Source organism: Natator depressus, chromosome 8 (assembly GCF_965152275.1).
Source record: "Natator depressus isolate rNatDep1 chromosome 8, rNatDep2.hap1, whole genome shotgun sequence".
In the NCBI taxonomy this organism is placed as follows: domain Eukaryota; kingdom Metazoa; phylum Chordata; order Testudines; family Cheloniidae; genus Natator; species Natator depressus.
The window spans coordinates 60,967,785-61,039,873 of record NC_134241.1 but is presented as its reverse complement, the minus strand read 5'-3'; positions in this window follow the sequence as shown (position 1 = coordinate 61,039,873).

Below are 72,089 nucleotides of genomic sequence, written 5' to 3'. Positions count from 1 at the left end.
TTTGTATGCCTCCCCTATTTGCACAAAAGTGATGAATGGTCTCTTTGACTCTTCCCCGTACAGTAGCCTGTATTCCTTTATCATTCTATTCCTTTGTCAGAGGCTGCAATGTTAAGTCCCACTTTCGGCACAGCACAACATGCATGCCATGCATGCTATCTCATAGCTGCTTCTCAACATCTCTCACACACTTAGATAAGTTTATTTGTACACTGCAGGCTCAGGAAGAGGCTGTGGGTACCTCTTACTCACACTGAATTTCCTAGTTTTTTGAAGCGCTCTGGGACTAGTGAACTTGCCAGTTCCTACCAAATCAGCCCCTGCTTATGCCGTGGGACTGAGTTTAGTGTTGATGATGGTGTGCGTGGTTGTGCAATGCTGCAGCAGTGTCTTTTTGCTTCAGTAATTTGTTTCAGTCATGGTTCCTAGTGACACCTGTGCTTTTCTTGCCAGCTTGTTCCTTGCCATGTTGCTGATGACATCAGCACTATGCACACACAGGAATGGGGTGTGCTTTGCCTTTCCCAGCCTAAGCTTTTCCTTGTTTCCCCTTGGTCCTTGCTGCATTTCTGCCAAGGTAGGCATGTGTCTATGTATTTGGGGCATCACCCTGGCCTCCTGCTATATTTGTACTGCCAAGCCACTGGAGAGGAAACATCTTAGTGGAGCTTCCATGAGCACTGGATATTCATGGACCACTGTCTATGCAAAACAGTGGCCACAGTTGCACACAAAAGTTTGTGACAAGTTATGTAGCCAGAACCCCCACTCACGATATTTCTTTTAGTTTACAAACTGTGCTCAATCCCAAAATATTTGGAGCATGAATAACATTAATGAAAACACAGAACATTCAATGGCAGAAATAAATAAAAGAGTGCAATATAAGCTCAACACCAAACCATAGTCCTTCCTCTGGGCAAGGGGGTAAGGGGGTATTCAGCTAGCAGGGTATGCCTTATGGCACTTGTTGTCATTATTGCACTGAAAATGTATATTAAGGCAGGCAGAAAGGGGTGTGTGCTAATGTACACCTCTGGTTTGTGTGTATTACCTCACACTTATAAATACGATAGCATCAGTACAAGTGTATTTTTGCCAGAGGGACACATTCCATCCTTGCTTATGACTCTCATTCCAATGCAACTTCATTATAGGCTGCCTCAGTGCCTTTCCTCACACTTCCACTCCTGTGTACATTGATTGCACACATCTGCCTTCATGAGCCACCTTTTACAAAAGCTCAGGATTTGGCTGCAAATGTATATCTCTGTTATTCACTCTCTAGGCACCTCTCCCTATTAATAACCAGTTTGTCATTGTCCTTCTGACTGTCTGAATGCTTATCTATTTCCCTTTTACTCACATTCTCTACTTTGGTCATTCTTCTTTCCTTCCAAGATCTGTCACTTACAATATCTCACTATCTCCATTTATTTGCTTAAATTAATTGGCATTCACATAACTTTGAATAAGGCATTCTATTATGATTATTATTGATCTCTAGTAGGCTGACTGCTATATCTATTGTGCACATTAATATTTCAATACACAGCCATAACCTTGAAAGTTCCAATTTATAGACTTCACTAATAACTGTTCCCTACAATTCCACCCCCTCCACACACACACATACAATAACTACAAATTCACATTATTAAAAAATTGAGTGTTCATTCCACAGTTAGCTTGCTGTGATGTACACATATCCATAAGGACACCCTGATAAATCTTTATCTATTTATTTTGTTATATCAGTGTATATTAGACACCGCAGAGTAGTACCTTACTCAATAAGGAGCCACACTGGCTTCACTGATTCAGCCTTCCCTCTCTTCAGCTACCTCCCACTGTAGTTTTCCTGATCTAGTTTCTCCACAAGTTACCAAGTAGGTAAGCAAAGTAGCCTCTTTTTCCCCCCTTGAGATTATTTCAGTTGATATTTGTCCACAGAACAAAACCAACATCTACAATGGAGCAACTGGAGTTCCTGGCTCATAAAAGGTCCAGGAATAAAACAGTAGAGATGCTGTGGGTCAATATCAATGTGCAATTAAACTTGATAAGCACCTAAGTAAACCTGGCACATTTTTATGCACAGAGTTGTTCTTTTTGTGTATATCTGCTTACTTCTGTGATACAAAGAAGTCAGCCTTTCAGGTTGTTTTTTTATTTATTTATTTTTTTTAGATTCTGTTAAACCATTCTGCAGAACCAACAGAGCTATGAGTCAGTGAGCTGGATTCTATTCCATTTCCTATCAACAGAATTGTTAATAAATCACAATCAGTTTCACAGGTACAAGCAAACTGAAGGCACCAGGGCTGCACAAGTATCCCTGAGGGTATGATCTGTAGACAACAGGATTGCACAGATTTAGCTGAGGGACTAATTTGGCCTACAGAATCTTTATTTCTGGTGGTGATATACAAGATGGAGAGAACTCGGGCTCTTTCTCAGAGCCCAGGCTGAGTACTCAGGGCTAGCAGTTAGAAAAACACATTTTATTTATAAAACTGAACATATTTGACCTGGGAATCACTCAGAGGACAATAAACATAATATCTCCTGGTGCCGTTTTTGAGTCAGTTGCCAGAATACAACTGTACTTTAAAATGCATTGGTAGCATTACATGAAGAAGTTTGCAAAGCCCCTGCCATCACTATTACTAGCTGTAACCAACTGTGCTCATCTCCTATGAAAATAGTCAGTTAAATAAAGAAAAGGTATTCCAGCCAAATGCAAAACACAATTTAACATGAGACAAAAGTATCTATTTTTTCCCCAATGAGATCAAAATCAGTGTAGATAACAGAGAAATATTGAGAAAGGCCCTGACCCAGTTTAGATTTTCATGTAAGTATTTGTTAGCAGATTCCTTATATTGCAGTGGTCCTGATATACACAATTCACACTTCAGCATAACTTCATATTCATTGCAATTGGCAATGTGAAATCCTGGAGTGACAGTGTTCTCCAGTGGGGACAGAAAAACAGCATGAGCCTATTAGGGTCTTTTCTGTGTGTGCAAGAAGCGATACTTCATTCTTACTGAAGATTGCTAAAATGAAATAAAGCAAACCCCAGGGAAGAAAATAAAAGGAGCTGAAAGAGAAATCTTAGAGGCCAACAGCAGAGAAGAAATAAGGGAGCGTCTGGATAGATTGGTTCAATATGGAAAAGAGAAACAGAACATTCTCTCTAAGCATGCACTTTGCTATATGTTGCTACTTACAAGTGTTGCACAAGAAGCTGGGACATACACAGGTCCTAATATATTCTAAGCATTCCTTGGAAAGCTAATATGACAAGAGTGCGAACAGAACTGAAATTCTATGGGTTGTTTAAAGTTTGCCATATGGGTTGATATCACATATAGTTGTAATGCATGTTGTATGTAAAGTACGATAAAAACAATTTTTTAAAAATTATTTCATTTTGTTATATTCTGCAGACGGCTCCTTATTTCCCCCCAGGGACATATGTTATCTGAAGATTATTTTCTAGTAGTCTTTGCTGTTGCTGCCAAACAGCATCAAAAGGAAGAAAACATGCTTTAGAATGATAGGAGACACATTTTGCAGGGTCCTTAAAGATTTGCTAATCCTTATCTTTTACTCTTATTTTCTTTGTATTAGGTTCTCCAGTCCTTCTAAGGAAGTAACATTTAAAAATGTTTTTAGAGTTATTAAATATACTAAGCACATTACTATTTGGTAAGAGTGGAGAAAGAAAAGAAAGTTTTGTTTCTGTGGTTCCTAATCACAATGGCCTAAATCTCACAACTGCACTAGTGATCATAAGCCTATTCCAAAACCCATTGAAATTAATAGGAGTTTTTTCATTGACTTCAATGGGCTTTGAATCAGGCCCTCAGAGTTACTGGCACATCTGTTCTCTGATCTGGATAATAATAATTACTGATGGCTGAGTCTCAGAATACTTAGAGGCTCAATTTAGATGGCTCAGTCTTCATATTTAGATTGGATGCCTTTGTTGTGATGAAATCCTATGTCCTGTGCTGTACAAGAGGTCAGATCAAATTATCCAATGACCTCTTTTGGCTTTAAGACTATATAAAGATGCTTATGCAAGCCTTAGCCCCAATCCTGAAAAGACATATTTAGGTGTTTAACTTTACACTGTCTGAAGTCCCAATGAAGTCTATTTGAGACTAATCGCACAGTACAAAGTTAAACACTTGCGCAGCTTTGCAGGGTATAAGTCCTTATATAAACTCTCAGAACCTTCTTATCTTGAAAAACTGGGGTGAAAATTTAATGGAAAAAAAAGCTTGTAGGAGATTTCCAGTGCTTCCTATATCCAGTCACTGTATCTGATAAATATTCATTGCGCTAATGACATTTTTATTTTGAAACCCAGGAATGCAAAATTGTAATTAGATTGCCCCATAATAAATATTTATTTTTTTCCTAAGGCCAAGCCTCCATTTCCTCTGTTTTTATTTGAAAGCTGTATTGCTTAATATCAGGACCTCATTCAGACAGAAGAGTAGTGGAATCAAATTGTTTAGAAATACTTTCAGTGTTTCTCTTGGTATAGTTGAAAAATGGAATTAAGTGCCATTTTCATTACACATGCAATCCAAGTTATGTGCAATCCCACAATTCACTTTAGTCAATACTATCCAAATTATTTGTCAGACAAGATCCTAAATTTTTAGTATGTGCTACTATGCTTCCAGAAACAGACAGAAGTGGAGGAGCTTCGTCGCTGCCCTAAATGCCTGAACGTAATGGGTACTAACTAAATAACTAACTATGCTTTCAGTACAGAACCTCACTGGTCATTTGGTTGTATTCACATTTAAAGAGAGTAATTCAGTTTTAGGCCAAATTATTCTGAACCTATAGATCTGATAAAACAAAAATAATGAGCAGGTATGGTGCCAAGTTTGCAATGCATGTTTGTAATTCTAATGCTAGGCTTGCAAATTATCATCATAGAAAGATCTCTTATCCTGGCACTCAAAATAAATAATTAGACGAGAAAATTAGTTCTATGTAGGAATTACTTGCCAATAACATGTTTTTAAAGTAAAGTTGAGTGCACAGAATTCCTGGTGGGAAAAAAAAAGTTCTCTCGTTGAAAAACAGCTGAACCAAATTTGTTGAAACGGAATGAAATAAAACTGGATCCTAGGTTAACATCTTATGTGCCTGGTTCCAAAGCTGCAGTCCCCTGAAAATCAGGCTTTATAAAATGGATGTGCCATCTCCAGATTAGTCAGTGGCACAAGCAAATGCTCCTATAAAATAATCAAAATAATCCTGACCAGAGTATATGTTTGTAAACTTATTTCTTCAGGGCAGGCCATATGTATAGTGCGGGTTTGATGTACTGTAGATGGGATAAAGCTGAAAGAGCTTATTTTTTCCATTCATGATGCCAAGAACAATTCAGAATCAGAGAATCGTAACACATTTAAAGAGCCTGAGCTCACATTTATAGGGCCTGATTTTCCTCCCACCTTTAAGCTACTCTTTGAAAGACAATGGGCACAGCTTACCCTGCTCCATTTTAAACCTGTATGTCGAAGAAATGTAGGGATTCACACTTCATATAATCATAGAAGTGTAGGACTGGAAGGGACCTCAATAGGTCATCTAGTCCAATCCCCTGCAGTCAAGACAAGGCAAGACAACATAATAACTAGACCATTACTGCCAGATGTTTATCTAAACAATTCTGAAAAACTTCCAATGACTGAGATTCCACAACCTACCTAGGCAATTTTTTCCAGTGCTTAATTACCCTGACAGCTAGGAAGCTTTTCCTAACATCCAACCTAAACCTCCCCTGCAGTAATATATAGCAGCTAGGGCTGTCAAGCAATTAAAAAAATTAATTGTGATTAATCGTGCTGTTAAACAATAATAGAATATAAAATATTTAAATATTTTTGGATGTTTTCTACATTTTCAAATATATTAACCTTAATTACAATGCAGAATACAAACTGAATAGTGTTCACTTTATATTTATTTTTTATTACAAATATTTGCACTGTAAAAAACCAAAATAGTATTTTTCAATTCCCCCATTACAAGCACTGTGGTGCAATCTCTTTAACATGAACGTTGAACTTACAAATGTAGAATTATGTGCAAAAAAACCTGCATTCAAAAGTAAAACAATGTAAAGCTTTAGAGTCTACAAGTCCACTCAATCCTACTTCTTGCTCAGCCAAATAGCTCAGACAAACAAGTTTGTTTACATTTGTAGTAGATAATGCTGCCTGCTTCTTATTTACAATGTCACCTGAAAGTGAGAACAGGTGTTTGCATGGTACTATCGAAACTGGCATTGCAAGATATTTAAGTGCCAGAATTGCTAAAGATTCATATGTCCCTTCATGCTTCAACCACCATTCCAGAAGACATGCGTCCATGCTGATGATGGGTTCCGCTTGATAATGATTCAAAACAGTGCAGACCAACGCATGTTCATTTTCATCATCTGATTCAGATGCCACCAGCAGAAGACTGACTTTCTTTTTTGGTGGTTTGGATTCTGCAGTTTCAGCGTTTGGAGTGTTGCTCTTTTAAGACTTCTGAAAGCGTGCTCCACACATCGTTCTTCTCAGATTTTGGAAGGCACTTCAGATTCTAAACCTAGGGTCAAGTGCTGTAGCTATCCTTAGAAATTTCACATTGGTACCTTTTTTGTGTTTTGTCAAATCTTCAGTGAAAGTGTTCTTAAAATGAACAACATGCTTGGCCATCATCTGAGACTGCTATAACATGAAATATATGGCATAATGCAGGTCAAACAGAGCAGGAGGCATACTATTCTCCCCCAAGGAGTTCAGACAAAAATTTAATTAATACGTTTTTTTCATGCGCATCTTCAGCACGGAAGCATGTGCTCTGGAATGGTGGCCAAAGCGTGAAGAGGCATTCAAATGTTTAGCGTAAATCTAGCACGTAAATACCTTGCAATGCCAGCTACAAAAGTGCAACGTGAACGTCTGTTTTCACTTTCAGGGGACCTTGTAAATAAGAAGCGGGCAGCATTATCTCCCGTAAATGTAAACAAACTTGTTTGTCTTAGCGGTTGGCTGAACAAGAAGTAGGACTGAGTGGACTGATATACTAAACCTTCACTGCAGATTTGACAAAATGCAAAAAAGGTACTATTGGGAGATTTCAAAAGATAACTCGACCCAAGATTTAAGAATCTGAACGGCCTTCCAAAATCTGAGAGGGATGGGGTGTAGAGCACTACATTAAATCTACATTTGTAAGTTGCGCTTTCACGATAAAGAGATTGCATTATGGTATTTGTATGAGTTGAATTGAAAAATAGTGTTTCTTTTGTTTATCATTTTTACAGTACAAATATTTAAAATAAAAAATAAATATAAAGTGAGCACTGTACACTTTGGATTCTGTGTTGTAATTTAAATCAATATATTTTAAAATGTGGAAAACATCCAAAAATATTTATATAAATAGTTTTCTATTATTGTTTAACAGTGCGATTAATCTCGATTAATTTTTTTAAATCGCTTGACAGTCCTAATAATCATCAAAACATTTATTTCTTCCTAAGCATCAGACACTCACCGTAGTAGGACACTGAAATATGAAGAGTATGCATCAGGGTATTTTCTACAGAGGCTATGACAGCTAATTGAAAAAACAAACTTTAGTCAAGACTGTGTGAATTTTAAAAAAGCCTCTCTGCATAAATAAATTGAAAAATATAATAAAGTTCCAAGAGAGAGAGAATATTCATGCTATTATACAATTTAGCATCCCTATATTTACAAGGAAAATACTTCAGTACCAGAAAGGCAGAGCGACAAAGGAATAGTCACTCAACCATCTATTTTCACTGATTAATTCCTTGAATGCTCTTCCTTTGGCATGCCTTGGCCCCTTACCTTCCGTAAGAAAACACATTACAGTTTCTAGAGCAGCAAGGGGCCAGAGGAGTGCCTGTTCACTGAAGATATTATGCACATCTTAGAAGTACATAAAGGGTTAAGCAGAATAGCAATTTTGCTACATCATCACAGACCAGGTACAGCAAAGAAGCAGTCACTTTACTGCCTATGAACGGTATTTTAACTGCACTCTGGATGGGCATCTGAGTAGGGCCTTTTCACCTGTACATTTGTACACTGCACTTATTTCAGAAAAAAGAATCAAAAGGCTTATCAGAGAAACTTCTGTTTTGTACGACTTTATAACTCATTTTAAATGGTGAAAATTCTGAGATCTGATGCAAGTTTAAACTGGAAGTGAAAAGGCCAACTCAACAGTTTCCTTTTAAACTTGTTTCTCTCTATTCTAAGCAATTACAGATCATGTTCAATGTATGTGGAAAAGAAGAGATTTAATCCTTCTGTTTATACAAAGGCTAGCACAATGCTAGTGTAATGGAACCTTGCTTATTCTCCCTCTCTGGCCCACTTGAAGAAGTTGGTCCAATGAATAAATATATTGATTGTTTGAGCTCTCTAACTTTGCATTCCTATTTCAGTAATTTATGCGTGGTTCTGTAAAAAAGAGGAAAAAATAAAATCAATGAAGTTTACTCAGTTCCCAAATTACTTGTTAACATTGTGCCTTTTATCTCTGTTGTTAATACATTACTGGATCCATTACCCACAAATATTAATTATAAATTAAAATGCTGTCATTATTGCCAAATGAGTAAATTAGCAATGGACAGGGATTTTGTCTCCTTTTGCCAAATGCCAGATTATCTGTCGTTCAGAAATATAAACAATGGAACGTCCAACAGTAATGCTGAAGGATCCTTTAGAAGCTGCATGGTAATACTGTCAAACTTATAACGTAGGTTGCACTCTTGTAACTAAGGATTTAGATATACAAGGTAACAGAGCCTAGAAATTGCAAGGGGAATGCTATGATCAAATGGGTGGGAGCTGGGGGGAAGTAAGGAATAAAGTCGGGAACAGTTGAAATTGTGGTTCATACCATCTAACATGTTGGACAGGAGAGATGCTCTGGCATAAAAAGGAAAGTAAACTGCATCCTACAAAGGGCTGCAACAACTTACTTTCCCTCAAAAGCAAAGAGGGCCAGGGAAGAAACTGTCACAATTCCTTTTAGTCACAATTTCTTCGATAGGCTGCTCCTAGGGACCAGCAGAGCTTCACCCCATCCTTTACATGGGGGTAGGGGAGAGATGGGTAAAAATAAATCCTAATGCAAACATGCTAGCTCAGGTGACACTAGTCATCTAGCAATTTGAGGCCTGATACTACAAACACACAGATTTGAATGGGTTTAGTGACAACAGCAAGCCGTACTCTGAGTAATACACATTCTCAGGATCAAGCGCTTAGTCTGCTGTGTTACCATACCACATTTGCAAAGCATCGGCAGTACCAATTTAGTCTCTATACACACAATTTACTACTAGTACAGATTCTCTATCATCACATAACATTTGACCTGCCCTTTTTAGGATGTTTAATTTTCAAAACTTTACATTCAATATTTGAAACTGATCTTATAATAATAATTATTTGTGCTACAATAGTGACCAAGAGCACTGTACAAACACAGAGTCAGACACAGTACCTCCCTGAAGAGCTTACAGTCTAATTAAAGACAAGACAAATTAAGTACAACAAACTGTTGCCCCCTTTTTTTGACCCAAGCAGCAAGTCAAAGTTTAGGACTCCATAGGTATTACAGCTGGGAGTAGAAATTAGTGTATTTCTTTGATACAATTTTGTTTAATAACAAGGAATGTACAAAGTCCTGTATCTCTGAATGCACAAGGAACCAATCAAAAAGTGGAGCAGTTTCCCCAAGTCCTTTTAGCTAACATCAGATCCAGTGGCTCTCTCTAGCTTTTTCCAGTCACACTGTGCTCACAGGCTCCTGCTTAGCTTTCTTGCTTCCTTTTCTTTGCCTCTCTCTCTGCTCTTTTTGTGACCTCAATCTCTGTGTTTTTGCTCCCACACACACCTACACAAAACAAATACTCAGCCCAAAAAGCTCTTGGGCAGGTTCACACAAACCTTTTGGTTTTGGTGGGGCTTATGTTTACAGTTATATTAAAGGGTAAATTCACACCTATCAACCTCAGCTGTGGGTTCTAACCCAACCTATAACAAGATTTTACCCACCTCATAAAAACAAACAGTAGGCAGGAAAGAGGAAGGGAGCAAAAGGGAAACAAGGAACTCAGGCAGGTCTACACTTAAAAAGCTGCATCAGCACAGCTGTAGCACTTAAGTGAAGAGGTTCCTACACCAGTGGAAGAGCTTCTCCCCTCAGCATAGTTAATTCACCTCCCATCGACAATGTTGCCTCTACGGGGGTTAGGTTGGTATAACTACGCCGCTCAGGGGTGTGGATTTTCCACACCCCTAAGCGACATTATTATAATGATACAGATCTGTAATGTAGACCTGGGCTAGACTTAAACTATGTTATCTGATTCTTTTTTTAAAATCCAGTTATACTTTTTGGCCTTCACAACATCCCTTGGCAACAAGTTCTTCAAATTGACTGTGCATTGTGTAAAGAAGTACTTTCTTAAGTTAATTTCATTGGGTGACCCCTGGTTCTTACATTACGTGAAGGGGTAATTATTTCCTTTTTCACTTTCTTCACATCATTCATGATTATAGACCGCTATCCTATTCCCACCCCTTTCCACACCACCTATTTGTCATCTCTTTTCTAAATTGAACAGTCTGTGTTTTTAATCACTCCTCATATGGAAGCTGTTTCCTACCCCTAGTGATTTTTGTTGCCCTTCTCTGTACTTTTTCCAATTCTAATCTATTTTGAGATAGGGTGAACAGAATTTTACACAGTATTCAAAGTGTGGGCATGCCATGGATTTATATAGTGGCCTTATGATATTTTTCCTGTCTTATCTGTCCCTTTCCTAATAGTTCCTAACTTAGCTCTTTTGAGTGCTGCTGCACATAGAGCAGATCTTGAGAGGTCTTCTAGCCCAGTTTCTAGAGAACTATCCATGATGACTCCACAGTCTCTTTCTTGAGTGGTAACAGCTTATTTTGAACCCAAGCATTTTGTATGTACAGTTGAGATTATGTTTTCCAACGTGCATTACTTTTCAGTGTTGACCAACCTTTATACATATTAAGCAGAAGTCATGAACCTAAACTAAAGGAAGTTTTTATACAAGCAAAATAAACTTATGCAAATTCCTTTAGGGATCCATTCAAAGCATACAGTGATATTTAAAAGTCAACATTTACCGCACCAGTCTTGAGATTCTATAATTTTTCTTACTGTAAGTACATGAAAATAGGGCTCCACCTTACTCCTTTTGAATTCAGTTCTAAAACTTCAATTTTCCTTAGTAGAGGCAAGATTAGGCCAATGTTGTGGCATTTTAGAGGCCACATTGTGGTAGTTTAACACATTTTGACATTAACACTGATGACTAAATAAGCACAACCCTCTCCCCATCTATAAATCACATTTCTTAATATAATACATATTCAGCACAGAATTTGATTCAATTTGCTTGACTTTAAAAATCCAGCTTTCATAAACATTAATGGAGTTGTATGGCTAAAGCCCCAATGACTGAACTGAGAATATACAGTACCTAATAAAAAAATTAAGTTCAATTCACTGAGATATTCTCAACTCAACAGTTTATACTCTTGTGCTTCATAGATCCTGAACTGTTTTTTAGTTTTTTTTCAAACAAGAGGGAGAGAAGCAATCTAGAGTGTTCCCTTAAAATTAATTACTTTGAACAGCCAGCTCAAAGGAAAAGTGTTCTTCTGCCAACTTAACATCTGTGTACCATAGGGCAGAATTTAACCTGTGTAGACTTCCAGGTTTTCAAATCCAAACTTTTTTCCGTGTTTTTGTTACTGTTTTCAAAATATTTGAATCATATTTATCTGGTGTTGAATTTAATATCTTAAAATGCCGTACAAAACTAAAATTGCTTGGCACTGGGGAGTTTATATGCATAAATATGTTTAAAAATGATAAAATGAAACTGTTCTATGTATAGGATTCCTACAGGATTTTGTTAATAGTTACTCCATAAAATGTTACCAGTGAATTGGGAAAGTCACCAAGAATATGTTCTTATTTTTCAGTCATAATTAAGTATTTATTAGGATACTGCCAATCTTTGACTTGTCCAATAGCCTAAAGCAGATAGAAGTATGACTAGGGAAATCTGTGAAGTATGATTTCATTAAGACCCTCTTTAGTTAGTTTTGACAGTTTTATAAACAGTTAGTGTTTGTCAACTTCTGTCTCAGATTTACACCTGTTTTTAAAAAAAGCCCTCTAGCTAAAGGGTAGTCTGTGCTTCACTACCAGGGATAGACTAAGAAAATCATGCCAGTACAAAGGTCTGAGGTATTCTAGATGGACCCAATTTAGCAAGGGTTTAACAAAGCACATGAATTAAAGTCAATGGAGCTAATTTGTTGCAGGTAAGGGCATGAGTCTAGCCCAGAGTAAGATACTAGTCAACATGAGTAAAGATATCAGAATCCAAACCTCTGTATTAGTGTTTTCATTAAAATGAAATTCTTTCCCCCACTTCTTTCTCCTATTTTCTCCACTCGGTTATTTCTCTCTGTGCCTCCTCTTTTCTTCTTTTTGAGTAAGATTTTTGAACCCATGATGTAGATGAGGATTTGAATTCAACCAACCCTGTTAAAAAACAGATTTATCTGCCATGCCGTTGCTAATTGACAACATAATTGTCTATTTACTTCAGAGAAGATGCCTGTTGGGAGAAGGGAGGCGCCGCCAAGTTTTGCTTTGATGTCAAATTAGCAATTAGCAGTTTTTTTGTGAAATAATTATGTTTGTTTTAATAACAAACGCGGATTTTTTTTTTCCCCAAAGGTAAAATCTTGCTCCTCTTCTGGCTTTTCAATGACACTTAAACAATACCTTTGCAAGTTCACACGTATCTTTAGTTAAGAGTTCCCAGAAACCCACTCATTTGGATCTAATACTGTTCTCCTTGCCCTCTGCCAGACTCCCTGTTCACCAAACTAGTAATTCCCATTCCAGTTATGGAAAATAAAGACAGAACTAAAAGCTTTTATGATTCAAGGCCAGAATCTCCTCTCACACCAATGTTACCCCATTGGTTCCTCATTTTGAGTGGTTTAAGGGAGAGGAGAATCATGTCCCCCAGACTTTAAAATAAGCTGAATAAAATAAGTTTTATGTCTATGTTGTTACACTAAGATATTAGACTTTTTGAGATCTGGTATGTTATCAAAATGATTAAATCTCTGTACAAGAAAATAAATCCTGGAAAACACTTGGAAATAAAGCCCCAAAACAAATCAAACCCAAAGAAGTTTTAGGTTCTTTTTTTCCAAGAACTTCCAAATTTGAAACCTTTCTGTGAGCTTGAGTCTTATTTCCTTAAAGGTGAGCAAGCGGTGGTGTGACTAAATTGAGGCAAAGCATCCAGAAAGCGGACATAACTGGCTGCTTGAGGACTTCTTATGTAGTAGGAGCTGCTCCCCTTCCTGCCTCTCTCCCTACTTTTCTGTGTCTTACCAAGCCTCACAGTAGCCAGAATGACTTCTAGTGTACCAAGGCAACTGAACATAAAGCAGCTTGGGAATGTCCCTGGGATTGAAGGCACACAAAAACTGTCTTTTTTGAGATGCATCTGAAGAAGTGGGTTTTTTACCCATGAAAGCTTATGACCAAATAAATCTGTTAGGCCATTTCTACACTACAAAAGTACTCCGATTTTACAGAAGTCGATTTTTGGGAACAGATTGTATAAAGTTGAGTGCATGCGTCCACACTAGGCACATTAATTCAGTGGTGTGTCTCCACAGTACCGTGGTAAGCGTCGACATTCCAAGCGGTGCACTGTGGGTAGCTATCCCACAGTTCCAGCAGTCTCCGCTGCCCACTGGAATTCTGGGCTGAGCTCCCAATGCCTGATGGGGCCAAAAATTTGTTGCAGGTGGTTATGGGTAAATGTCGTCAGTCAACCCTCCCTCCCTCCGTGAAAGCAATGGCAGACAATCATTTTGCGCCCCTTTCCCTGGATTGCCCAAGCAGACACCATAGCACGGCAAGCATGGAACCCATTCAGCTCACCACAGCAGTTATGACCATTGTAAACACCTCACGCATTATTGTGCAGTTTATGCAGAACCAACACCTGAAAAACCAGGCGAGGAGGCGATGGCAGCGCAGTGATGAGGACATGAACACAGATTTCTCTAAAACCGTGGTCCCCAGCAATTTGGAGATCATGGTGTTACTGGGGCAGGCTCATGCTGTGGAATGCTGATTCTGGGCCCAGGAAACAAGCACAGAGTGGTGGGACCACATAGTGTTGCAGGTTTGGGATGATTCCCAGTGGCTCCGAAACTTTCGCATGCGTAAGGGTGCTTTCATGGAACTTTGTGACTTGCTTTCCCCTGCCCTGAAGCGCAAGAATACCGAGAGCAGCCCTCACAGTTCACAAGTGAGTGGCAATAGCCCTGTGGAAGCTTGCACTTCCAGACAGCTACTGGTCAGTCAGTAATCAATTTGGAGAGGGCAAATCTACTGTGGGGGTTGCTGTGATGCAAGTAGCCAACACAATCATCGAGCTGCTTCTATCAAGGGTAGTGACTCTGGGAAATGTGCACATCATAGTGGCTGGCTTTGCTGCAATGGGATTTCCTAACTGTGGTGGGGCCATAGACGGAATGCATATCCCTATCTTGGGACCGGACCACCAGGGCAGCCAGTACATAAACCGCAAGGGCTACTTTTCAATGGTGTTGCAAGCACTGGTGGATCACAAGGGACGTTTCACCAACATTAACGTGGGATGGCCAGGAAAGGTTTCACGTCTTCAGGAACTCTGGTCTGTTTAAATGGCTGCAGGAAGGGATTTACTTCCCAGATCAGGAAATAACTGTTGGGGATGTTGAAATGCCTATAGTTATCCTTGGGGACCCAGCCTACCCCTTAATGCCCTGGCTCATGAAGCCATACACAGGCACCCTGGACAGTAGTAAGGAGCTGTTCAACTATAGGCTGAGCAAGCGCAGAATGGTAGTAGAGTGTGCATTTGGACGTTTAAAGGGTAGCTGGCGCAGTTTACTGACTTGGTTAGACCTCAGCGAAACCAATATTCCCATTGTTATTGCTGCTTGCTGTGTGCTCCACAATCTCTGTCAGTGTAAGGGGGAGACGTTTATGGCAGGGTGGGAGGTTGAGGCAAATCGCCTGGCCGCTGAATACGTGCAGCCAGACACCAGGATGGTTAGAAGAGCACAGCAGGAAGCGCTGCGCATCAGAGAAGCTTTGAAAACCAGTTTCATGACTGGCCAGGGTACGGTGTGACACTTCTGTTTGTTTCTCCTTGATGAAAACCCACCCCCTTGGTTGCCTCTAAATTCCCTGTAAGCCCCCCTTTGATCACAGCTTGCTTGAAAAGGAAATAAAGTCACTATCATTTAAAAAACATGTATTCTTTATTCATTGATTATAAAAATAGGGAGATAACTCACAAGGTAGCCTGGGTGGGGTGTGGGAGGAGGATAGGAGGGAAGGAAAAGGCCACTTCAAAACTTGTTGAATGACAGCCTTCTGTTGCTTGGACTGTCCACTGGGGTGGAGTGGTTGGGTGCCCGGAGCCTCCCCCCCTCCACCGCGTTCTTGGGCGTCTGGGTGAGGAGGCTATTGAACTTGGGGAGGAGGGAGGGCGGTTAAACAGGAGCTGCAGCGGCAGTCTGTGATCCTGCTGCCGTTCATGAACCTCCACCAGACGCCGGAGCATGTCCTTTTGATACCGCAGTAGCCCCAGCGTTGCATCATGCTTCCTCTGATCTTCCTGCTGCCACCTCTCCTCACGTTCAATAGGCCGCTTTCCTGTACTCTGCTATTGTGACCCTCCACACATTCTGCAGAGCTCTGTCAGTGCCGGACAACTGCATGAGCTCAGAGAACATTTCATCGCAAGTGTGTTTTTTTCGCCGCCTTATCTGAGATAGCCTTTGAGACGGAGGAGGGAGGCTTGAAACATTTGCAGCTGCTGGAGGAAAAAAAGGAGTGAAGTATTTTAAAAGACACATTTTACAGAACAATGGCTATACTCTTTCACGGTGAACAACACTATTCACATTACATAGCACATGTGATTGTGATACAAGGTCACATTTTGCATCTTATATTGAGTGCCTGCGGCTTTGGTGTTAGAGATGACACACGCAGTGCCGGGCAACAGAATTCGGCTTGCAGGCAGCCATGGTAAGCCATAGTCTTTCGGCTTATGCAACCTTCATAGCAGCAGCACCCTCCCACTTCCCCCATACCAAGCAAAGAACGTTGAGTTGGCCATTTAGAGCTGCAGTTTTCCTGTTAATGTGCAGCAGCAGAAACCAAACTAACCTCCCCCCATCCAATTCTCTGGGATGATCGCTTTACCGCTCACCCCACCACGTGGCTGGTAACAGGGAAGATCCCTGCTAGCCAAACACAAACAGCTCAGCGCCAATGCCCCCCACCCACTGCGTGGCTAACTGCGGGGAGGATTTCTTTTCAGCCATACACAAACAGCCCAGTAGGAACGGCCACCTCTGAATGTCCCCTTAATTAAATTCCCCTATTTCAACCAGGTTACCATGAACGATATCACTCTCCTGAGGATAACAGAGAGAGATAAAGAACGGATGTTGCTTGAATGCCAGCAAACACCGGGACCATACGCTGCCAGGCTTTGTCATGCAATGATACCAGATTACTTGCTACTAGCATGGCGTGGTAAAGTGTCATACCATGGAGGACAGAATAAGGCTGCTCTCCCCAGAAACCTTCTGCAAAGGCTTTTAGAGTACCTCCAGGAGAGTTTCATGGAGATGTCCCTGGAGGATTTCCACTCCATCCCCAGACACATTAACAGACTTTTCCAGTAGCTGTACTGGCCACGAATGCATCCCAAGTCCTCAGGGCTACTTAATCATTAAAAATGCTTGCTTTTATAACATGTATTATATTTAAAAAGGTACACTCACCAGAGGTCCCTTCTCCGGCTTAGTAGGGTATTTCCGTCAGGGTGATAAAAAGATCCTAGCTGTCGGGGAGAACAGCGTGCTGTGTGCTCTCTTCAAGCTCATCCTCCTCATCATCATCTTCCCTGTAGGCAAAATCCTCAGCCATGGCGGAGAGTACCCCATCATCGGAGTCCACGGACAGGGGTGGGGTAGTGGTGGCAGCCCCCCCTTGAACTGCATGCAGCTCAGCGTAGACGTGGCATGTCAGGGGCTCTGTCCCGGAGCGTCCATTTGATTCTTTGGTTTTCTGGTACGCTTGCCTGAGCCCCTTAAGTTTCACTCAGTAATTTACATGCTCTTCTGTGGGATGATTGGGCAATGTTAGCTGTGTATATGATTGAGAGAGAGAGGGGAAGCTGGAAGCAATGTTCGCTCTCATGTTTTCCATCCATGTGCGGAATGAATTTTGTTATGTGCACCATATTGAGGTAATGTGCGGATGTGCGCCACCAGTAGAAAGAAAACACCTAGATATAATATGTATTTTTCTAAAAGTTACCATAGAGATAATTACTCCAACCAGGACATGTTGGGCATTTTAGAACTCATTATTTAAAGATTTAAGTGTAAGACAGAAATAAAAATTATGAAATGCATAGACCAGTCAAAAAACTAAAATAAACACACTTTGAAAGAAATATCAGAAAGTAACAACAATAATACAAGTATCTGTTGGGAGGTGAGTATGAGAGAGAGAGAGATAAACAGAAAGACAGCGTGTGTGTGTGTGTGTGTGTGTGTGTGTGTGAGAGAGAGAGAGAGAGAGAGAGAGAGAGAGAGCCCCTTTAAGTATGCTTCCCTTTCAAGTAAATCTGCATTCACCAGTCTGAAACCTGCTTGTTCAAACACAGTAGTAGCCTCCAGCAAGCTCCCTCCGTCCCACTCCTGAGCCCGGTGGGCCCCCCGCCCGTGGAGATGGGGTACCCTGACATGAGTGACCCCTCCCTCCCCGCACTCTGCACAACGAGCAGGAGGCTAGCAGCTGACCAGGGCCTCCAAGGCAGAGGGCAGGAGCAGTGCAGCACTGGGGCCGGGGGCCCTTGACAGACTGCTGGGCGGCCATGCAGTTTAGAGGGAACTTAGGCTGGGAGTGTATGTGTTAGTATTTGTGCGGAGCAGATGGCAGCTTGAATATGATAAGAGAGAACAGAAGTGTATGAATAACAGGAGTCAGGTCTAGAAGTTTAGGATGAGAAGAAGACTGATGGGTGGAATTTATGTAATTCATATGCATATTTAATATAATTTTTCCTCAGGTTTTCTGCTGAGCCCAGTAGGCAAGTCTGATGGAAGGGGACAGAGGGTGCATAGCCAGGTGTGAGGGGAGCTCAGGAGAAATGGGTGTGTATGTGGGGAAGAGGAATAAAGGGAGAAATAGCATAAAATAGAAGGCTAGCATGCAAACTGAGGGTCTGGGTGAGGACCATGGAGTCGAGCTATATTAACAGTTTTTTGTACAGTTACCAAAAATATATATACATTTTTAAATACTTTAACCCAAAACAGTTTTTTTTTAAATTAGCATGAGTAAAAAAATAAATCCTTTTAGATTAAGTGTATCTGATCAAAAACTAAGTGTTTCATTTTGTTTTAGCTTTTTAACCTTTTAAAATATATATTTTTTTAAATTCAGTGAGAATGTGTTTTGATTCAAAAGCTTAAACGTTTCAGAAGAAATTTAAATGTCTATTTTGACAGTTGGAAATGATTTTTGGTTTCTAGATTAAATAATTTGGTGAATTTGACACAAATTTGTGAAATGTTTCGGTCGACCCACATCTGCATTTTTCAGTGAAAAAAAAAAAATGCTAGAGAACGTTGCCCAGGTCTAGTGTGGAGCTGATGCTTCCAGCCTCCTTTTCCCATTGCCATATTGGGAAGAATTCAATAAGGTATACTGTTCTTGGAAACTTCATGCACTCTTTAATCTAATTTGAGAATCTAAAAGGGCCTGAAGAACAAATAATATTTAAAAAACAAAGCCTAAGCTTTTTTAAAAGAAAAAAAGTGACTTCATAAATGTCAGTGCAGCTTAGTTGTTTATTCCCTCTGAACCATATAATATAATTATATTTTTAAATGAAGGAATATTGAAGCAAGAAGAAAATCCAGCAGTTTCTCCTCACCCCACAAAACATTTGAGTTTTGTGATCATTTAGAACTTCACCAGAAATTCCAGGTAGAGTGCATGCTTTACCTTTTAGTAGGGCCTAGGTATTCCATTATTCTTTTTCAGTTGTCTTTTACATCTCCAAATAAGGTTTCCCAGCTGTACTATACATACCTATTGTATAAAGTATACTTGTTCAGTACAAAGCACAATTACTCATTTAAATAGGTCTATCAATCATTACAGTTGGTCATTTGGCACATAATATGGGCTTGTATTCATTTTTCATTTTTTTCCTTTTGTCAAGTATGCATTTCAAAATGTTTCACTGTCAAACAGGTCTGTTACATAGCCAGTGCAATATGCTATCTTGTTTATTTATCGGACTTAATGTAATGGGATCCCTTGACAAGTACATTGATGAAGAAGTGAAAGCCATTTTCAAAATGCTAAAATAAATTTAAAGTAAGCCTTCTGTAGCTAATACTTTTCATGCTTCCTATAATGCATAAAAATATGAACTACTTCAATATGTAATAACTTAGAGCAAGTCACAGATTTTGTAAAAGTCAGTGAAAAGCCTTGCTCTAAAGCTTCTTAATCACAGAAAAGTGATATTATAAGCTAAAAGAAATGGAGTACTTGTGGCACCTTAGAGACTAACAAATTTATTTGAGCATAAGCTTTCATGAGCTACAGCTCACTTCATCGGATGCATGCAGTGGAAAATACAGTGGGGAGATTTATATACATAGAAAACATGAACAATGTTACCATACACACTGTAACGAGAGTGATCACTTAAGGTGAGCTATTACCAGCAGGAGAGCCGGGGGTAGTTGCAAATTTGTTGGTTAAAATTGCAAGCCAGAGTTTAGCCAAGAAATATGAACAGAAAATATAATTTACTGTATAAGTGTATATACACACACGCATGTCACTATTCCCCATATCCTATTCTGAAAACGACAAATTGCAGTAACCTTGCAGGTAGGAATACATGCTTATCAGTGTTTCATGCTATGCCTATCAATGAAAATAACACTATATTGTGACAAACTTTTTCAGCTGTGACTTAACATCTAGGTTGTGGAATTTCTCAGTGGACAAACCAGAATATGACATACCTTTGCTAAGTGACATGGCACATGTCACAAAATGTGGTAGTCCCCATATTTTCATAATCATCTTACATTCAGTGTGTTCTCCTATACATTTCAAAATACATAACAAAAAAATTGAGAGGATTGGGGCCTGTTTTATGACACTGCCTGGGTATTTGCATAAACTACCGACCTCATGGATCACAACATAGGATGGGAGGGCAGCCTTCATGGGAAAGTCACTTCCCTACCCATGTAGTTGGGTGGAAAATGGGTGAGCAGGCACAGGAAATGGGTTGATCCTTGACTCTGCCCCAACCCAAAAATACTGGTCCATGTGGCTGAGATGGCCCCTTACACAAAGCAGACTGTAAAATTACAACACAACCCTAAGTAAAGTGAAAAGCATTTTTAACCTACATTATTTCCTTGGACTGAATTGTAATTGGGTAACTATCTTCATTAGTATGATCAGTATTAGAAAGTAAAGAAAGCCTCTGAGGAGGCTCACACAGCATTGTTTATTACAATAAATGTTTTTTTTTCTTTGTGTTCTGAAGAAACCAGAAGTCAACAGCAAGATTCCCATGGAGTTTGGTGGGAATTGCCCAAAATGGGGAAAAAAATTCTCCCTTTCCAGAATATGTGTGTATATAAGAATACTAGACATATTGAGAGGTCCAAATATGCATTTGGAAGACCAAAAGCAGAGCAGAGACTTCTTCATTTACAATGTCTCAGTTCAAAATAAAGTAATAAGAAAAGAGAAGAAAGGAAAGCCTCTCATTAAATAAAAAACAAACCAATCCTGAAGTATTTCTACAAAGTATCTCCAAGATGCAAATGCAGAGATGACAATGAAGGACCCCAACTATCACGTTTTAGTCATATAACACTTAATAGTTCTTTCCATCGGTAGATCTCAAAGGGTTTTACAAAGGAGGTCAACATAATTATTCCCATCTTTGCAAGTGGGGAAATTGAGGCACAAAAAGAGGAAGTGACCCACCCATGGCCACAGAACAGGTCAGTGGTACAGTCAGAAACAGAACCCAAGTTTCTTGAGTCCCAGTTCAGTGCTCTGTCCACTGTGGAACACTGCCCATGTGAGATTAAGGGTTTAAGTTTGATCTAGCCCAAGACACCGAAGTAAATCGCTGTCCGGTGATTTTTGTCCCCATGATTTGTTTGATTGTTAAACCATCAGAAACAGTAAAGAAAGAAAATTCCAATTATAAAACTGAAACTCTGATAGAGAGTCACACATACATATGAGCACACAGGAGAAACCACAAAAAAGAAAGTTGTTCAGAGCCATTGCAGCACACTATTCCATCAACTGAAATTACCTGCTTTGCTGTTGCTGCAATAACTGCTGTAAGCGGCATTACTAGGGAATTAACGTCTAACCCTAAAAAAAAGCTATGGTACCCATACTGAATGCCAACACTGAACATTCACTGTCCCCTTCTCTTCTTCCACTGCTAAAGATCATGAGTTACTATCAAGCCAACAACATGCAGCTGGTGAGTCCATCTGTGCCTGTTAATTTCCAGCCAAAGCAGCCAAGCTTCCCCAGTAGAGAAAGTTCAGTAGTGGCTCAGATTCTGAGGGGAAGGGAGAAGTCAGAACTGCCTCTGAGCCTGGCAAGGAGAATAAATAATATTAGTTCCTGTGGATATGGACCAGTTATCTCCCTCTCTCTCCCCATCTCTCTCTCCTTTTTACAACCCTTTAAAAGTTGTACTCATTCAGTAGGTGAACCCTCTAAAATCTGGGTATTTAATCATGGCTCTGATCCGGTTCATTGAAGTCATTGAGAGCTTTGGCAGTGATATCTCTTCACACAAGATCAGGCCCCATGCCTGCAATAATATGTCAACTCAATTTTCAAAACTCTGTGTAGGATTACAGATATGAAAGAAGCCTATTAGAACACAGTTTAACCATATCCCTCCAAGAACAAGGTACAGTGCCCAGCAAAAGAATTAATTTGATTTTGTAGAGATATTTCCATTGATCTTAACCAATAGGTTTCACATGCCAATGCCATTCCTTCTGCAGAAAAGGCACCTGCTGGTTATCACTAATGTGCAAAATTCAAGAAGTTTGGTTGTGAAGTTTGGTTTAGCGGTACTCAAAATTCAGGCACTTATCCATAATATTTGAAGCTGCTGATGTGGCAAAACAGGGCAGAAAGGTCATAAAAACAGATCCCTTTAAGGCTGGGAACATACAATGAAATTAAAAATTCTTGAAGTCTGAGGTCTTCATATTGTGTTTCAATGTTGCAATATTGGACCAATTTCACAGCAAATAATAAAACCCTGAGAAATTTCAGAGGAGATTTAAACTCAAAATGAGCTTGAGGATTTCCTACCCCCCTACACATTATATTTGATTTTTCATATCAGTGAACCATGCAAAATCTTGAAATGTGGAATATTTCTTAGTAAAACGCAATCACTACTACACCAAAACATTAGAAATATTTGTGGTAAGCTGTAGCCTGGAGTTATATTTTTTGTATTTATTTATGCTAAATTTCATTTGAGAACTATTATCATGCAAGATTACTGGCACTTCCTACATGTGGTCATGGTACAACATAACATTATTTCAAGATACTTTAGGACTTCTCTCACAGTTCTGACCAGACTCATGATAAAAACATTAAAAGTATATTTTATATATATATATATAATTATCTGAATTTTTCAACCCCCAAAAGGGGTTGATTTGCATTTTGGATGAAAATTCAGGTTCGTTGCTCTTTTATCCAAACCTGTTCATCTGTCCCTACTAGTGGCTTTTTTAGCACAGGTAATAAGCCATTCTTTTCAATCAAGAAAACATTCCTGCAGCAGATGCTGTTATACTACAGAGTTTCTCAAAATGGTCATTCCAACCATGACATTCCTTTAAGCTGTTTATTAAGAATTATTATTATTGACTAACTTTTACCCTAACAAATAAAAGTCTGCCTTTTGAAATAAAGTGAGTTACAATCTTTAATGCTGGCTGTTGTGACATTATAATGAGTTACCATATGTTACTTAGAATCATGGAATATCAGGGTTGGAAGGGACCTCAGGAGGTCATCTAGTCCAACCCCCTGCTCAAAGCAGGATCATTCCCCAACTAAATCATCCCAGCCAGGGCTTTGTCAAGCCTGACCTTGAAAACCCCTAAGGAAGAAGATTCCACCACCTCCCTAGGTAACCCATTCCAGTACTTGTGGAGACATTCCTTAAGTTTATGATATTACATCCCTTCTGTCACTAACTCCTATAATAAATTAGCTACGGCCTTCCCCCCTCCTGCTTTACAATTCTCTAGTATTTAGTATGTTTCTAGATTTTTCATTCACATTGTGAAATATACCATGGACCTGTTCCATGACAAGCACATTTTATTTACTTTTTATTTTATTTCAAATTGAAACCACATTTTATGTATTGGACCATTAAAAAAAGCTACATGATTTTTTGGGGGAAAAACACACATAATAGGATTTTGCATTTGTTACTGCATTTGGGACTTCCCCCGATCGCCATGAGTTTTCAAAGATAATGGCCAATGGCTCTGCAATCACATCTGCCAACTCTTTTAGCACTCTCGGATGCAACGCATCCAGCCCCATGGACTTGTGCACATCCAGCTTTTCTAAATAGTCCCGAACCACTTCTTTCTCCACAGAGGGCTGGTCACCTCCTCCCCATGCTGTGCTGCCCAGTGCAGTAGTTTGGGAGCTGACCTTGTTCGTGAAGACAGAGGCAAAAAAAGCATTGAGTACATTAGCTTTTTCCACATCCTCTGTCACTAGGTTGCCTCCCTCATTCAGTAAGGGGCCCACACTTTCCTTGTCTTTCTTCTTGTTGCTAACATACCTGAAGAAACCCTTCTTGTTACTCTTAACATCTCTTGCTAGCTGCAACTCCAGGTGTGATTTGGCCCTCCTGATTTCACTCCTGCATGCCCGAGCAATATTTTTATACTCATCCCTGGTCATTTGTCCAATCTTCCACTTCTTGTAAGCTTCTTTTTTGTATTTAAGATCAGACAGGATTTCACTGTTAAGCCAAGCTGGTCGCCTGCCATATTTACTATTCTTTCTACACATCGGGATGGTTTGTCCCTGTAACCTCAATAAAGATTCTTTAAAATACAGCCAGCTCTCCTGGACTCCTTTCCTCCTCATGTTATTCTATCAGGGGATCTTGCCCATCAGTTCCCTGAGGGAGTCAAAGTCTGCTTTTCTGAAGTCCAGGGTCTGTATTCTGCTGCTTTCCTTTCTTCCTTGTGTCAGGATCCTGAACTCGACCATCTCATGGTCACTGCCTCCCAGGTTCCCATCCACTTTAGCTTCCCCTACTAATTCTTCCCGATTTGTGAGCAGCAAATCAAGAAGAGCTCTGCCCCTAGTTGGTTCTTCCAGCACTTGCACCAGGAAATTGTCCCCTACGTTTTCCAAAAACTTCCTGGATTGTCTGTGCACCGCTGTATTGCTCTCCTAGCAGATATCAGGGTGATTGAAGTCTCCTATGAGAACCAGGGCATGCGATCTAGTAACTTCTGCGAGTTGCTGGAAGAAAGCCTCGTCCACTTCATCCCCCTGGTCCGGTGGTCTATAGTAGACTCCCACCGTGACATCACCCTTGTTGCTCACACTTCTAAACTTAATTCAGAGACTCTCAGGTTCTTCTGCAGTTTCATACTTGAGCTCTGAGCAGTCATACTGATCTCTTACATACAGTGCAACTCCCCCACCTTTTCTGCCCTGCCTGTCCTTCCTGAACAGCTTATATCCATCCATGACATGTACTGCTGATGGCAATATTATGTGCAAGTTCATAGTCTGGAAAACAAGGGAGGTCATGCAGGTGTCAGAAGTAACAACTTATAAAATATTGTCAGAAATAGGCATAATTAGTTTAAAAGTTTTATTTTATTTAAAAACTGTGAAGGTATTAAAATGATTAACAGATTTCAATAGAAATTTTACTTGCACAAGAAATGTCAAATAGAACTTTGCATAGGAAAAATGAAAAGGAGATTTGAACAATGGGATGGGGGGAGTGATAGAAGCAACAGAAGTAACAAAACAAAACCCAACAATCTCAAAATTGGAATAAGGCAAATGTAGAGCAAAAGAAGAATGAACCATAAACTGCTCTTCCACCTACAAAAACCACCACATAGCCTGTGTACAAAAGGAGCAAGAATGAGGTGCAAGAAAAGCAGCAGTAGAAGGGAAGAGCAGATATAGAAACAACACCAGCTGTACAATCTAAACATCAATACATTCACCCAAAAAAGCTCTTTAGGAAGCAAAATCATAGGAAAATCATGTCTTACATCTTTTAAATCAGTCCTTGTCCTGAACAGTATCACTGCCACAAAGTGAATGAGCAAAAAAAATCAGTAAGTTGTTCTGCAGGTGCTGTTGAAGGAAAGTGTAACGATGTTATTGATGACTCTGCTAATTTATTTAGCACATAATTTATAATGGTAATGAGGATCAGAATTGACCTGTCATGTTTAAATCATCCATCAGATGTATGGTACTTTGGGAAATGGGCATGCTGCTAGCCTGTAGCTAATTTTAGTGTCTATCTTAGCCTGATTTATTTGTTTAGTTATTTCACGTAATAAAAACCAAAAAAGTTTTGTTTGGTCTGGCCTCTAGAGCTGTTGGAATACAGACCCTTAGAGTACACCTACATACTTTAGTTTGGTGTACAGTTTATTTTATGCAGGTAAAGTGAGTGGGAAAAGCATGATTTGAGGGTTCCTTATACATATCTCGTTTTATAACTTTGTTAATAAAAAGTTATTCAGATAAATGTGCACAATATTGTCAAAGTCTGAATCACATATTGTAAGCTGGATATTTCCTTTTGTGACTCACTCATCTATTTTAATCAATAAATGACACTATTGCAGAAGGTATTTTTTCTCATATAGAGGTCTATAATATAGAGAATTAATAATGTATAAAATATGTGTTCAATACAAATTATACTGGGCTGGAAAGTTTTGTATCAAACATTTTATTGACCTGTATTAAGTGATACAGTGTACTGCAGAGAAGAACAATTAAGAAGACGTAAGCTATATTTCTTCATGGCTTACAACAGTCAAGTCAGCACTTTAATACATGGCATCAAATGAAGCATAGTCTGTGCTCAATAAATCTCTAGCCAAAAATAAATAAAATTAAAAGAAACAGTCACTAAGGCATGAATGCTTATAGCTGATCTAGCTAGCATAAATGTATATAGATTTCTTGATGTACACTCAAGTCTGTATGTGCACTTTTGAGCAATGCTTCAGTATTTTTACATTTGGTCCTACTGATTTAGTCAAAAAAGTAATTTGCATACATAGAAGTAAAGATCTTGTATACTCTTCAGTATTTCCAAGAGATTCTTCCTAACAACTTGTTTCTTTAATTTGTAAGAAGAGATTTGTTTTCCCCCTACATTTCCAGGAACAGTGTTCAGACAAAAATATCTTTATAGTTTTATCTGCCGTGGGGAGGAGAGAGTGAAGTCTGCATACTTTCCATTGACACGGAGAGCAAAAAGCACTTGTGTCAAAATTACATGCATTCTCATGTGAATACAGCCTTCCAGAGATGGTATATAACCAGAGAGCACTAATTTAGTATCAGGAATACAGGAACTCCAGCAACTGTGACACCTCCCAGGTGGCTGCTTGCCAGAACATCTTGACGGGTGTATAGAGTCTATCCAATTTGGATTCTTAGTTGACCACTGGGATTCTCTAGTTTAATAAACAGTAGTGCATGTACAAAAATTCCCTGCTATTTTTTGCATAGTTACTTATGACAAAATAAAGCAGAACAAGGTAAAATTATAGAAAGATTGTCACTGCCAACCTGCTCCTCAACACAGGGTTAGGACTGCACTTGAAATATTTGTTTTCTTCCTAGTATCAACTCCACCTGTTAATAAACTTAACTTTATTGATTCATACTGATTACTAATTCCAATATAACAGCAGATCTCCCAGGTCTACAGTCTGTTAGCAGTAACCAAGAACTTTGATCCCACCTGTCTGCCCAGCCCCACTTTATCTGCCCATCTGCACCAGGTCTCCCAACCTCACTGTTCTCATACTTGAATTCTCCCTTCAGCCTGTCTCTTCTCTAGCCCATTCCTCTCCATCTCCCTGCCTTCCACTAATCTCCTCCTCCTTTTAAAAAAAAATCAAATATTTTTCAACCTTAATTTAATAAGACTAAAGACAATTGAATTTAGATTTGGTAATTTTAAAGACACATTATACCAAATAGCCACATTGCTTTACCTTTGTAACCTTTGTGCTCTACTCATCTCCCTTCTGTTACGTTTCCTTCCCATCCCCTCCATGTTAATTTTCCCTCCCAACTCATTTCCCCTTTCTTCCCAATATCCCATCTGTGTTCTTATCCTAATACACTCCATTTCCAGATCTTCCCTTTCAGATGTTTCCTTCCTTTTCTGAAGCTTTAACATGTTTCGGTGCCCAAACCTCCCACTTCCACTGCTGGCTGCCCTCCCAGATTTGGCTTTCAGTAATTACTCTGAGAAACAAATTAATGCAGCACCTGCTGTTAAATAAGAGTGTCTTGGACTGCAGATGTGTTAACTTGTCATCTGCTAGCAAAAGGTTAAATCTAAAATGCTGTCCTTACTTGACCCCCTTGTATCAATTCATTTCAGCAGCACACCAAATATGATGACGTTCTATGGAGATCTCTGCAAAACTGAAGCACAACGTATGGAGCTAAAAACAGGTCTCGTGCAAAGATTAGTAGCTTATCCCCTTTCCCTTTAATTAGAAACTAAATGAGTTTTTAGCATAAAATAAATGCATGTGTGTCATTTGGAGGGACTCAGTCTAAATGAACCTGCAACACTATGATACTTTAAAAGACAAAGGCAATCTTACTGCCAAAAATGTGTTATGATTTCCATGGCAAAAGTAGTCACTAATTTTGAAGAGCCAACTAGAGCATCTGATTCTAAGAGGTTCTGAGCACAAAACTCCAAATGAAGTGGACGGGAACTGTGGATCCCGACAACTTATCAGAATCAGATCCACATCTCAGTTTGGGATCCCAAAAACAGAGCCACCCAAATTCAGTGACCCTATAGAAAATTGACTGTTAATGTTTGAAACCTGAGGTAACACCGATAACACTAGGGTATAGCTGAAATGTACAGTTCACATGAAACATACAGTCAGAAAAGTATTTGTCCAATCTATTCAGTGAATGTGAACGAATAATGAACACATTAGAAGAAAATCAGGATTGGTCTGCAAACAATTTTTGCACCAAAGAGCTAAATTAAATTATTTTCAAAATGGGTGCCCACTGTTATGCTCCTAAATTCATATTTTGGCACTCATAAGCATCCAGATTTTCGAGAGTAATGGACACTCAGCCGTTTCCATTTAACTCAATGGGGAAAACATTCCTGGTCCTGGACATTCCTGAAGAAAACAATGTAATACCAATGTGGCAGATGACAGAACGAGGAGCAATGCTTTCAAGTTGCCATGGGGGAGGTCTTGGTAGGATATTAGGAAACCCTATTTTACTAGGAGGGTGGTGAAGCACTGGAATGGGTTACCTAGGGAGGTGGTGGAATCTCCATTTTTAGAGGTTTTAAAGGTCCAACTTGACAAAGCCCTGGCTGGGATGATTTAGTTGGGGTTGGTCCTGCTTTGAGCAGGGTGTTGGACTAGATGACCTCCCGAGGTCTCTTCCAACCCTAATCTTCTATGATTCTATGATTTCATGGATCAAGTATGTTTTAGTACTTAGTACTTATTTGAACAAAGAATGCTTTAAGAATCAGCCCTTGTTAATAAAAAGTTTCTACCTGCTGTGTATTCTTAGGGGATATTAATCATGATGTGACTACTGGATGCTATTCCAGGAACAAGGTTTCAGTCATGGTATTATCTTCAACTGTAACATCTGTGTGACAATTACAACTCCCTGGACCACTTCCCCATGACCTCCCCCCAGCACCTTCTTTGTCCTCACTGCAGGACCTTCTTCCTGATGGCTCCAGCAGCACATCTTCTCACTCCCAGCTCCTTACATGCCTCTCCCTAACTGAAGGGAGGTCTTTCTTTTAACCAGGTGCCCTGATTAGCCTACCTACTTTAATTGGTTCTAGTAGCTTCCTAATTGGCTCCAGGTGTCCTAATTAGCCTGCTTGCCTTAATTGGTTCTTGCAGACTCCTGATTGTTCTGGAATAGTCCCTGTTATTTTACACAAGGAAAAGGGACCTGCTTAATCTAGGACTACCTTCCACCACTCTCCTGTAGCCATCTGGCCTGGCCCTGTCACAGTATGTACTTGCATCCTTTTGACTACCAGTGGATGGCATGGTCTGGCCAAGCAAGGGGAATGATGGGAGAGAATGGCAGCAAGTCAGTGTTAATATAACTAGAAACCACAAAAATATTGAATGAGACCAGTGAACACCTTTTATTTCTGGAAATTTTCAATCTTCACCTATTTCCCTGATAATCTCTACTTTTCTATTCACCTGCACCTTTAATTATTTCTCTCAAACACACAAACATTCATATAGCTAAAACTCAAAGCCATGCAAACCTCACCTAGTTTCGTGTTGCATTGTTAACTTGAAGTTCAGTCCAACAATCAAATATTTAACAAGTTTCATGAACTTTCAGTGAAAACAGCCATGTTTGCATTGAACTTAGACTGAAAATGAACGAGTGTCAAATCATGTTTAATTTGTGGTTTTGAAAGACTCCACCCCCCCTTAAAAAGAGGTGAAATACAATGGTTTGAAGGAATTTCCCTATGAAATTTTGTGTGTATTTAAATAAGAAACTCAGAGTAAGTCTTGAAGGCAGGATGGTACCTAGAAAATGTTCAATGAAACCCTGTGAACTGAAATCACAGAGCTTTAAATACAACATTTTTTAAATTCTTTTGCTAGATCTCTTCATGGAACACCAGAACTAGAAACTTTTTCAGTCAATTCAAGAGAAAACCCACTGTTCACCCATCTTGGACAAGGTACAGTTGCCAGTTGGATAATTTTATGAACTATGTTTTATGCATCCAAATCCGAATTTAAAATGCATACACGGAACAAAACAAAACAAAAATCATCCTGAATGTATAAACATCACTTTGCGAATACACATATGGGAAAAGACTATATTAAAATCTTGGTGTTTCTTCAGTGAGACAATAAGAAAACAAAGTTCAATTAACAAGATTAAAATTTAAGGTATTCATATTTTAAAGTGTTTAGTTACAAATGAATGATGATTATAAAGATACTACCCTGTGTTTGAGAGCCTGGCCCACATATTAAATATATTACTAAATTTATTTTTATTATGGTTTCCTGAAGATTAAATTATTTCTCTTGATTCATAAAATAAGGCAATTTGGTAGAGGGGAAAAAATCTGCCAGAAAGACATGACCAAAACCATCGGGGGGCTTTGAGTTTTCAATACCTTGAAATGTACCTAGAAACAAACAGTAAGATATGACTATCATATATTCTCAACATCTTATATCTCCCAACAGGCTGGTAGATGTATTCTGTAGTATCTTTAATTTTTGGATTGTCTTTACATATAGTCCCAAGTAGTATTGCAGTAATTCAGTGTAGAATTTACAAAAACATGGTTACTGTAGGACAGAAAAAAAGTTACAAATGCCTAACCAGAAGAAAAAAGGTGGTTTTGTCTATCAATGCCACCTGAGATTCCAGGAGCAGACAGGGTTCAAGAAGCACACCCAAAGTGCAAAGCTCCTGGACAAAGGATACACAAACTCCTATTGTATCACACATCAAATCCTCCACTATACCATCAAGATTCTTCTTTCAAACTATTAGTGTTATCTATGCCTTATTTTGATTAATTTGCAGATAGTTTGTTCTCATCCATGTACCTATTGCAGACAGAGATGTGTGCCATCAGCATACCAGAAATAATACACCTCATCCCAAACTCTCCCATGTGAGGTATTGCAAACAACCCATACTTTTAGTATTTTCCATAACATCCATTGACCAAAATCGTGAACACATTGTAATACTTCTGAGAATGGCAAAAAATATTGGCTTTGTGTATGCTTGGTAAGCATAGTACTCATGAAGTCACAATAAGCAGAGTTACTGGGAGGTTTCTAGTAGGTGCCAAGTCATATTACATATTTTCTAATGAGCTAGTCTCTGTTCTTTGTAAATCAGATATCATTATACAACCACATAAAACAACCTATTTCATATGATTCCATCTTAAACATAGATGTCATTGTTTCAGCACATTTTCTTTCTTCATTACGTTTTGTTGTTTTAAATAATCATAACTTAGAGGAGAAGGCAAAGTTTTATCATATTAAATGTTTTACGCAATTAAAAAAGGAATACTTGAATAAATATCTGCATTGCCTGTAGTATAATTAGAGTATGTGGTGACAAAAGTCTTTCAAATTTTCAGATAATTAGGCAGAATGTTTTCTTTTTCTACTTGTATTAATAGCAAATAGCCCCAATCACATTATCCACAGATTATTTGGTTCGGTGGCTCAGAAATAGGTCTGACTCTAGTAAATGTCATATGACAAGAATTAAACACAGTTTCTTAATCACAATAAACATGGAATATTTACCCTAATAGTAAAAGAGAAGTATGAAATTTACTTCTGTAATATTTTAATTTCATACTTTCTTTCACCTGGAACAGTTCTAATATGATGAAAATCAAAAAGTCAAAGAATATTGAAATTTTTGACTGTCTCAAGAACACACAATTATGTTTAAAACTCTAAAATATTTGCTGTCAAATTCTAGAACACAATCATAACATAAAAAAACTTTCACAGAATGCTGGAAAAAATACAGTACTTAAGCAACTCACTGAAGCTTGATTATGTCTGTGTCAAAGTAGTTTAATTTAATCATGAATGCCTAAAAATCCTTCATGAATGACTAAATATTCTTTGTATGATCATTAAACAGACATATACTGGTATAATACAGTTCAAATTATTTTTAACAAGTTTATTCTAGTCAACATTTCATTTAATATATTTTTATGTATGTACATATGTACACCCCTGCTGTCACCACTGGAAAAGATAACATTGCCATAGCTTAATTTTTGTTCAGTTAATGAGGGTAAGTGCTTATTCGTGTCTAACAAAGGTTCAGAAGGCATATATGAATGTAGATTAACATAAGAACAATCTATGAGCTGGAAAAAACTTGTACTTATGTATACATTATTTGTCTATGCAAACACAAAGACCTACCACAGTTGAGAATAACTGGCACCTTTATCGGCCATTTTAGCAGGGAAACCAAGGATTTACTGGAATGGTGACTAAGGCCCCAAATCAGGAAAGTATTTAAGCAGGTGTTTGTGTCCCATTGAAGTCAGTGGCTGGAATTTTCAAAGGAAAGAGAATTAAGGGTGCAACCCGCAATGGCTTTCAATAGGATTTGAGTGCCAAACTCTTTTAGGAACCTCTGAAAATATTACCCAGAATATTCTTGAAACTCAGAGGCCCAATTATATTCTCCTCAATGGGACTCGAAAGACACACACACACACACACACACACACAAATCTCTTCTTTATAATTGCTACAAGATGCTTTACTCACGGAGACAAATTTTTGGCCTATCTTCTAACCCATGAGCCAATGGGGAAAGGCAGAATTTGACCACTATATCTTGTATGATGTATGGCACTTGCATATACTGAGTTGGGATGTTCCTTTGTAACTGTTTTAAGTTTACCCAACTTTAACAGGCAAATCAATTTTATATCAGATATATTTATTCCAGCCAATGTAGTAGGGTGTGTTTATTTAAATAAATTTAGAAAGATTCACAGTGTTAATAAAATTGAAGACTGCTGTTAATTATTAACATCAGGGAATGTTTTCTTAACAATGAAAATAAAGTATACAAAAATAAATTCCATATAGCATAGCTGTGGTGTAGCAAGGATAAAGGGAAATATTCAAGACTGCTAGTGCAGCATTTAATGCTGGCCTCACAATTCTTCTTGGATGCCTATTTGTTGCTTTACCTTTTCATTTACTCAAAGATCTCAAAATAGAAAAAATGCGACTTTTTGACATTGCATTGTTAAAAAGTAAATATGGTAAATTGGCCTCTGATAAACATTTCAAGCCTTCTTCAAAGTGTCTTTTGCAGTTCTATAAAAATATCAGCATATGGATACTGTACACTTTAAAATGTTAATTTTTGTTGTCCTTTAATTTTTGGCAGTAACCTTTCTTATCAAATAAATTTATCTTTACAATATATTTAAAAAGACACTCTCAAAGGGGACATCAGGACCTAATTTTGACAGATTAATAAAATTCACAAATTAAAACACAATCAGAGGAATTTTTTGAGGGGGGTGTAAGATTTTTTGAATTAGTGGTATGTAACATGAAAGATGTCTACAAGGTGTTCCACTGACTTAAAATCATGTTTAAGATAATAAGTTTATCAAAATGTCTGCATCATGTTTTTTTTTTATCTCAAATGAGTAGATTACAAAAAAGTATATGTACTATAGGCTAGCACCACAAGGCTTTTTTTTAATTAGAAACTCCATGTGAGCTTTTAGAAACCCACTTTATCTATTCCTAATAAAAGCATTACAAAAATAACTTGTTCTACATATTTTACTGTTCAGTTACTTAGAGATAAGGAGGTGAAATGCTGAACACCATTTAGATGTACAGAATCCATCAGTTTTAGTAGAAGGAGTTTGTAGAAATCCTTGCATAAACTCTAGAATGTGTAGAGATTTGTATAATTTGTACTACTTCAAGCCAAATAGTGGATCTCATAGTTTAAAGCATTTATCCTACCAATCACACAGAGAAGCTTTATGCCAATGTTATTTTTTCCCATGGAATATTTGTAGCAGATTTTCAGTTTTATAACAGGAAGAGAGAGTTCAAATATTCATGGATGAATTTTGATCTTTTTCCTATATGAATATAAACTACTATGGTTTCTATGGAGCTGAATATATATAAAAATATAGGGATCTTACTTTATCTAATTTAATTTTCCAAGGTACAGCCAGTCTTTCATTAAAATAAGTTTTGGTAAGCACTGGACATCTGGAAAATAGGGGGAAATAATTCGACACTTATATAGACTAAATTCTGTCTTCTGATGAGCATAGATGGTTCCCATCAGCTTCAGCTACATACATTAATTTGGCTTTAAATGTAAAATCTATGGCATTTTTTATATTTTAGTAACATGAAGAATAATTTCTTCTACAGATTGTCCATGCATATTTGTCATTCTTAAGCATCTTGAAATTCCAAGTTATAAAGCGGGATGAATGAGCTCAACTTTAGAAGCGTGAGCAACAAGGGTGATGTCATGGTGGGAGTCTGCTGTAGACCACCTCATCAGGGGGATGAGGTGGACAAGGCTTTCTTCCAGCAACTAACGAAAGTTACTAGATCGCAGGCCCTGGTTCTAAAGTGGATGGGAACCTGGGAGGCAGTGACCATGAGATGGTCGAGTTCAGGATCCTGACACAAGGAAGAAAGGAAAGCAGCAGAATACGGACCCTGGACTTCAGAAAAGCAGACTTTGACTCCCTCAGGGAACTGATGGGCAAGATCCCCTGATAGAATAACATGAGGGGGAAAAGGAGTCCAGGAGAGCTGGCTGTATTTTAAAGAATCCTTATTGAGGTTACAGGGACAAACCATCCCGATGTGTAGAAAGAATAGTAAATATGGCAGGCGACCAGCTTGGCTAAACAGTGAAATCCGTGCTGATTTTAAACAAAAAAAGAAGCTTACAAGAAGTGGAAGATTGGACAAATGACCAGGGATGAGTATAAAAATATTGCTCGGGCATGCAGGAGTGAAATCAGGAGGGCCAAATCACACCTGGAGTTGCAGCTAGCAAGAGATGTTAAGAGTAACAAGAAGGGTTTCTTCAGGTATGTTAGCAACAAGAAGAAAGACAAGGAAAGTGTGGGCCCCTTACTGAATGAGGGAGGCAACCTAGTGACAGAGGATGTGGAAAAAGCTAATGTACTCAATGCTTTTTTTGCCTCTGTCTTCATGAACAAGGTTAGCTCCCAGACTACTGCACTGGGCAGCACAGCATGGGGAGGAGGTGACCAGCCCTCTGTGAAGAAAGAAGTGGTTCGGGACTCTTTAGAAAAGCTGGACAAGCACAAGTCCATGGGGCCAGATGCGCTGCATCCGAGAGTGCTAAAGGAGTTGGCGGATGTGATTGCAGAGCCATTGGCCATTATCTTTGAAAACTCATGGCGATCGGGGAAGGTCCCAGATGACTGGAAAAAGGCTAATGTAGTGCCCATCTTTTAAAAAAGGGAAGGAGGAGGATCCTGGGAACTACAGGCCAGACAGCCTCACCTCAGTCCCCAGAAAAATCATGGAGCAGGTCCTCAAGGAATCAATTCTGAAACACTTAGAGGAGAGGAAAGTGATCAGGAACAGTCAGCATGGATTCACCAAGGGCAAGTTATGCCTGACTAATCTAATTGCCTTCTATGACAAGATAACTGGCCCTGTGGATGAGGGGAAAGCGGTGGATGTGTTGTTCCTTGACTTTAGCAAAGCTTTTGATATAGTGTCCCACAGTATTCTTGCCAGTAACTTAAAGTATGGGCTGGATGAATGGATGATAAGGTGGATAGAAAGCTGGCTAGATTGTCGGGCTCAACGGGTAATGATCAATGGCTCCATGTCTAGTTGGCAGCCGGTATCAAGTGGAGTGCCCCAAGGGTCGGTCCTGGGGCCGGTTTTGTTCAATATCTTCATAAATGATCTGGAGGATGGTGTGGATTGCACCCTCAGCAAGTTTGCAGATGACACTAAACTGGGAGGAGAGATAGATATGCTGGAGGGTAGGGATAGGATACAGGAGGCCCTAGACAAATTGGAGGATTGGGCCAAAAGAAATCTGATGAGGTTCAACAAGGACAAGTGCAGAGTCATGCACTTAGGACGGAAGAATCCCATGCACCGCTACAGACTAGGGACCGAATGGCTAAGCAGCAGTTCTGCAGAAAAGGACATAGGGGTTACAGTGGATGAGAAGCTGGATATGAGTCAACAGTGTGCCCTTGTTGCCAAGAAAGCCACTGCATTTGGGGATGTATAAGTAGGGGCATTGACAGCAGATAGAGGGACGTGATCGTTCCCCTCTATTCGACATTGGTGAGGCCTCATCTGGAGTACTGTGTCCAGTTTTGGGCCCCACAATACAAGAAGGATGTGGAAAAATTGGAAAACGTCCAGCGGAGGGCAACAAAAATGATTAGGGGACTGGAACACATGACTTATGAGGAGAGGCTGAGGGAACTGGGATTGTTTAGTCTGCGGAAGAGAAGAATGAGGGGGAATTTGATAGCTCCTTTCAAATACCTGAAAGGAGGTTGCAAAGAGGATGGCTCTAGCCTGTTCTCCGTGGTAGCGGATGACAGAACGAGGAGTAATGGTCTCAAGTTGCAGTGGGGGAGGTTTAGGTTGGATATTAGGAAAAACTTTTCACTAGGAGGGTGGTGAAACACTGGAATGCATTACCTAGGGAGGTGGTGGAATCTCCTTCCTTAGAAGTTTTTAAGGTCATGCTTGACAAAGCCCTGGCTGGGATGATTTAGTTGGGGATTGATCCTGCTTTGAGCAGGGGGTTGGATTAGATGACCTCCTGAGGTCCCTTCCAACCCTGATATTCTATGATTCTAAGTTTGCATTGGGCAAAATTCTCTAACCTCCTTTACAATTTTACATAGGCCAAAACTAAAGGGATTCATATGTTTCTGCTTCACTAGAGAAAGAGTGATAAGTGAAAAGGTTACACAAGTGGACTTGGCAGTAATGTACCCTACAGTGACAAGCTCAGCAGAGGTTCTCTCCGTGGGATCACAAAAGGGCAGGCAGTGGACAAACCAGGGGAGCATCAGAATTACACCCAAGAACTGTGAGAATCTACTGCCCATAAGTCCTGCAAGGCCACATGACAGGTCTACGTGCTACAGTAGTAACCATGACCCCCCAGTCCAAGTATTCTGTGGCGAATTTTACCTCCCCAATTCCTACTTTAGTCTCCCCCCATGTGAATCCCATTTACTCTGGCTTTGCACAGCAAATTTGAGTTTCAATGTGTTAAGAAAGGTTTATTTCTACTGAAGAGAAAAACGTTCAGACATCTGGAGTCAGAAGAATATTGAATCTCAAGGGTAAGCTCTGAGATGAGAAACAGTCAGACAGTCAAGCTTACGAGGAATAATATCATAGGTTTGGGATGTTTTAGTGACAGCCAAGTTGGTGTTTCCTCACAAAAATCACGGGTAGTAAGCACAAAGAGGATTATCACAGCATTCTCCAGATTGAGACATTCACTTCCACCTGAGTGATTGATCCATGATTCACCACACAGCAGGACAATGATCCAAGAAATTTATTCTAGGCTTTGGAGATGCTGTCAAGAAGAGCAACAGAGATTGTTTGTTCATATGCATTGTATGAACTAGCACACTCCATCCTCTCCATATGACCCAGTAAAACTGTCTAGCCTGAATTAGATAAAATACTGGATAAAAAATGGATGGAAGCATCATTCTGAAAAGTTGTGAGGATTCCTGGGAAAAGGCTGGCAATATACAATCATAAGATTATTGTGTGTATTCAGCACAGAAAATTTCTTATTTTCAACATTTAAAAATATTGGTTTTCTTGTATGGTTATTACTGTTCAACACTGTGTGATCTACAGAACACAAGACACTGAATATGCTTTAAAATGACAGCATTAAAGAATGGTCAGAAAAGTGATAATATAAATAGCTTATTTTTCCCCTCACATGACCACCCACTTATCTGTCTTCTGAATTATATCTGCTCATTTTAGTTAAATAAGACAAGCTTTTGCTACTGTTAGCACTGGAGAGCTAAGGCTAGTGCGTGGAGGGGTGCTACTTTCTATTCTACCTCAGGCTTCATCAAGAACAGAGCCGGATTAACCTTTTGTGGGCCCTGGCGCCAAACATAGAATATCAGGGTTAGAAGGGACCTCAGGAGGTCATCTAGTCCAACCCCCTGCTCAAAGCCAGACCAATCCCCAATTTTTGCCCCAGATCCCTAAATGGCCCCCTCAAGGATTGAACTAACAACCCTGGGTTTAGCAGGCCAATGCTCAAACCACCGAGCTATCCCTCCCCCCGTGTAGTCATTGTGGGCTCCGAGCGTGGGCCTGGTGTGGCAGTGCAATTGGTGCCATAGTATACCCGGTACTGAATCTCAGAGACATTTTTCATTTTGATCACACACCTCTGCATGACTATATGCATTGCCATACACAGCTCCCTCAGCCCCCAGTTTTTCTTATTAAGCTGTATATCCATGTGGATTTACCAGCGTCCACAGTGAGCAGTAATTTCACAGTGATCGGGGAAAGTCCCCACAGATTTATCTCCTTCCTCATGCAGACCTTCTATAGCCATGTCTCCAGTACCACCCTATGTCACCTGTCACTGTATGTGGTTCTGGTCTCAGCTCAATAAAGTTTCACAGCCAGCAGATACCTAATCAACTCTGACAAATCCCTCCTTCAGTGCTCATCCTGCCATTTGAGTAATCCACTTGCAAACACCATTTCCCCAAAGTGACGACTTGCTCCTGGGAACATGAAGTCACCAGCCTTTCTCCTCTGCGCCCATCTACATGCTAGTCTACTACTTGGTCACCAGCACCTCTCCCTATGCTTGTTTCCCTTCTACCTTGGACATGCTCCCAAGCCAGCTGAGGCTATTCTCCCCCTGAAAGCCTGATCTGCTTCCTCTTTCCCTGCTCCCCTTGACATTCCTTTCCTACTGGTGACCTCTGTTCCTTGAGGTTAACTCCAGTTTCTTTATACGCTCCTAGCTTAATGGCCCCCAGTAGTCACAGAGCCACCTGCAGTTTCTCTGGCTACAGCCATGGGGCCAATTGCCAGAGGCCAGCCTTAGATAGCTGCAGCTGCTAGCAAGGGAGGGGTGGCAAGTCCAAGGCTGAGCATGTCTGAACCTTACAATGGCAGCACTAGGGGTTCTAAATTCTCAGCGCTGGCCCTAGGCAGCTGGAGACTCTGGAGTTAGGCGCTTCCCTCCTCTAGGCCATGGCTTTAAGTACGTGAGATGCCTCACCTGCAGGAGAGGCAACCAATTCCCACGCACCTCTCAGCTAGCACATAGTCATGCAGAAAGTGCAGCCTGAATGATTTTGGAGGCTGGAGTGCCAGGAGGTTCCCATCCCTGAGCAGCAGCTCTGCAACAAGCTCACATGGGCGCTGTGGGACCAGGACCCTGTGAAGACAGTGGAGTTACCCTGTGTATAACCAGTTCTGTCCAAAGCTGGTTGAAGTAAGTGGGAGTCTTTTCATTGTCTTTAATGGGCTGCATATAGAAGCAAAGGACCCCATTCTAGAGTAGGAGCAAAGTGCATTCTATGCTGCACTGGTTCACTATTGTAACAGGAAGGTCTCACGTTACCTAGTGAATAAGCAACACCTCCTACAGCACCTAACTTTTTCTGAGAGGCTTCCTGCCGAATTACTAAATGTAAACCTGCTTCACTTACCAGGGCTGAAAATATCAGGTAGTATGGTCACAAAAGCAAGGCACTTCTGAATTCAGCAGGAATTTTGGATGTTCACAGAACACAGACTGGACTGGTTCCTGCATGGTTACAGAACTGCAGTTAGGTGGAACAATTTTCAGCTTGTGTGATTGGAGGATTTCTGATCCATATTGTAAGACTGTCCTACATAAATGAGAAAAAGTTGAGGAGCCTTTGTTATTCTTTTTTTCCACTCTTCATTTCTGTGGGGAATTTTCCAATGCAACATCATGGTCTTGTTTTTAAACAAACAAAACGGCAATGGCTATTGAAAATAGCCATTCCAGTCCTAGTTAGCACTGGGAAGACCCCAGAATTTGTTGCTCAATTTTATCCTACTTTTTCTACAGAAAATTACAGTGGATCAGTATATTTGATTTGGGAGAAATGAAGTAACAGCTGCCCAAATTGAGCTTGAGCACTCCTGAATTTTGAGGGTGTTCAAATCTGGAAGGTATGAGCTAGATTCCCTTTCTGAATATTGGATAAGTCTGGAAAGGAAAAAAGGCAATTTCTGCTTCCATTGCTCAGAAGTGGAAATCCTCCTGCATGCCTGGTACTGTACCTAAAGCTTCCCAGGTCCTTTAGTAGAGCCTCCTCTCCCTTACTTTTCATTTTAACTTCTCCTGGTGGGGTCCACATACCTTCCCTGCTATGTGGGTGGCTTCAGATAGACAGGTGCACTGTCCATTCATTCCACCCAGTTCCTTCTTTGGGGGCTGCCAGGTGAGGTCACACCAGCATCCTTAAGCCAGTCTGGGGAAGTCTTCTAAGGGTGATATCTGGGCCACAGCCTTCTAACTCCTTGGGCATACTTGTTCCCCCTCACAGCGCCACCCCCTTCTAGCAGCCAGCTCCCCATTCACAGCAAGCTGCAGTGCATGGGGTCTCAACTTCCCCACTCTTTCCCGCTCCCTTTCCTGTTGATAACAGCCAAGGGAATGCTGGGAAATGTAGTTCCTTCCCTGCTTCAGGGCTGGCTCTCTAGGCAGGGAGCTGGCTGAGGAGCTACAACTCCCAGCGCCCCTTGCATTCTGAGCGCCGATGCTGGATCCCTGCTGCTCCGAGGCTCGCTCTCAGAGCCTCCGCTTCTGCAGCGCTGCGAGAGGGGAGGAAGCGAGTGTTATGGGCCCCTTTCTGAGCTTGGACCCAGCACTATGGCACCATTGGTGCCACGGTAAATCTGGTACTGATCAACAATATAACTCAGCATTTGCAAGCTGTAAAGCAGAGATAGTAATGGAAGTTCTTAGTATGAAGGGGACTCATCTTGCATGTGACTTTCCCCCTTTCCACACAGAAAGGAGTCAGATTCCTTCAAAGTGCTAGTCTCTTCTTTTCCCAGACTTGCGCTGGGTTCTCCAAGGCATTGCACATGGAGAGGACCTGAGTCACAGAGGGCATGCCCCATCATGACTCCTTTCCAATCCCTGTGGGAAATTTGCATAGGACTAGGCTGTGTTAGTTTTTACATAAAGCCCCTGTAATCTGTGGAACACTCCCATCCCCCTATGGCAGCTCCAGCAGCAGACATCTCAGAGAGATTCTACCACCTTGGAGCACCCTAAACTTCTCTGTCCTTTGTGTTTGTATGCCATATGAAGACTCTTGCTATTTCTCAAATACAGGGCTCACACAGTCTACATAAGAAGTTATTGCCATATGAGCAGTCTTGGATCACTATGTATATGACAGGGAAGGATGGCGGCGGGTGTGAGAGATCAGAAGATCATGGCCCAGGGGTGGAGCTACACCAGAACGGTCTCCTGCCCCCACAGCAATAGTCAGACTAAATGAGAAGGGGAGGGGGAACTAACCAATTCTAGCATTCGCATGCCATCATGAGCGCTGCTGCCATCATGAGTGCTGCTACCATCACTGCCATGAGTGCTGCTGAATCATCTTGAGAGAGACAGGGGCAGCAAGGGAAGAGAAAGAGGATGAGGGAATAAGTGTATCTGAAAGGAGTCTATGTCCGCAGGGAAATCAATAGCCAGTCAAGCAAAACTGTGTGTGTGCATGCACACATCCACGCGAGTGCAACTTTTGTGGAGGAAAATGCCATTTGCTTTCAGATACCCTCCCCAGCTATATGCACTACCATGGAGAGTCAGAAGAGGAGAGGGTGCTCACAAAGTCATGGTGTATCACCTGAATTCTAGCTAGAGGTGGGGGAAGACTGTGGCAAAATCTCTTTTCCACTGGAGAGGTACAAGATAGCAGCATTTCCTTCTCCCTTCCATGCACTTGTGGATCCTGTAGAAGTTCTGAACTTGCACAAGCCTGGTAGCACTAAGGGGGAGAATTCTCACCATTGTTAATAGAAGGGTGAAAGCTTTACTATCCCATTCTTCACCTTACTCTAGTCCCTAGTTACCAATGAAAGCAACAGGAAATCATGATCTTATCTACTGTGGCACTCTTTTCAAAAGGGCCAGGAAATCGGATCACTCATCTTGACCATTAGCCCCTACAAAGTGAGGTTGTGCCACTTTTTAATGGTATATAAATGAATGACAATGAGACTGGTAGCCAATATTAAACTGTGACTAAATTAATTTTGCAAAATCTATTAATGGATAAATAAAGGGACTCATTTCCTCTTTCTAGATAGAAAGTACTGTAACACCCTTATTTAAAATGTGCCTTTTATAGCTAATCAGTGTTGTTGCTCATGTACATGGATCAGATTAATCCTCTTGTTTAATCTTTCAAATAGCTGAGGACTACAGACAGCAACAGAAATGAAGAAAAAGATGAAACATTCCAGCTATTGAGAGAGAGAGAGAGAGAGAGAGAGAGAGAGAGAGAGAGAGCGCTGATTGTACCCATGCTGTACATTTCGAAACATCAGAAGTAATTAGAATTGACAACTCTGCTTCTGCATTGTCTCCAAATAAGGGGAAACAAAACAAAACCAGATTTTAAAAGGAAACATTTGCAAAGAACTTGAAAAACAAAACCAACCAAAGAAATCCACATGGCTGGTAAGTCTCTGAATTCCTTTTGCTGCCATCAATAATTATTAAAGCCACTTATGAAGGGCTAGAGGGTCAGAGAGAGTAGAAAAAGAACATAATGGTAGCTTCCAAGCTCCTACCTTTAGCCCAGTGGCTAGACACTTATATGAGATGCAGGAGACACACGTTCTCTTCCTTCCCTCGGACTGCTATAGAGAAGAGATTTGAACTTGGGTCTCCCACATTGCAGAAGAGTGTTCTAGTCAGTGGCCATTGGGACATTCTGGTATGGGACAGCCTAAGTCTCTCCTGTTGAAATAGTTCTATTTAATCTTCTGTTAAAAAAAAAGTCACTGCTGCAAGAACATAAGTTTGGTTCTCCCACATACTAGATGAGTGCCCTAACCATCAGGCTTTTGAATCATTCTCACTCTTTTTTCCTGGCCCAATGATTATTTGTTGTCACTCATAGTAGCAACTCATGGTTATTCATAATGACCTTGACTTTTCAAAATAAGTTTGTCCCTCAGGTTGGAAAGTCTGACGTACTGATATAGGAGAATACCACTAGCACAGCCAGTCTATACAAAGGAGCAAATAGGAAACCAGCCCCACAACATACTATTGTCTTTGGGATTTGACAGTAGACCTGCTCTATCCTCCATTGTGTTCTAGGGAGTTCTTCCCACCTCCAGGGGTCTGTGCAGGATTTCTCTCTTAAATCACCTTCTCAGTGGGCAATGGAAGAGGATTGTGGGGAGTATAAAAGGGACACCATTAGGCTGGTAGCCTAACACTCTGTGAAAGCAGACTCACTTCAGGTGTAAGTCAAACCTCCTGGGGTTAGAAAGAGGAAAAATAGTGGACACCATCATCCAAGAAGGGAAGGCTTGAGGGGCATGTTAATAATGGAGAAGGATGCGGTCATAAATATAAAGGGAAGGGTAACCACCGTTCTCTATACAGTGGTATAAAATCCCTCGTGGCCAGAGGCAAAATCCTTTCACCTGTAAAGGGTTAAAAAGCTAAGGTAACCTCCCTGGCACCTGACCCAAAATGACCAATCAGGGGATAAGATACTTTCAGATCTGGAGGTGGGGGATGAAGTGTTTTGTTTATCTGTGTGATACCTTTGCCGGGAAAAGATCAAGGATGCAAGCCTTCCAACTCCTGTAAAGTTAGTAAGTAATCTAGCTAGAAAATGCGTTAGTTTTTCTTTTGTTTTTTTTGGCTTGTGTAAATTCGCTGTGCTGGAGGGAATGTGTATTCCTGTTTTGTGTCTTTTTGTAACTTAAGGTTTTGCCTAGAGGGATTCTCTATGTTTTGAATTTCATTACCCTGTAAAGTATTTACCATCCTGATTTTACAGAAGTGATTCTTTTACCTTTTCTTTAAATAAAATTCTTCTTTAAGAACCTGATTGCTTTTTCATTTTTCTTAAGATCCAAGGGTTTGGGTCTGTGTTCTCCTGTACCAATTGGTGAGGATATGATCATCAAGCCTTCCCCAGGAAAGGGGGTGTAGAGCTTGGGGGGATTTTGGAGGAAGACATCTCCAAGTGGGCTCTTTCCCTGTTCTTTGTTTAAATCACTTAGTAGTGGTAGCGTATCAGGTTTTTAACCTAAGCTGGCTCCCAAGGCAAGAAAGAAATCTGTGCCTTGGGGAAGTTTTAACCTAAGCTGATAAGAATAAGCTGAGGGGGTCTTTCCTGCAGGTCCCCACATCTGTATCCTAGAGTTCAGAGTGGGGAAGGAACCTTGATAGATGCACTGCCCAGAGCCGTAGGGAATCAGGGACCTGAGGAACATTGGTCAAGCAGGGTATTTGATAAGGCCCTAATTCAGGAAAACACATAGTCATGTTCTTTATTTAAGCACGTGTTTATGTCTCATTGACCTCAAAATCAAGCACATACTTAAATACTTTCCTGAACAGGAGTACTGTGACTTGAGACCATAAGAAGGGCTAACATGGCAGTATATCCCTAGAAGGAAGTATGGTTTATTATGAGAACATTGACTTTTGGATTTCCCGATTTTCAAGCATTTAAAATTTAACCATAATATTACAATCATGAGTTCCCATAATGTTTTATAAGTTGAAAAATACTATTATAGAAAAAAATACTTATCTCAACTGCTGCAGAGCAATAGTTTCTATTTGTACATGAGTAAACAGAAAAGGGTTTTCCCCAAAAACATCATTTTTACATTAATTTAAATGAAGGATAAGGAAGCCATGCATTGCAGTGAGAAAAGACAAGAAGTTCTCTTTTTGTTGCACCAGATTTGCCAACTTTATCCACAGTTCCTTCTAATTTTCCCTCAGTCTCACAGAACATGATTTTTTAAACTTAGTTATAAAAAAGAAACCACACCAAAATAGCAATTGACACTACATGAGAGCTCTACCATCCAACATGCATGATTTCACATCACATTATTGTACTTTTAATAATCAATTAGCCCCTAATTTTCCAATAATATTAGACCTGGTTGAAAATACCAATTTTTTTCCCCACAGGAAATTTTTAAAGAAAATGTGTTTCTGTAATTTCACATGCAGATTTTTCTTTTTTCTTCTTTGTTCAAAATGACCAGCCTCCCAAAAGTATTCAGTGTAAAAATGTTTATTTCTAGGTTTTCATTGGAAGTTTACTAATTTATTTGTTAAAAACATGTTTTAACAAAAAACATGAACTCCTCTACATATTGTGTTGAATGAGAATTCAAAAATGTTCTAGAGTTCTTTATCATTTATGCCGTTCCATGCACTGTAATTGATTGTGGGGGTATGATTAGGATAACACTGCATTGTTATTTCTCAATAAACACACAGCATATGAATCCCTGTCCTCTAATTGAGTGACAGCCATTATTAGCCAGAGTGAAGAGATTCGTATTCTCATTAACATGCAAAATTTGTCTACTCTAATTTGCTACTGTAATCTCTTTGCTCTGATTGGCTCCTCTAGTCAATTTTTAAGATGTGTCCAGCAACAAAGACATTGTCTCAGCCTCTCACTCCTTGTTAACTCAGAAATAAACTTCAAGGTCAAGCCTAGGATACAATAATTACCTCATTAACAGGAAACCATCTTCAAGTTATCATTTTAATTATATTAACGAGAGCAAAAAGATATGACCCACAGCAGTGCAAAGCTCTACTTAGCATCTCTGAGCTATCCACCAGGGGTTCCAAACTCTCCATGCATTTTCATGGGAAATTTTGCACAGAATTTTGCCATTTAACTATCAATGTGGACTTGTGTGGTTACAATTATTTGAAAGTTCCTAACATTTAACAAAGCAGCCTTTACTATTCTACAGCTGGATTCCTTTTTCAGCATATATCATCAACATCACTCGCATGTAATGTATCCTTATCATCCTCTCTATATTCTGAACTCTAGTAACAAGACAGTTGGTTTTTTTTTGTGTGGCCTGATTCCAACTCCATCAGAGAGTCAATCTCAAAACTGTTGACTTCAATAGGGCAGGATTATTTCCTTGATGAATAGTCACCACACAGGCTTAGAATTCCCCAATATGATGACTAATACCAATTTAATACCAAATTAATACCAATGCTCAGACAAATATATTTACTTTAAATCTCTTTCATAGATTCCAAAGCAAGAAGGGACCATTGTGATCACCTAGCCTGACCTCCTGCACATAATGCAGGACATAGAACTTTCCCAAAATAATTCCTAGAGCATAGCTTTTAGAAATATATCCAATTTTGATTTAACAATGGTCATTGATTGAGAATCCACCACGACCTCTGGCAAAATTGTTCCACTGGTTAATTACCCTCACTGACAAAAAAAAACTATGCCTTATTTCAGTCTGAATTAGTAATTTCTGTCCATTGGATTGTGTTATACTTTTCTCTGCTAGACTGAAGAGCTCATTATTAAATATTTGTTCCTCATGTTAGACTGTAATCAAGCCATCCCTTAACCTTCTCTTTGATAAGCTAAATAGACTGAGTTCTTTGAATCTATAAGGCATGTTTTCTAATTTTTTAATCATTCTCATGGCTATTCTCTGAACCCTCTCCAATTTATCAACATCCTTCTTGAATTGTGGGAACTAGAACTGGACACAGAATTCCAACAGTGGTCACACTAGTGCCAAGCACAGATGCAAAGTAATCTCACTATTCCTATTTAAGATGCCCCTGTTTATGCTTCCCAGGATCACATTAAGTCTCTTAAGCACTGCATATTGATCACCAACCCCTTCTTCCCCCCCTCCCCCCCCCCACAGAAAAAGTTTTCTGCAGCTCATGGCAGTTATATTAAAGCACAATAATGTTACATTTTGAACAAAGAGAAAGCATAATCTGTATTTTTAAACAGTATTCACTGAATTAATGTTTCATCAAATGCATTTCATTTGTGGTTATAGCATGACAGTTTAACACACACCAGGCTCACTTAATCTATGCTAACAGATTCTAGCCCTAAAGCCACCGTAGCCAACTATGGGAGGATCACATGTGTTGGCAGATTACCCAGTGTCAGAGCCAGCATAACACCTCCTATGCCACGATCATCCTCTGAAGACATTGCCAGAGAAAAGAAATATGGCTAGAGCTTGCCTATGTAATGACTGATTTCAAAGCTGCCATATCAGCCTCTTAGGCCATAGGCAGCTGGTGTAACTTCAGGTATATCTACACTGCAATCAGGTATATCTACACTGATGCCAGCTGACTTAGGCTTGCGGCACTCGGGCTAAGGGATTGTTCAATTGCAGTGTAGATGTTCAGGCTTGGGCTGGAACCCAGGCTTCTGGACAGTGTGAGGGCACCAGAGCTCCAGCTGTAGCCCAAGCTTGAACATCTACACTGCAGATAAACAGCCCCTTACCCTGAGCCCGAGACAGCTGGCACGGGCCAGCTGTGGGTTTTTAATTGCACTGTAGACATACCCTTAGAGCAGCTTCACTGAGTAACCAACCCAGCACACATGCAACTCACAGATTCAGAGAGGATAAAGGGCCAGATTTGCTTCCTCCACTCTAGACTGTGCTGTATACCCCCAACCAGACGATCTTGGCCAATGAAGTTGGAGGACTGAATTTTCAGTTATGTAAAGGCTCCTTTACAGTGCTCTGGTAGAATTAGTGAAAATGAGAATCAACCAAAAAAATCAGTTCAGAAAATAAACATTTTGATAAATGTTTTTAAATTATTCAGATATAATTACATGTTCATTTAATTAAACACACATACTTCATTTTAGCATTATTTAGTACAGGAATTAACTACGATATATCTATACACACACACACACACACACACACACACGTATAGATGAGTGACAAATATATTAAATAATTTCCCTGTTTAAAGAGCATTTTCCTGCTCATATATGGTGATTAATAATTTTATTTCTGTTCTCCTCAGGTTAACCTTAATTATTAAAAATTGGTCTTTTCATGCAATAGGGGAAGAGAAAAGTAGAATGACAGAAAAGGTGATCTTTGGCTACTTTCCAGCTATTCTATATGTAATGAAACATGAGAAATGTATTGCCCTGAGTATCTGCTTTGAGATGTTTGCAAGAAGCCAATAATAGTGTTGTAACACTCTGAGCACGTTTTAGCCTGTCACTTAAATTTGATTTTAGTGTTTACAGATCTTTAAGAGTTCGTATGAAAGACATCCAAACCCAATAAAATCTAATCTAGAGGAGAAACTATTGAGTTAAGGAAACCCATTATGAACCTTAATGGTGATATACTGTTGAACAACAACAAATTTAGTAAGCTAACATTGGGGCGTTTTGTTTTGTTTTTTAAACAAACCACATTAGAAATGTCATTATGTGTATGCTCTGCTAAGAACCTTAGGTAATGAATTAATTCAAGGCTATGATACCAATCAGCTCCTGTAAACACTGTGTACCGTAATTTAGCTACACAAAATATGCTACTTTTTTTCCTGTATTGCCATGATGTTTTTCATGATGAAATCCAACAACATGCTTATGTGTCTGCCTCATTATGATCATTGGTTCCGTTTATTCTCCCTATAATAGGGAGAACTTCCAAATAGAACTGCAGAGATTGAACCAGCTTTCTCAGATAAGATTTGTAAATCTTTGTACCACCAAATACTTTTACCCGAACCCAACAAAACACTTATTCACACTCTTAGTATTATGCATGAGTATTGTCATTTTCAACAGGACAACTCACAAGCACAAGCTTAAAACTGTGCCAAAACGTTGGCAAGATCTGTTCCATACTCATGAAAAGCTTGGTTAATAGTGCAAGTGCTGTCCCCTCCCCCGGTAGCTCTGTTGCTGATGGATGGGGTTTGAGAGATGGATGGAAAGTATAAGAGTGTTCATTTGGAGGGTGGGGCTGCCCATTCCCAGTTCTAGGAGAGACAGGTGCTGCTGTGTGAGGAATCTGGCTTCATTAGCATTCGTTGGATTTTTACACATTGTGGATTTGGCTCATTCCTTCAGATACCCTGGCTACCTTTACACTGTCTACCAACTACAGAGAGTGTGTGAGGAGGAAGGGACTCTATTCATACAACACTGAGTATCTCAGTATGCATAAGGACATACATCGCAAGCAAATAGCCATGCCTATCTGTGAAACAGTCTTTTTTCCCCCATTTTTTTATTTGTCAGAATCCTTGTGTAAGGTGAGAGGGGCAAGATCTATAGCTGAACAACAGATAGGCAAACAGACAGACCCACTAATCTTTCTCACTGCACTAATGTTCAACCTAATACTTTCAGAAATAAATGAGAAAGCCAGCTGGTAGCTGTCTCTCTCTGCCTCTCAGAAAAGATTTAATAGCAGAAACTACAGTGACCTGCAACATTAAAGCTTCATTATTTTTACAATACATACTGTGGAACATTTTTCTAGGACATTTGAGGTATCAATTAATATTGAACTATAACAATCAAAGTAAATGATCAAAGAGCAATTTCGCATATATTATCCCTGGTGTTTTACTGCGGTTTATTCATTCTTGGAGAAAAACCAAACACAGTTCTTGCGCAGAAACAGACAAAACAAGTGGAGGGATCCCCCACTCCACAAACTATGGAGCAGCTGAAGAGAGACTCCATACAGGCTATTGAAACCCAAGAGTTAAAGTAGTTTCAGTAGGGAAAAAACAGTAAGTCTATGTAACAGCAGACACCTGTCCTTGCCCCATCTTTCCCTATCCAACTGATCCTGCCTTCACCCCTCAACTACACAAATATTCTGCCTCCCCCCACCCATTTTGTGTAGTCGAGCTGGGCCAGTCCTGCTACTCAGAAACCCTCAGAAAACTTAAAATGTACGAGCACAATTTCCTCCTTACTCATTTGTGATGTCCTGCACTATTTTACAAAATTTAGAGATTTGCAGCGAATCTGTCACTCAGTGTAAATTAATTATATTCTACTTTACATTATCATTATATAGCACCCTTCAGCAGAGGATTTCAAACCACTTACACATAATAATTAAGCCTAACAGCTTTCCTCCGAGAAAGAAAAGTATTGTGTTAGTCACTTTACAGATGAGGAAACTGAAGCACAAAAAGGTCAAGGCCAAATTTTCACAAGCATCCACTAACTTCGGATATCTCCATTTTTGGTTGTCCCACGTGATACTTGTAGAGCCTGATTCTGAGAGGTGCTCAGCACCTACATTTTTAATTCAAGTGAACTGGGGTTGGCTCATCTCTCTCTCTCAAAAAAAGAATCAGGCCTTAAGTGTGTCAAGTCTGGCACCCAAAATTAGAGGCACCTACATTTTGTGAATGTTCTTAAAAATTTAGACACTAACAACTGCCCAAGGTCACACAGCAAGTTAACAGTAGACCTTAGAAGAGAACCCAGAAGTGCCTTCTCTCAGTTCCATGCATTAACCTCTAGCCCACATTCACTTTTTTAGAAAATACCCCTCTCACCTTACACAAGGATTCTGACAATAAAAAAAGATGATAAAAAATGTTTTCACAGATAGGCATGGCTATTTGCTTGCTATGTATGTTCTTTCACAAAACATTCTACAGTCTGGGGATCTCACATTCTAACAATGACTTCTGGATAAACACTGAATGAGGAATGACTAAATCATAAAATAGAAGTATTAGAGCCAGCCCTCCTATCATTTCAGAAGAGCTCACAAAAGCAGATATAGTGGTCACCATTCAAAAGTCAGCATTTGCCAACTGTTGCCACAAAGTGGTATTAGAAATGAGAGCTGGTTGAAAACTTTGCAACAAAGTGTTTTTTCAATCATAAAATATCAATTTGTTGAAAATTAAACTGTTTGCAAAAAAGGATCTGTTTCAACAAATCTTCCAAGTTGATTTTTTTTTTTGGGGGGGGGGGGGGGAGGAAGGGACATGCTAAAGTTTTAAAAGTATCCATACTAACACCTGCATAACCCTTCTGAAGTCAATTGGGATATACAAGTGCAAATGAGGGCAGAATTCAGCCTCTTCTTTTCCCTGGAATTAAACTGACTGGCTCATGGGCACGAGCAGGATCTAATGATGGGAAAAGGCAATGGCTGCACTATTTTAGTGGGTATACAATTTCTGAATAGAGGAAAAGTAAAGTTCCAGTTCTCCCTGTGCAACATGGATCAAGCAACACTGCCAGTGCACGTTATTCTCTTTCAAATATTTTCCTGCTTCTGGACTCTGTCAACAGCTTAAGCACTAAATCCTCTACTGGCATTAGCACAGCAGTGTCACCTTTGCTTTCAAAGTCTATTTGTATTCTCCCCCCCCCTCAGCCCCCAATGGGATATGCAGATATGTTTATAAAAAGCACTCTTTGACCAGTATGCCTGGTAGTAAACCTTATTTTTGATGATATACAGAGTATATACATTTCACATACGCAATTCACATACAAAATATACATGGAGCACACACTAAAATATCCTGTTCAGAAAGAATTACTCCTCCGTCCCAATAAGGGAGTCTCTCTCTCTCACACACATGCACACCTTGTACAGACAATGCACAGTAGCTCTCTTCAACCATGGAAGTGTGTTGAGCATTCATCTTGTTGTCCAAAATTCTCAAAGCATTTATATTTCATTACTATCAGTTTGGAATAAGCACTGCTCACCATTACTCAGTCCCTGGCTTATACCTGCATCACTGTTGCTTACTTTGAAAATCATCATTTTAAAAAGACAGGGGATTTTTATAAAACTGGCAATAAGACTGCAGTGGATGAAGGTGAATATATCATCTACTGCCCTCACACACACACATGAAAGAAAAAACAATTAATCATCAAGGTTAAACATAGTACAAAGCAGTTTATGTGTGAATGATCACTATTCTCTTACTAAACTTACTCTCTAGATAACATTTACTAACTCAATAAGTCCCAGCCTTAGCGACTTGAACATCCTAGAAATTGTTGCTGTTTCTCTGGCAGTGTTATAACTTTACTGTGGCCTTTAAGAGTTCTCAGGAACAGCTGTTAGTTTTTTGATGGTACTCATTTGCTCTGGGCAGGGTAGAGATGATGATGTCAGATTGGAAGACTGGTCATTTTTATGAGAGACACAATTTCCACTGAATGCATCCAATGAAGTGAGCTGTAGCTCACGAAAGCTTATGCTCAAATAAATTGATTAGTCTCTAAGGTGCCACAAGTACTCCTTTTCTTTTTGCGAATACAGACTAACACGGCTGCTACTCTGAAACCTGACATAATTAACTGTTGTCTCTAGTCTATATGTGTGTGATGTACCTAGCACGACACCCCACAGAGTTCCTCAGCCCAAATATTATGCTTGTGCACACAGTTCCATAAGGCTGTAGAATAATATTTCTGAAGAAGAATCTCTAGTATGACAATTACAATAGAATACAAAAAAAAAAACCACAAGGTAAGTGAGGTAGTATCTTTTACTCTTACATAGAGCTCTTGTTCAAGTCTGGGAAATATACTCAGTGTGTCACGGCAGACATAGTTCCACTGCTACAATGATCAACATCCCCCACCACCACACTTTTCAAAATCCATGGGTCCTACACATCCCTATCACAACATGTGGTATACCTCATCCAGTGTACTGTATGCCCCAATAACAACTGTGTGGGTGAAAGTAGACAACCACTACACTCTCAGATGAACTCATGCAGGAAAATGATAAAAGACAAAAACACCATATCACCCATGTATGAACACTTTTCATAAAGCGATCGCTGTATATGCGACCCATCGGTCCTCATTTCCAAAGGAAACCTGCACAACACTTTCAAAAGATGAGCCTGGCAGCTTAAATTAAAAACTTTGCTAGACACAAAAAAATCATGGACTTCCAAAAACACTGGATTTATAGCTTATTACAAACACTCCTCTGGCCAGCTGCCTTTCACACACCTCTTTTCCCCCATGATTGGAGGAGTGTTAAGGGGCCCATTCACTTTGAACGGTCCCTTGAAATGTGTGTTAATTATTTATGCTAAACCATCTGTTCCAACTTGTATTTAGCTGTGATAATCTGAGTACATTTCCCAGACCTGAAGAACTTGAAGGTTTGCCTCTCTCTCTCTCTCTCACCAACAGAAGTTGATCCAATAAAAGATATTGCCTCACCCACCTAGTCTCTCTAATATACTGGGACCAACACAACTGCATGTAATGGAATAGAAACACAGAACAGCAACTCACAGAGTTTATGTAGGCAAACTCTCCTGGATTTTAATGGATGTTATGTTCATACCAAAACTGAGCCCTTAAGCACATATTGGTTCTGATGAATAAAACATGTTGCTATTTTATTTTCCACTTAAATTATTTAAATCTGGTATAAATATGGATCAGAAGATGGGTTGCAGAGCAGCTTAGAAAGCAAGCATGAAGGTAAACATTGAACATCACACTATTTGGATCAAATCTATTTCCTTATAGTATCTCACAGCAGCGTGCAAGTACTCTCAGACTTCTATACTCATTTACCAGTCTCAGTCACCTTAGACTTTCCTTAACTCCCTTTACTTAGAGCTCTAAATCTATTATTACACCTGTAATCAAGCCACTAAATTCTCATTCAGATTTAAATTTAAGATTGAACTGGGCAAAGTTCAGGTCTATCCAATATTGGGCAATTAGTTTAGGACATTAATTATTATACACATTTTTTCAAAGGGGAACAAGAAGCTACTGCAAGTATTTGTTTATATCCAACTCCCAGCATCTCTACCTCCCTGAAGTCTTTAATTACACATAGAGGTTAGCTAGAGAAAAATTACTCTGTGGAACTAGTACAAGGTCAAAAAAGGCAGAGCACCAAACTGAGAGGCCACTTGCATTTTTGAGGCTACTGCTGTAGTTTTGATAAGCCCAAAATTACATTCAAGAGTTTTGGGAGTAAGACCCACTATTGTGTCTCATTGCTCTCATTCTCCTCATTGTCTATCAGTCAGTCATTTTTACTATCTCTTAACTGTAGTATTCATGTGTCATGCATACAAATTAAAAAGGACCAAATTCATCAGAAAGGGTCCTAGATTCCATCCTTCCATTAATATTTGTTTCTTCAGTAGGGTGATCTCACCTTGTCCTCAGGACATCTGCTGCTCATTCTGCAGCTCTCAGTTTTAGGAGAGAGCTTGCCCAGAAAGTAGAATCTCACACAGCTTTCTGAAGGTCGTTCAGTTTGGGTCTTATCCTGATTTCCAGAGGCAGCGGATTTCAAAGCTGGATGTTCACCTCTGATTATATTTTAACTCCAAGAATTCCATCATGTGTTCCTTCAACAGTTAGCGTCCCCACTGACCAAGGACATCTTGGCAGTTCAGAGAGAGAGAAAGGTAGTCTATATTGTACCTTAGACACAGCCCTCTTTAAGCGCCTAGCAGTGGCCCGTGATTGGGGTTCCTAGGACTATTGCAATACAAATAAATAATAAAGATATGAAGCAAGATATCAAAGTGCCCCATTTAATAGCTGGGCCCTATTAAGGATTAACAATGAGATTTTACCCATCATCTTGAGCACAGAAGGCAAGACACTCTCCAGACAGTGAGATCCCAGGATCATAGATTCTTTTGGTTCCTTGAAGCACTTCTTATTAGCATTCTCTAGATTGATAGTAAGCCAGATGCGTTGAAGTCCCTACACACTTGCCTCACTCAAGCAATGGGACATCTGTGCTTGACGAAAATTAAATGAACAGCAAGGTGGCAATCAGCTTATACTAGGCATTGCAGCCCATAGCATGTCACATAGTTGAATGCTGTCAATATATCTAATTATATAAGCTATACATTTGTCCTCTGTCAAAGGCTGTTAGCAGATAGTCTACCAGTAACTGTTATCTCTCAATTACATTATTGCAGGGAAGCCATCTTCCTATCTGTTCACACAGAACCAAGCAGAATGGGGTCCCAATCCTGACTGGAGGCCTTGGCATGCTATTGTAACAGGGTTCAAAAAAGAACTAGATAAATTCATGGAGGATAGGTCCATCAATGGCTATTAGCCAGGGTGGGCAGGGATGGTATCCCTAGCTTCTGTTTGCCAGAAGCTGGGAATGGGCAACAGGGGATGGATCACTTGATGATTACCTGTTCTGTTCATTCCCTCTGGGGCACCTGGCATTGGCCGCTGTTGGAAGACAGGATACTGGGATAGATGTACCTTTGGTCTGACCCAGTATGGCCATTTTATGTTAAGTTCTTAATGCAAATAAATAATAAACCTAGAGCAATCACCTTCCATACCCTTATTTGAAGTCTAATTGGGTGGATCCAGGCTACTGGCAGAAGTCAGGTGTTTTTGAAGTTTGTTCTTTGCTTGGAAGGGAAGATTAGATGCAGGGAACTAGTTAGCAAGATCATTTGGGTTGATTTATGGTTTTCACCTTTTTTTTTGCCTTCCATGGAAGTTTCTGGATACAACATACTGTGACACTGTGGTATCGCAATATTCACCACTGTCATGTAATTAGGATGTGTTTTGTACAAAATATGCCTTGTGCACTGTTATTCTAAAAGTCTTGATCTGCTAGACATTAATATCTCATTGGATTTTATGTGCCTCATTGTATGTGATGTTATGAAGTTTGGCTGTGTATGTGTTACTGAAACATGTTGTGAGGTTGAAAACATCCACAAAGAGCAGATTTTCAGGTACAACAGTAAAAAGGCCAAAAAATGTTAATGGCTTATTGAGGAAATGCACACAAGCACAAGAATAACCCCAGGAACTGTGTACAATAGAAACCTTTCAGAGAAAGCACTACACAGTGGGAACTGTTTGACCCAGGTCACAGCAAAAGAGCTTTCCAGCAAGTTGGAAGAAGATATAAAAGGGGGGAAAATGACATCATGATGGTACCTCACTCTCCCTACAACAACACACCTGGAAACACCTGAGGAATAAAGACTCAACAGGGGAGAAGTGATGATCCCAAGCTAAGGGACTGCTGGCCTGTGTATGAAAACCTGGGAAACCCAAGCTGCAGAGCCAAGCCAGCTTGTGCCTTAAGAATCTGCCAGCCTGTTTATGACTCAGGGTGATAATCTGCTAATTCACATCCTACCTATCTAGTCTGTTATGCTCAGTTTGCAGTTTTGTTTATTTTCTAGGTAATCAGCTTTGATCTGTTTGCTATCCCTTATAATCAGTTAAAATCTATCTTGTGTAGTTAATAAACTTATTTTTGTTTTGTCTAAAACCAGTGTGTGGAAATCCTAAATGGGGGCAGAAAGCCGTTACCTATCTTCCTCCACATTGATGGAGGGGGTGAATTTCATGAGCTTATGCTGTACATTTCCCTGTGCAGTGCAAGATGGTATAATTTGGGGTTTACCCTTCAAAGAGGGATGTGCACTTGAGGAACTGGGCAGTTCCTTAGCTAAGCCTTCCCAGGGGAGCTAATCTCAGTATGCATGTGAAGCTGCAGCTGGTTGTGTCCCTACCACCGTGTGTGCTGGAGCAGGCTTGAGCGCCGGTCACAGCAGTACAGTATAAAGGGAGCCCAGTGTAAAGGTGGGTCAGGTGGGCTCAGTGGTACCCCAGCTCCAAGTGGCACCCCGGGAGGAACCTGTCACACATACCACAGAATAAAATAACAATTTTCAGATGAAGTTCTGCACATCAAAAGTTTCATAGTTTCAGAACTTAGTATAAGCTGCAGCTGAGTGCCCAGTTTTGAAGTTCAGTAGTACCACTTTTTAATCATAGGTTGTTGGACAAGCATATACACCTTCATACCCTCAGGCAGTGCTGCTGCTAAGTTACATAACATTGTCACAGCAAAAACAGTGTTTTTGCAGCAACAGAAGCAGCTGAGTTTTTGAAGCTTGAATTAATGTTAGACAATCTGGAGAACCTTTAACAACTGTAGTGTCAGTGGTCATTAATATGGTTATCTGTATTTTCCTTTATCATATGGTTAAGGCTAGTCTTTACTCTGCACTAGTGTGCTCCCTAGCAGTGGGCTGAACAATTCAACTTCACTGTAGTACTGTATCCTAGAAGTAGGCAAAAAAAATTTTTTTGGTTCTCTGGAAGTTCCAAAAAATAAATTTTAGGAAGTCATTGACCCAAACCAAATCCAAAAACTTTAGAAGGTCAGCAAATTAAACAAACAAAACAAAAACAAATGTTTCATGTTGCTCAGAGGGATCCCAAACTGATTTTTTCTGGATGGTGATAGTGGCCATCCCTTATAACTTTTAATCATTCAAAGTGGCAATTCATAATGACAATGAATAGTCACTGGGTCAGAGAGAATGCAAGAGTGACTCTGTAGCCTGGTGGTTAGCGCACTTACCCAGTTCCATTCCCCCGGCTTTAGTGACTTTATATTTATGGAACAGCTTCAGCAGGACAGATTAAAAGAAACCTATTGCAGAATATCCCATAGTTGAGTGGTTAGAGCATTCTACTGCAATGTGGGAGACCCAAGTTCAAATTCCTTTTCCACATGAGGCAAAAGGGGTAATTGAACCTCAGTCTGCCACATCCCAGCTGAGTGCTATAATTTTTAGCCCAGTGATTAGAAGGAAGATGTGTCCTCCTCCATCATTGCCCAGCATCTGAGTCCTGGAAAAAAATGTGGCCAAACTATTCGGCAATTTCGTATCAAATTCACAGTTAGTTTGGGGTTGCACGTAACTGTATTTTCTGGCAAGCTATTCATCTGAAAAATGTTGCACAACTCTTCTTGTATACCACAAGCATGCCCATCTAAATGTGAGATGAATTGCAACAACAACAAAATTTGGTAGCATGTGACATGGTTGATTTCTTATCAGAGAATAGAAACAGTGTTTGTTAAAGCTTACAAACATGCAGCCAGAAAGGGCCATAGCTGCCATTGTTACAATTAACATATCCAACTTCATAAAGAAAGGTCTCCAAACAGAGACACACTGATATGAAAAATGAATAATGTTTATATGAGTTCACAATACCTGTGGAGTGAGTTAGACTCAATGAATCTTTTAGCATAACATCTCTTCCCATAATGCTTTTCACAACATGCACAACATTCACAACAGTGGGTATACAGTAATTTTCAAAATATTAAATCCTGTAATTTTTAATTAGTGTCTTGGCTGTTTTGTCAAATAAAGAATATGGAGCCAATTCTTTTCTAGTTACATGCATCCATCTCTCATCTGAAGTCACTGGTCAGGACTTGGCCCATAGCTTTATCTATTTTCTTTATCTCAAAACCATAAGTGTTATTTTCATTTGCAGCAGGCTTTTTTTCCTTCCCCTCTTATACAAAGGGATCAACCTGAGACAATCCTCTGTCTTATCTGTATCCTAAACATAGAATAAGAAAAAAGGTTATACAGAATTTCTGATTGTGTAGTTACATGTATAAATGGTGTAGCTGTACAGCAATGAATGGGCATCTGGTCATTTAAGTGACAGAAAGTTATCTCAAACTCAGAAAATGAGGTGAAAAAGAAACATGCCATTAGCTGCAGAGCATAGCATCAGCAAACCAAACAGGTAATTTTCAGTACTTGTTTACGTGTAAACAAATACCTTAAACAGCAGCAGTCATGGAGCAGGATATTATTTTTCGATGATAAAATGGTATGCATTAAACACTTAAAGACAGGCATTGACTGGAAAATTTAATTGGGTTTTCCCCCATATAAGATTGTCTTTCGCAAAGAGTCAGTAACTAAGATATTTTTGAACATCATTTGAGTTGCTATGGTCTTGGGACACATCTTAATGCTATTGGCTTTGCAGAAGTGCTCTACTCATCTTTATCATGACATTCTAAATCGTAAAGAAAAGAATTAAACAATAAAAGCCAGTGCTATTTGAAGGTAACCACCTGTAATCAGGCCAAATACTGATAATTATGGCTTCTAACAGGTGTTTTATTACTCTAGTTAAATTGAAGGGGAGTTGTAAAAGGAATGAAAAATATGACTGTTAAAATACCTGTGCTCTGGAAATGCCAGGAAAATAAGCTACAGTTAAAAAGGAAGCAATCCTCATAATGAGGGAACTAGGGCATTATGGAAAAAGACAGCTAATTCCAAGGTTATACATTTTTACTGGTGATTACATATAAAAGAGAACTTAAGCACAGTTTCAAAATAACAAGTCCTTTAAAACAATTTCAAGGGTGTGTTAGAAAACTGTCACATAAAGATGAGATTAAAGTGGATGATAGCTTCTTGTTTAAAATTCTGCTATTCTCCTTTCTTCCCTGAAGAACCATGACACAAACCTGCACCACTTCCTAACTGCAGTAGTATCTAGATTTGATCAATTATTCTTTTTATGATATATTTGATTTATTACCTAAGTCTACAGAGCTACAGAGGTGCATTCAGAATATATATAGATGCACAATACTCTTGATAGGATCATAAAAAATACATCTGCATAAAACCTTAACACTAACATATTCTGATTTCAATTTTCCCTTGAAACATCAACAGTGAATCATCAAAGTGAGAAATGTCAGGTAATGATCCAATCCTGAAAGTGCTGAGCACCCTAAATTTACAATGAAAGTTGAAGGCACTTGGCACCCAACAGCTGTTCCTCTTTTCATAATTGGGCCAACAAGGTGAAATACTTTCACTGCAGAAAAATATACAAGGCTGTCAAGGTTCCTTCCCCACTCTGAACTCTAGGGTACAGATGTGGGGACCTGCATGAAAGACCCCCTAAGCTTATTCTTACCAGCTTAGGGTAAAAGCTTCCTCAAGGTACAAACTTTGTCTTGTCCTTGAATCCTATGCTGCCACCACCAAGCGTGTTAAACAAAGAACAGGGAAAGAGCCCACTTGGAGACGTCTCCCTCCTCTCCCCCCGCCAAATATCCCCCCAAGCCCTACACCCCCTTTCCTGGGGAAGGCTTAATAAAAATCCTCACCAATTTGCACAGGTGAACACAGACCCAAAACCTTGGATCTTAAGAACAATGAAAAAGCAATCAGGATCTTAAAAGAAGAATTTTAATTAAAGTAAAAGAATCACCTCTGTAAAATCAGGATGGTAAATACCTTACAGGGTAATCAGATTCAAAACATAGAGAATCCCTCTAGGCAAAACCTTAAGTTACAAAAAGACACAAAAACAGGAATATACATTCCATTCAGCACAATCCATTTTACCAACCATTTAACAAAAGTAAATTAACGCATTTCTAGCTAGATTACTTACTAACTTAACAGAAGTTCTGAAGAGCATTCTTGACCTGGTCCCGGCAAAAGCATCACACAGACAGACAGACAGACCCTTTGTTTCCCCTGCCTCCTCCAGCTTTGAAAGTATCTTGTCTCCTCATTGGTCATTTTGGTCAGGTGCCAGCGAGGTTATTTTAGCTTCTTAACCCTTTACAGGTGAAAGGGTTTTGCCTCTGGCCAGGAGGGATTTTATACTTCTGTATACAGAAAGGTGGTTACCCTTCCCTTTATATTTATGACAAAGGCCTATGCAGCACTTAAGACCTCAAAATAGGGCTGATGTAGGATTTGAAAGAGCCTTATGCTGGACCTCTGCCCAGGGGTGGATTTCACCTCTACAGATATCATAGCTGCATTACCGATACCAGATTAAGTGCCATTTAATAAATGCACTATTGATGGTTTACTGCTACTTATTAATAGACCACAGTATGGAAAATTGGGTATAACAACTTGTAGACTAAACTACTATAAACCAAATATCAGCTGGAAAAGGTATAGATTTAATTATCATTCATTTTAGTCATAATCTGATTATTACAAACACGTGCACATTGAGAACCTGAGCAGTGTAACTGGCATGCTGAGTGGGGATAGTTTATACCTTCCCCTTAACTTAAATCTCAGATATAGGCTAATCATCAAAGTTGTTAGTATATTTCATCATCACTTTCTCATTTACAAAGTCAGACAATGCCTTCTTTGTGATACAACCCCAATTTGCAGTACAAACAGTAAACTGCTGAAGGACAAGAGCTTCATTGCCTGTGCTGGTACCTCCATCTGCTGTGCAAGCCCCAATCCAGTGGCTTCTAGCCAACTCTTCATCTAGCTCTCCCCTCTGTTGTCTCCTAACCCTCCCCCCATGGATGAGCTAAGATTCATCAGACTGGGGCTGGCCTCTGAGGAACTAGGCCAAATCCACCAGTAGAGGCAGTATGTCCATACACCTTTAGACAACTCTGGATTTCAGTCTCTTCCTCTTCTTACCTTCTCCATGTGTCTCATTCCTAAGACATAATGGCAGTGAGTGGGGGAGTGTAAAAGCCAGAAGGTTCTCACAAGCTGCTAGGGATACAGTTTTTACCTGGTAGCGTCACTCCTTGGTTCCCCAGCACTAATCACAGCCCTAGCTAAACTCACTAAATGCGTGTCTAGTCCCCTAAACCTCCTGCTCCATCTCGCTCTTCTCCTTATTTCCATACCCATCCTGGTCACCTGCTTCTACTTCAACTTTTATATGTTTACATGAATTAAATATATGCTTATACATTTGTATTCATATGAACTAGTGAGCATTTAGAAATGAGTGTTATATTTCAGTGGTGGATTAAATAATATCTATAGATTAGAGGTGGACATAATATTTTGGGTGACTAGTTTATTTGCCAAAAAAAATGCAGTTTCTGTCAACCCAAACCTATTTTGAAAGTTGACATGAATTCACTGAATAGTTCTGGTCTAAGAAGTTTTTTTTCTTTTATTTCCCCTCCCTCCCACATAGAAAGTGGCCTCCTTCCTTACAACCTTTAGTCCAGTGGTTAGAGTACTACCTCAGATGTGAGAGACCCAGGTTCAGATCCCTCTTTCTGCTTGATATGAAGAAGGGATTTAAACTTGGATCTACCAAAGTGCAGAAAATCACTGGATTGTGGAATATGTTGGGGCAGATATCTCAGTCTGTCCTGCTAAAGTTGTTCCATTTTGTATAAATAATCATTAGAGCAGGGACTTGTGTCTAAGTGACTATCCCAGCCACCAAGCTACAGAAAGGTAAGGTTGGTGAGGTAATATCTTGTACTGGACCAAATTATTTTGGTGATAGAGACAAGCTGAGGAAGAGCACTGGGTAAACTTTCTCTGTCTTGAAATCTTGTCTCTCACCAACAGACGCTTGTCCAATAAAAAATATACCTCCCCACCTTGTCTCTCTACTATCCTGGGACCAAAAAACATTGCATACCAGGCTCTAGAGTCATTCTTACTCTCTTTCTGTGACCCAATGACTATTCATTGACTATTGAGACTATGAATAGCAAACAGTAGCCAGGGTTAGTATTGGCAAAAGTCTGAGCTAAGTGTTCCTAGCTAGATCATAAAGGGTGTCTATCGGGGATGTCTATTAGCCACCTTCCTTTTTATTTTTAATATTATTGAGATTGTGATGGTTTTAGAAAGGGAGAAGTATTTTCCCAAAATAAATATTGGGATCAAGCTGTATCAGTCCTCCTTTACTCAGGTGATATAGCTTTGCTGTCTCAACCACCACAGCTCTGGGCTTCAAGCATATGTTGAAGAATTTTAGATAGTCAGATACTTGTGCTAGCAAAACTACATATAATGGCCAATGGAATAGACATATAGAAGAAATAAAGGGGAGAGCCTATGGAATTGTGCACCTTTGAGCTGGGAGGTGAGATTCCCAGCTAGTTTAGGCGTACTTGTGCTATCCCTGCTTGAACTAGCACACTAAAAATAGAGTGTAACTGGAGTAGCATGGGCTTGGCTTGGGCTAGCCATCTGGGTATGTACTCTGGCAAGTACATATTCAGGCAGCAGCAGCATGTACCCAGGTGGCTAGCCCAAGCCACCACCCATGCTTCCCCATTTAAAACCCTACTCTTTTGGACGTGGTCCACACTACGAAAGTAAGTTGACCTAAATTACACAACTCCAGCTACATGAATAACATAGCTGGAGTTGCCGTAGCTCAGGTCAACTTACTGAGGTGTCTACACAGTGCTAGGTCAACAATAGAAACTCTCCCATCGACTTATCTTATGCTTCTTGTTTCGGTGGCCTACTGGAGTCGATGGGAGAGTGATCTGTGGTCAGTTTAGCGGGTCTTCACTACACCCACTAAATCAACCTCTGGTGCATTGATCACTGCAGCATCAATCCCCGTTAAGTATAGATATACCCTTTGAGTGCTCCCTTGAGCACAGATCATGTGGGGGTATGCCTAAATGAGCTGGGAATCACACCTCTGAGATCAAATGTAGATGTGAGCTTAAGTTCTATGCAAGCAGTGCTTTGTTTCACTTGTGTTCAAGAAGGCAAAGGAAATTTTTAAATTAAGACTGGATTTTTTTTCTAAAAGAATTAATCCAGAGTCCTATGGCTTGTGTTATAGAAGAGTCAGATCTATGATCACAATGGTACCTGCTAGTTTTATACTCTACAAATTGCACTGGTTCTTAGAGTATGTAGGTCTACAGTTTGTGCCCAAATTTTATATCATGTGGAAATGTGGAGCTAGAAAGATCTTCGGGTGGTAGAGATTGTGCTAAACAAATTTTTCAGGAGAATAGTCTGCCTCTCATACTATATCCCAGCTGTTTTACTTAGGGGAATGCATTATTTTGACTAAAGCTCAATGCCTTTATATCAGTTACTGACTGCATATTCAGCATATGCATTTACATTGCCTTCCAACGTTACATCTGGAGGGACAGTTTAACAAATCACAAAGTTCCCCTGGCTTTTGTAAGTCTGTCATTTGTTCAGTTCCTTGGGCTTCTCGGAACATGACCTGGCTAGGACTGCTGGCAAGAGTGTGACATTTTTTAACTAAGCTTGGGGGGGGGGGGGGGGAGGGGGAGATATTTGCAAACTGCATATGAAAGCTGTTTGTGCAACAAATATGTCCCCTTAGCTTTGTCATCTAAAGAATATCGCCAGTTATGAGAAATAGCTGGAAAATTTGAACAATAGTGTATTGAGGAGGGCCCTTACATCTCTCCATTTTCAAACTATGCAGCTGACCCATTTGGAAAAGAGGCATGCTTACACTGAGAGACAGAATAGCCTTTGCCCATCTAGGTCTGGCCAGGTTGAAGATTTACCACACTGTCACCTGAGGAAAAAATGGCTAATGCCATTTTTCTTAAATGCCTATTAATCACACTGACTGAAAAACTAGAACATTTGCCAGATAGCAGATATTTTGGTTATACAGGCTGTCACCCTATTTGCCTGGTTAGATGCAAACAAGATAAATGTATGTGAAAGAAAGGTACTTTATGACAAAGGAAACAAATGTATTTCTAACCCTTAATATTTTATGGGTTATGATTTTAAATGCGTAACTGATCATGGGAGAGGGGTCGAGTTTTTGGTGAGTAGAGGGGGGCGGTTTGTATCTTAAAAACTCTGTATTTGTTTAATGTCAATTTTAAAGCTTGTATTTATCTGATTTATTCTATTGCAAGCTATGGCCTAAGGCTAGGATACTATATAAATAACAAAGTGCTTAATAAACTTCCTATTTAAACGATGGATTTACATTTAAAATTATTCTGGTTGAGAGGTTCTTTTGTTAAGTGGTAGTACAGTGACAGTTGATCCAGGGATATGACTTTTGATTGCTCAGTCAAGTATAGCATGGATTTTTTTGTCTATATTTGTAGCTCATCAGAAATAACCTTTGTCATAAAAGTGCATACTTATTCTGTACTATTACTGAGTTAATGTGAGATAAGTTTTTAGCTTTTTACAGATGTTTATGAATAACCTATTTGAGAACCAACTCATTTACTTTTTAAAACGTATGATATAATTCATCTAAACAGGACTGTCTGACATTACATTTTGTATAGTGAAAATGTATAGGCCAGATTTCCAACAGATGTAAAACCACATAGTTCCACTAAAGTCAATAGAGCTGAGGATCCAAAACACTTTTCAGAGCACAATTCTAAATCCCAGCTAGTAACACTGTGCACTATGCCATTGTAACTTATATGGCTCTTTCTACAGCATTTTAATCAGTAATTCTTAACTGTCAAAATAAGATCTGCCACTACAAATATCTAATGGGAACTGTGTAACTTGCCTTCACAATGAACAGGTAGAATCCCATACTTTCTGTCTCATCAACATTATTTACTAGGTAAAGTATTCACTGTTTGGGCAGGAGGCCCACCATCTGATAGACACTACTGACTACCAACCTAGCAGTTTACTCAGTTTTGAGCCATCCTGAGCCATTTACTCAGACATCCATCCTTGAGTGGTGCAGAAGAAAATAATTTATAAGTTCAGAGAACCATACAGCGAGTAAGAAACCTTAAGTTCTCAATCAAGGAAAACAAAAATTCAGCCTTGCCATTGTTTTATAAAATAGAATAAAGTACAGTGAGACAAATCAGACCTTGTTAAGTAGACCTTGTGCTGTAAGAAGCTCCAGGGTCTGTGATTGTAAAAGCTGATCACATCAGTATGGCTCTTCCAACACCTCATCCAATTCACTTAAGTAAATTGTCCTAGGAGGATGGGCCATTACAACAAAATTGATCACCTTGTATTAATGGAAACAATTTAGTGGATGCAATCTTTTTTCATGACACTTGAGCAACATGCCTGACGAAGAGCCACCACAGAAAGCTTTCTGCTTTCCACAGAGAAAGTAGAATGGGAGGTTTTTCATTTCTTTTATGTTCACCTCTCAGACTTTGTGATTTAGCCAATATTAGACCAGAAATTGTCCAGAGTCTTTGTAATTACAAAACCAATTACTGTCTTCTTGACGATGTCTGCACCTCTGCTTCTTACAAAGGCCTATAAAGAAAACCTCTCCATGCATAATGCTGAGCATTTTCTAATTATACTGTACATTTACAAGCTCTGTTTTTGTCAATCTATTGAGTCCAGTGGCCCTGTCTCAACAAACTGACCTAGAAATAACAGCCAACACTGGTTTCTATATATTTCTAAAGCTCTGCATATGGAAGGAGCCAGGTGAATATGTCATGGAGAAGTCATTAATTTATGAGCTTATGTTCTAAAGAGCTTTAAACTAAGTACAGTTGAAGAGTACAAATTCATATACAGTATATTGCCTAACATTGTTGTGCCGTAAGACACAACAAGTGTCATAATGGTTTTTATCAGAACTCATCTGTTGAAGTGTCTGGAAAAATATATCCTTGATTTGACAGCTCCGGTTATGGCTGAACAACAAGAGATGCATGTGGCATTATTTGGCTGGAGGTGATTCTGTTCTGAAATAGTTACAGATTGATGGTCACTAAGGACGTTAAAGTATCATTTGGATACATACTCCTTTTCTGGAGTATACCTAATGACTTCTGGAGTATACCAACTTGAACTTGGTCAATTAAAATTCTATTTTATCTAAGGCATTAGCTCCAAAAGACTAACTACCATTCTCTCTCTGAACACCCTGCCATGTTTGTAAGTAGAGTTAAGTTTTATATATGCTAAATTGTGTCTTTGGACACATGCACATAACTCTCACTGAACTTAATGGGAAGACTGCACGTATGTATGTAGAAAAAAGTTTATTCCATAAAGATATTTCAGTCTCTCTTCTTACAAAAGGAGGTTTACTGATTATAACAAAACATACTAACCCAGTAAATGTCAGGAGGCTTTTCAACAATGGTAACCTGGGGAATGTGATCAGCTATACTAAATGAGTCTATGACTAACTAATGTGAAGGGAAGGCACAATTAATGTTAAATAACCCATACACATGTATCATCATCTTGTGTTTTTTTATATAAAAAGAGATAGAGGGTTAGCAGTAACGAGAAAATAAGAACAAAGTTTCCCCATCTCTAATAAGAATAAGATTACCTAGAATGTAGTCCCTCTGGATGGGATCCACAAAGGGACATAGATGTTACAATGCTGAGCATTGTCTCACCTGATTTTTAGGTGATGAGGGCGGGATAGGAAATCAAACAGGAAAAACACTGCAATCCACAAAGCTGAGTTAGTGCCTAGGTTCCCTATACAATGAATGGGGAGAGACAGGTGCTTTAAAATGCAATCCACAACAGCCAGTATACTAGTCAGGGAGCTGCCTAAGGTAGTCAATGAGTGAGGCTGATGACAGGGGTGTATGCTAAACCCTACTAGTCATCCAGAGATTGGTGCCTAAGTCCACGATGCAGGAAAGCATCTCTCTCTCTCTCTTTAGCAATCCATGAACTCGCTGCCTGGAGTCAGGTGGCTAAGGTGCCTAAGCTGCTTTTTGAGGGAATGAGTTAGGCAGCTGCCTTGCTCCACACAACTACTGAGCTATGGGATATTCAGATGTTGGGATGCCTAAGTCTCTCTTGTTGAGGCTTTTCCACTGTGGGTAATGCTTAAGCATGGTCTACACTACATGGTTAGGTTGGCATAAGCTGCATTGCATTGACCTAGCTGTGGCAGTGTCTTCGCTTAAATTTGGCTCCCCTCAATATAAGCACCTCTCTATGCTGATTTAGTAATACTACCTCCCCAAGTGGCTTGGAGTCACAGTCAATGTAATTAGGTCAATGCAGTGTCAGTTTAGACACTGTTTCTTACATCAACTGTTTAGGAGCCGTCCCACAGTACCCCCCACAGACAATACAATCGATACAATGACGCACGCCACCGACAGAAGGAGCCAAGTGTGCACACACAAGCAATTTTATAACTGGTGGCTGTATGCCGACATAAGTTGCATTGACATAATTTTGTACTGTAGAGATGGCCTCAGTCACCAGGACAGACAGAGAGTGAGAGAATTGGAGTGGAGAAGCAGTGAGTAGTGAAGGAAAAATGAGACAGAAAACATATCAACATAGTGGGAAAGTAATGGTAATACATGATCAGTGGGTGGGTGGAAGATTGGGAGCCAAGGGAGGGGCAGGCAAGCTGAGAAGTTATCTTGACAAATGGTCAATAAATCAGACAGAAAAAAAGAGCAAAGCAGCTGTGCAGATTATGTACAAGGAAATGAGGGGAAATGTACAAGTTAATGGGGGAATCAATAAGTGGATGAAACAAATTCACCTTGGTCAGTGAGTCACAACCACAAGATACATTTAGATCCTGTACTCTCTCAAATAGCGATGAGGCATCCTCTCTCCCCAAAACTGTGGGGAAAGGTTAACACAATAAAAATATTACAAATAAAAAATAACACAATAAGCAGCCTACCCGTATAAGCCCCTTTGTGTTTTATTTTAGACAATTTAATAGCATTGTTAGAGCCTTCCTGTGGGGCTTAGGCCAGGGCCCACAACTATAATTTAAAAAAACTCCAACTTCCTACAGGCAAGGAGAAGGGTTGGAATGGCAGACCTGTAAGATTACAGTTTTGCTTTTATGTCACAGATGTCAAACCTGTTCCAGCATGCTAATGCCCTTATGACTACATGGGTGGAAACTGAATGTGCATTAATGCACACAATATCTCTTGTGGATCTCCTCAGTTCCTCTCTCAGGAAAAAGAAAAAAAGATGCCTATAGTAGTGGCTGCATGAAGACTCTGGGCTATATTAGCTAAGAGGTAACAATTTTCATCACTACTGTCATACAAAAGCACCTATCTGGTGCAACCCAGACTTTCAAACCGGGAACAAACTTGTAATTTCAAAAAAACTGGTTGAGCAGGGGCATCATGTGTTTTTTCCAATTCACCAGTGATGAGGACTCTGTCTTTTTTCTAATGCTAAATCAATGTGATAATCTATCATACCCAGCAGAGTGGCAGTACTTACAACTAGGAGACTCGCAAACATATTAACTTGGCCAGCACACCCTAGGACTGCCAGAGGCCCCAGAACTAGTGTGAGTTTCATAAATGACCCTGACTCATGACCACTATCTTTAGTACATTAATGAAGAGGAATTCCATGAGACTGGAGTTCTTCATGAAAGTATGGGAAGGGGATTTATCATAGTTCTTAAAAGAAACCTAGTTGCAGTGTATATTAGGTTACCTTACAAATGCTTCTGCAAATGTCAGGCTACGTTTGATACAACAAAAGATTTTATTCAAAGTCCACTGGACACTGCAGAGGTTCCACAAGGCCTGATGCTTGTTGGCCCAGTAACAAAGAAAATGGAACCATAATGCATGTGTTATGGCACTGTCCAACAGCCAGACAGCTGTGAAAAGAGGTGGACACAAGAATTAAAATAGTGCTTGGCACTGCAGCCAAAATTTATATCTTAAGGTATTTACCTGTTAAGTTGGGTTTAATTCTGCCACAAAGACTTTGGCTCTTGTGGGCTGTAATGATCACCAAGTTCCTGATTTTATAAAAAATACAAGAGTTTGTTTATGCCCAGAATACAGCAGTGGTATTCAGACCTTTCTGATTTAGGCCGCCAAAGAAAGAATAGCTTATCACTGCAGAGAACAATTATATGAATTCAGAGAAATTTGGGCCCGATTACTAGATACATTAGATTAAAAAAATTGAGGTGCCTCAAAGAATGCCACACACCCATTCCCCTATCCTCCCCCGCCCCCCACAGCAGTTCCCTTTTCCCCCTAGTAATGTATGTCTTCTATTTTATTACTTTTACCCCCAGCCTAACGCAACTATGTAGTATTGCCTGGCTTGTATTGCTTAGTTTTGCAGCTTTCTATCTCAGGGTGATTTTTTTTAAAACCTACGTTAAAACTTTTCCTTTTCTTTAGCAACCGAGCAGTGTATTCCACTTAGATTCCAAGCCTTCCCATTTTGAGATCCAGTTGTTCTCCCTTTGCAGAAGGCCAGCAGGAGATCCTACTTATATTCCACTTTGACATAAGACCTCAGTGATACAGACTTTGTATTGGCCTGCTGTATAAGGGGTAAAATTTCACCATACTAAACTAGCAGAGGAGACTTTGGGGAAGAAGGAGAAGGATTCCTGCTGTTTAGAAGTCGGCTTCCAGGAGTTAAAAAAACATCAACTTGCAATCAATTAAAATAGGATGCAGCAGATTTCTGTCATTTATTATAAAATAGCCCAATTTCTGAGGTAAGATGGGGTGTGATTCTTCCCTGCCCTAGCCTGCTGCAGACTAAAGCTGTCCATATGGACCCTGCTGACACACATTAATGAACAGTTAATATGTTTTGAGGAGTCCCATTTCAAAGAAAACTTGATCGAAGCACACTAACACACCATTAGTGTGCATCAGCAGGGTTCAGACAGACAGTTAGCCTGGGGAACACTAGGTCAGGGCAGTTTCACACCCCAGCCTACTGCAGACAAAATGCTTGTAGAAGCAGCTCAGCTATAGCATTTTAAGTATAGATGCTACCTATGCCAATGGGAGGAATTCTCCTCTTGGCGTAGGTAATCCTCCTCCTCAAGATGCAGTAGCTAGGTCAACAGAAGAATCTTCTTTCCACCTAACGCTGTCTATGTGGGGACTTAGATTGGCTTAACTATGCCACTCAGGGTATGGATTTTTCATACCCCCAAGTGACATAGTTATGTCAACCTAATTTCTAACGTAGACTAGACAAGTCTAACATAGACTAAGGGCTGGTCTACACGACCGCAGTAAATCTATCTAAGTTACACAACTTCAGTTATGTGAATAACATAACTGAAGTAGATGTAGTTAAATCCACTTACTGCAGTGGATACACTGCACTGCGACGACAGGAAAGCATCTCCCGTCGATTTCCCTTATGCTTCTTGGGGAGGTGGAGACCCGCTAAATCGACACTCACTGCATCGATTGCAGCAGTGCCGATCTACTGGTAAGTGTAGACATGCCCTGGAACACCAACAGTTCTTAAAGTTCAAATTCTCTTCATTTTTATGCTTATTGTCTTAAACACATTTCTTTTCAACCATTACTGTCTTGTAGCATCATAGCAGCAGAGGAGCTATCTACAGTGACATCTGCTACACCTACCTCTATTTGCTGTACTTTCCCTTACATCTCTCTTGTGTTAATTCAAAAGGGATTCTGGGACCCGAAGGTAAGGTGTTACCAAGACCCCAGTTACAATTACAGTGTTAAGTTAGAAGTGATTCAGAGTTCTATTTGTACAATACAAATCTACCTTTCTGGCTACTTTAGTTGACTAGTCATGCAGTCTCTCTTATCTAAGTACCGCCTAGTTGAGACCATAGCAGTTTTTCAGTGTGACAATTTTGTACTCAATACAAGAGAGAGAGGCTGAGGTTTCAGCCAGTGGTATTAACTAAATTTAACCAGTGCGTGAGCTTTAAAAAACATCTGTATGCTCTTGGGGCTGCTTCTTGTTCAGCATTCACTTGCACAATAGAGCCCACTGCATCATCTGCAACAGAAAAATCATGCACGGGGAGGAATTGTCACTGAACAGGCATGGGAAGAAATTGTCACTGAACAGACAAAAGAGGCAGAATCTTGTTTGGAGGTCATCCGAAGTGTGCATGCTCAAGTATCCTATTCATGCATGCTCTCTCAGGCCCTAGTTCAGTAATGTACTTAATGTGCCTAATTTTAAACATGCGAGTATTTCCACTGGCTTCACACTCAGTCAACTGCATGAAATTCCACTTAATCTATGTTAGAAGGATGAAACACTGAACTGAGCCTGTCAGGATTTGACCCTGAGGTTCCAGGGAGTCTAAGTAGTTGAAAGGTAAATGAAAAGCAATAAAAATAAGATCGCATGAGTAGATTTAGGTGCGTGACTCACTAACACTTATGGAAGTCACACAGCTAAATCCACACACAGCA